At 51.7% G+C, this 69,712-nt stretch overlaps 2 protein-coding genes across 3 annotated transcripts; both read left to right on the forward strand.

Annotated features, from left to right (window-relative positions):
* The first annotated feature begins 25,965 nt into the window (after positions 1-25,965).
* Positions 25,966-46,506, forward strand: CUEDC1 (CUE domain containing 1). The gene is given in 11 exon segments (XM_041725348.1): positions 25,966-26,010; positions 26,012-26,338; positions 30,460-30,587; positions 35,596-35,722; positions 36,386-36,578; positions 37,318-37,404; positions 40,081-40,152; positions 40,947-41,040; positions 41,757-41,815; positions 42,617-42,687; positions 44,852-46,506. Coding segments are annotated over 10 exon segments (1,185 nt in total). The 5' UTR covers positions 25,966-25,980; the 3' UTR covers positions 42,685-42,687; positions 44,852-46,506.
* A 10,550-nt stretch (positions 46,507-57,056) lies between these two features.
* Positions 57,057-63,327, forward strand: MRPS23 (mitochondrial ribosomal protein S23). Of its 2 annotated transcripts, none has more exons than XM_041726708.1 (5): positions 57,057-57,213; positions 57,736-57,906; positions 61,507-61,584; positions 61,792-61,918; positions 62,334-63,327. In XM_041726708.1, the coding sequence occupies exons 1-5, from the start codon at positions 57,170-57,172 to the stop codon at positions 62,484-62,486; spliced, it is 573 nt and encodes a 190-aa protein (XP_041582642.1). In that variant the 5' UTR covers positions 57,057-57,169; the 3' UTR covers positions 62,487-63,327. The 2 variants fall into 2 exon arrangements, with proteins under 2 accessions (XP_041582642.1, XP_041582641.1); XM_041726707.1 differs by lacking the exon at positions 57,057-57,213 and adding an exon at positions 57,249-57,597.
* The last annotated feature ends 6,385 nt before the right edge of the window (positions 63,328-69,712 follow it).

Genomic DNA, 69,712 nt, shown 5'->3' on the forward strand with positions numbered 1-69,712 from the left:
TCCACTAATTTCCTACTCACCTCTGGCTGATGTCTCAAGACTAGAAGCCCCCAGAATACCCTGAGCCTCTCTGACTTGCTGTGGAGGGGGTGGGGTGGGGAATGGGAATTGCATGTTCCTTGAGGGACTCTGATTCAGTAGGGGCCCTGCACCTTTGTCTTTCAGAAGCTCCGCAGAGATTCTGCTGCATCCCTACACCTGAGGATCCCTGCTCCAGGGGCCTGAATGCTTATAGCATTTCCGCCACTGAGGCACTGATGGATTTTTCCCTACCTGGTCCCCTTGTGGTTACTTTCTTTTATGTTTACAGATGGCATTATTGTTGTTTGTTTGTTTGTTTGTTTGTTTGTTTTTAAGTAGGTTCCGCGCTGGGCATGGAGCCCAATGTGGGGCCCGAACTCATGATGTTAAGATCAAGACCTGAGTCTTGATCAAGATTCGGATGCCTGGGGCCCCTGGGTGGCTCTGTCGGTTGAGTGTCTGCCTTCAGCTCAGGTCATGATCATAGGGCTTGGGATCATAGGGCTCGCTGCTCAGCAGGGAGCCTGTTTCTCCCTCTCCCTCTGCTGTTCCCCCTGCTTGTGCTCCCCCCCACCACCCCCCACCTCGTCAAATAAATAAATAGAGTCTTAAAAAAAAAAGTTGGACACTTAACCAACTGAGCCACCCTGGCGCCCCCATTGCTTGTTTTTAGACCTCTCCTTTTATTCTTCCAATGGGGATCTCTATCATCTTGTTTTGAGCTTTACTATTTTTTAAAAGATATCATTAGATAGTGAAATAAGGGCATGAAGAGTAAAAGTTGTCCCGGGTCACGGAGAAGCCCAACATCTGCCTTAGAGAATCTGTGGTGTCTCCAGCCTGCTCAGAATGTCTTCTGGGGCAGAAGGCCGAAATGTCCAGAGCCCCAGATGTTTGCAGAAATGGGATAAGGATCTTTTAGACATTTGCTACCTTTTTATTAGGAGGTGGTACCTTCTTGTCTCCCTCCAGTGGTTCCAGGCCTGCACAATCACAATTGACCCCCAGAGGGGGCCCCATGGAAAGACCCTCAAGAGGGTCCTTGGCTTTGTGCAGGATAGAAATCAAATGCAAGCCAGGAGGTAATGAAAGCAGAATTTACTGAATAGCGTAAGTGATAGGGCGTAGCAGATGGAGTGTCTGAAAGACTCAGAAAGGAAAGGAGACTACATCTCGTCACTGGAGTTAGGGGTTCATACAGGAAAGGGGTCCAGGGTATGTGTTCCTTCAGGAATCTCTATAAATCACAGCAAGTGGAGGTTTTGATGCCAGTGTGGGGCAGTTTGTTTGAACCTAATGTCCTGGAAACGTGTTTGGGATCTGGTTCTTTTTAGATGTTATCCAGTGTTTAGGGGGCTGTGATGAGACTCAGAAATGAATCACTCCCTTGCTTCCCCCTTGGAGTGGGAAAGTAGCTTCTTTTTTTTAATTTTTTTTTAATTATTTTTTTTGGGGGGGTGGTGGGGAAAGTAGCTTCTTCGGTTTACCCAGATGCTAGGTGAAATAGAGAGGATGACGGGCACCTGGGTGGCTCAGTTAGGTAAGGGTCCAACTCTTGATTTCAGCTCAGGTCATGATCTCAGGGTCCTGGGATTGAGTACAGCATCTCTGTGCTCACCAGAGAGCCTGCCTCTCCCTCTCCCACTGTCCCGCCTCCTGGTCATGCTCTCTCTCTCTCTCTCTCAGATAAATAATTAAAATCTCTTAAAAAAAAAAAAGAGAGAGAGAGAGAGAGAGAGAGCGTGTAAATGGGGCCTTTCGAAAATGGAGTCCCTTCTGCTTCCCTGTCTCACCACCATTGTTTCCATTTGTTCGGCCTGCTTACTTAGGCATCTGTTCTCCTGACAATATCTGTCCATAAATCTTGTTTCCGAGTACTGGGTGGCTTAGTGGAGGAAAGACGAAGCCTGCAACTGGCCACCAAACCACCATGGCTACACGTGGGTGTGACCACCACAGTGCGTGCTTGCTGGTGGGCACCAACACCTGCCGCTCGGGCCACGGCTGTGCGTGGGTAGCGGTCTCCAGGGCTGTAGGGGTGGGCCGTTTGGCTGCCTTTGGAAGGAGCCCTTTCTGCAGGCTTCTGTGGTAACAATGCTATTGTAATTCTTGGTTTCCACGAAGAAAATATTTTCATGTTATGCGTCTAGACATGCAGTAGGTGCTCACTAAGGTTTTCTTGGTTTGGTTTGGTTTGGTTTGGTTTGGTTTGGTTTTTGACTCACAGTGAATGAATGAGTGAATAATTAGAAGTCTGTGTGTGGAAGAAAAGATTCAATTTGCCCAGGACAGTCAGAGCATCTCCTGGATAATGTAGGGCTGCTGGAGAAGTGCTCCTCCAGGCTGTGCCCGTAAGAGCTGATATGAAGGCAATGAATGGTTGAGTGCCACATTGCCCATCCTCAAGGCCACTTTTCCAAGCCACCAGGAACCATGTTCAGTGCTAAGGACATTAGCTGCAAGAACAGAGGGAAAAAAAAAAAAGAAGAAGAACAGAGGAAAGCCAGTATTGGCTGTTGGAAGAGAATGCCTCATGGAAAGGGGAACCTGAACTAGCTCTTGAAAGCTGGACAGGGCTCGTTCAGGAGGACAGAGGAGAGGGACAAGTCGGTATTCTAAAGTGTAATTTCAGAACCAATGGCACCAGCATCACCTGAGCACTACAAGTTCTTGGGCCCAACCCCAGACCTAGGGGGACAGGAGCTTTGGGGACTGGGTGTGTGGACGACAAGCCCTGCCAGCAACCCCGATGCTTACTGAATGTGGTGAGCGCTCACGCTGCCACCGACAAAGGAAGGAGCGATCTTTACAGGAGAGGGGCCAGAGGACCCGGGAAGTGACCCGGCATATTTCAGATGAGTTCTTCTGCTAGAGGCACAGAGATAAGACCAGAGGGGGACAGGAAGGGCGGCCAGGAGGCATCAGAAAAGCAGACACAGGATGAGCTTGAGGTTTATGGATCTTGGCTGGATTGGCGGTAGCTCTGGGAACAGAGAGCAAAGCCAATTGGTCTTGTGAAGGGAGAGAGGAGAGGACAGCCCCGGTGACACCTTTGATCTCGTGCCCCACTTTAAGAACATCCTTTTCTTTAAAATGTTTAAAAATGTCTTGTGCCCTGTCACATTGTTATGTGCTGATCATGGAAAAATATAAGAAAGAAGAAAGGAGGGACATAGAAATCTACCATCCAGGACAACTATTGCAGATGATGTGCTACCTGCCAGCCCTTTTTCCTATGCACATTTTCTTGGTGGGGCCCGAAAGCATACCATCTGTTTGTGTCCTGCATTCTTTTTTTTTTTTTTTTTTGCGTCCTGCATTCTTAACAAAACCTCATAAGCATTTCCTGATGTGCTTCCAGGCTGTCTCTTTTTATCATCCTAGGAGTGTGGGTAGGTTGGCCAGGGCAGTGCTGGTAAGGAAGGAGTCACTGAGGCCCTGAGAGAAAAGGAAACTTGGTCCATGACTTTCAGACAGTAGAGAAGACAACTGTCACATGGCCTGGGTGCGTCAACTCACAAATTATAAGGGGGAAAAAAGGAGATGATGGGGGAGGCCGTAGATTAAGACAGACTTAGAGGACAAACGACAGGGAAGACTCAAGTCCAGTGTCCACGGGTGTACATTTGGACAAGAAAGAAAGGCAAGGAAGTGATGATTTCAGAAGTCAGCGTGTGGCATGGGGAGGGGTTGTGGAGTGGCCAGTAATGTCTCCTTTCTTGATGCGGATGCTTGCAAGATGTTGCCTTAGGATAATTAATTAAGCTTACTTATGTTGTTTATAGCAGTTTACTTTAGCAGTTTTATTTTTTATTTTTTGAAGATTTATTTATTTGAGTGATAGTGAGAGAGAGAGAGAGGAGAGAGCAGGGGCCAGAGGGAGAAGCAGGCTTCCCGAGGAGCAGGGAGCATAACACCAGGACCCTGAGATCATGACCTGAGCCAAAGGCAGACACTTATAACCGACTGAGCATCCAGGTGCCCCAGTCAGTTTTATTATTTTGTTAAAAGGTTCAAGGAGAGGGATGCCTGGGTGGCTCAGCAGTTGAGTGCTTGCCTTTGGTCCAGGGCATGATCCCGGGGTCCTGGGATCCAGTCCCACATTGGGCTCCCTACATGGAGCCTGCTTCTCCTCTACCTGTGTCTCTGCCATTCTCTCTCTCTCTCTCTCTCTGTGTGTGTGTGTGTGTCTCTCATGAATAGATAAATAAAATCTTTAAAAATAAAAAATATCAGGGGATCCCTGGGTGGCGCAGTGGTTTAGCGCCTGCCTTTGGCTCAGGGCGCGATCCTGGAGACCCGGGATGGAGTCCCACGTCGGGCTCCCGGTGCATGGAGCCTGCTTCTCCCTCTGCCTGTGTCTCTGCCTCTCTCTCTCTCTCTCTCTCTTTGTGTGACTATCGTAAATAAAAATAAATAAATAAATAAATAAATAAATAAATAAATAAATAAAAATAAAAAAATAAAAATAAAAAATATCAGGAAGGGAGACAGAACATAAAGACTCCTAACTCTGGGAAACGAACTAGGGGTGGTGGAAGGGGAGGAGGGCAGAGGGTGGGGGGGAATGGGTGACGGGCACTGAGGGGGACACTTGACGGGATGAGCACTGGGTGTTTTTCTGTATGTTGGTAAATTGAACACCAATAAAAATTAATTTATTTTAAAAAATAAAAATAAATAAAAATAAAAAATAAAAGGTTCAAGGAGGGCAGCCTGGATGGCTCAGCGGTTTAGTGCCGCCTTCCGCCCAGGGCGTGATCCTGGAGAACCAGGATGGAGTCCTGCGTCGGGCTCCCTGCATGGAGCCTGCTTCTCCCTCTGCCTGTGTCTCTGCACGTCTCTCTCTCTCTCTCTCTCTCTCTCTCATAGATAGATAGATAGATAGATCAAGGAAAAGCAGATCTTGCCCAAGAGTCCATGTGGCAGAGCCAGGAACAGAATCCAGGCTCAGAGGTTACCCTCCTCTCTTCGATCTCCATTGTCCCCACACTCTATGCGTTGTCTGCTCACCCGGCTCCTGTCCCCAGCCTCCAGTTGGCCACTTGCTGCAACTGCAGATTTGTGAGCTTGGTTCTGGTTGACTTTGAGGGCCAGGCTGAGCTGTGGTTTGGGGAGAACAGTGATGGGTGGCCCTTGCCTGAAATGGGGAAACTCTGAAGTAGATCAATCAGGTTAGGAGTGAAAGTGTGTCAGTCACGTCCTGCCATCATGTGTGGTGTGTGCAGGGCTGGGGGGCGGGGTGCCTCGATCAGTCTTGCTCTCTCTGGTTGGTTCAAAGACACAGACCCAAGCGCCCAACATCACTCACTTTCAGAATCCCCTTCCTCAGCCTGATCCATCAGTTTCCTTGAAATACTGTTTTTTTTTTTTCTATATAAGCCCTTACACTCCCAACCCACTCATACCCACGGCCCCTCTGCCTCTGCTTCTCCTTTCCACCGACTCCTTCCCATTGCTCTGGACAAGCTCAAGGAGGCGGTGCTGGGGCCACCATAGGGCATCCCTAGAGAAGGGGACACTGGATAAGCCTTGATGATGCTAAGCATACCCTGTCTCCTGGCAAACAAATTGGAAGGCTTTTTCTGTATCTGGCCTGCTGAGGCCCGGGCCCTCTGAGGAGCCAGGACTTGGGCTTCTGTCTGGACTTCTGCTTCTCTCTGCCTGAACTGGCAAGTGTCACAGAACCGGGCCAAGGCTTTAATCTTGGCAGGAGCAGAGGACACCAGTGAGGGGTGCTTACCCCAGCTCTGCTTGCTCAGGAGAAGGGACCTTTGCCCTTACCCACCCTTTCCAGAAGGATGTGGAAGGGCTTCTCTGTTGGGGATCAGTGACCCATAGTCCTTGGTCTTCCGTGGATAATTGTAATAAAGCACTCCAGGGCTTCACCCTGTCAAGGCAGAGGGGCTCCCCTTTCGTTCTAGAATAGCACTGTCTGTTAGAACTTCCTGCAATGTTGGAAATGTTCTAAAATATATCCTGTTCAATGTGACAACCAGTAGCTGAGGTGGCTCTTGAACATGTGAAATGAGGTAGGATGACTGAGGCACTGAGTTTTAAATTGTATTTTATTTTAATTAATTACAATAGAAATTTATATTGTCACCTGTGATGAGTGGCTACATTATTGAACAGTACGGTTCTAGAAGGAGTGTGTCTCTGATAAGGCCACAGTGGCCAAGCCGAGATGTATCAGAGCTGCCTGCCACCCTCTTTCCTCCGCACCCACCCTCCCAGACACACATTACACATTTCAGGAAGGCCCTGGATACAATGTCCTTTTATAACAAAGTCTACTGTTTATATATTTTTATCTCAAGTGAGGCAGAGCTGCCACTGACCACAAATGTGTCCCCACACATGGCTTCTCTTCATCATCCTTGCACCATCAGAGCTACGCAGGGTGGGATATCAGGAAACCCTGCACCTAGGAAGTGTGAATCCTGCCGTTACAGGCCTCAGAGCCCGTTCTGCTCCCTGCTTCTCCCTGTGAGGAGGGAAGAAGCCGGTATCAGCCAATGCCTGGTGTAGCCTGAGGCTGGGCACACTGGTGTGAATGAGGCCGGGTCACCAGGGTGACCTGCCCACACTCTGGCAGTTTTGATCTTACTTCCTATCTGAACATCTTGGTCTTGAGTAAGAAGCATTTTTACTTTCTGTATGAAGGTGGAGGCTGGGGGATCCCTGGGTGGCTCAGTGGTTTGGCGCCTGTCTTTGGCCCAGGGCGTGATCCTGGAGTCCCAGGATCGAGTCCCGTGTCGGGCTCCCTGCGTGGAGCCTGCTTCTCCCTCTGCCTGTGTCTCTGCTTTTCTCTCTCTGTATCTCTCATGAATTAAAAAAAAAAAAATCTTAAAAAAAGAAAGAAAGAAGGTGGAGGCTGGGGGCAGTTTAGGGTTTCTTGGCTTTATATATGAATATATTCTTGAGCAAGCTGGGCAGTGGCCCCAAAGCAGCACCAGTTGTTTATCAGATGAGTTGTTGCTCACCTCACCCTTGCCTGCGTTCTCCCCGTGTCTAGCGCCTGGGAGCGCCCTGTAGTGTCTGCTGAATGAATGAGTGGGTTCCGCCTGCCAGAGGACCCGGGACAGAGCTCTTCTTAGTCTCTGTGTCTGCTTTCCTTCTGTCTTTTCTTCCTCTGCCCTGCAGTACTGGCAAGCCCTCTATCCTCCCTGCTCCCTTTCAATCCCAGGCTTTCAGATGCAGGCTTCGTATTTCAGCCCACTAACCTTTTCCTGTAGCTGTTCCCTAGAGTGTCATAACCCACCTCTTCCGAACATTCCGGAAAGTATCCTTGCACCGCCATCTCCCCGCTGCCCCGTGGCATGTGTGACTTTGCAGGCCACGTGAACAGTCCTCATCACAGGGGTGTCATTGTCCCCTGGCCTGCTCCATGCAGATGGGGACAGAGCCCCTCTGTGCAGGCAGGATTTCCTGCAGCCTGGTTGCCTGTGTGTGGAGAGCCCAAATAGCGCCCCCTTCTGTCTGCTGGTGCTACCGCTCACTGCCTCCTTGTGCCTGACTTAACTTTCCAGTTCTTTTTTTCTTTTCTTTAGAGAGAGAGCTGGTGGGAGGGCAGAGGGAGAGGGAGAGAGAAGTCTTTGCAGGCTCCACGCCCGGTGCGGAGCCCCACACTGGCCGAGGGCCTTGCTCTCCTGACCCTGGGGTCATGACCCGCTCAGAAATCAAGAGTTAGATGCTCCACCCTCCAACTGAGCCACCCATGCGCTCCTTTAGTTCTTTTCTTGTAGTAAAATGTATAGAACACAACATTTACCATTTTAACCATTTTTCTGGGGCAATTCAGTGGCATTATGTCTGTTCACACTGTTGTATAATCATCAATCACCACCATCCATTTCCAGAACTTGTTCATCATCCCAAACAGAAACTGTGTTCATCAAACAATGACTTCCTCCCCCTATCCCATCAGCCTCTGGTAACCTCTATTCTATTTTCTGTCTCTAAGAATTTGTCGGTTCTAGGTGGTAAGTCATAGAAGTGGAATCATATGGCCTTTGTCCTTTTGTGTCTTGCTTTTAGCGTGTTGTCAAGGTGCATCCGTGTCATAGCATACGACAGAGTTGCATTCCCCTTGGTGGCTGACTAAAACTCCACTTTTCCCTATGTGTACACTACATTTTAAAAAATATTTTATTTATTTATTCATGAGAGACAGAGAGATAGAGAGAGAGAGAGAGAGAGAGAGAGGCAGAGACACAGGCAGAGGGAAAAGCAGGTTCCCTGAAGGGAGCTCGACATGGGACTCAATTCCAGGACCCCAGGATCAGGCCCTGGGCCAAAGGCAGGCGCTAAACCACTGAGCCACCCAGGCATCCCAATTTTGTGTTTAACTTTGTAAGAAACTACCAAACTGCCCCACCCCCTCACGAAGCACCATTTTATGTTCCCACCAGCAGTGCACCTTATTTTTTTTTTAATTCTTAATTTTCAACTACAGAGATAATGCATGTTTATTGGAAAACTTCAAAGGATGCAGAGCAGCATGAAGTAAACAGAAGCAGAACCCCTCATGCAGCCCTACCTCTAAGTAACTGCTACTTAGTATTTGGTGTGTGTGCTCAGACATCTGCCTGTGCCTGTCCAGATATGCACATACACACTCAGACCCCTCAGCAAAACTAGCACTGTGTGCACATGGCCCGCTAACTTGGCTTTCTCATGTCATTCCATCTCAGCCCCAGAAGGTCTGCATATTTATTGGCTAGTGGGTTCTAAGAGGCAAGTGGGGGTTCTCCCCTCTGTGTTGCTCTTGTGAACTGCTCTGCACTTACTGCTTTGCACACGTGGGCCCCCATCTCACCGGGTCGCAGTCTATTGGGGGGAAATGTGAGCCAAGCTTGATACTGGGGAGGCCCTGCAGCCCAGGACCACCTTCCCTACCAGGCTCAGCTTTTCCCAACTTGCTCTCCACTCCCAGGGCAGCCAAGCTAAGCTGAGCCGTGAGCTGCTTTGTGAAGGAGGGCCACCCACCTTCGGGAAGAGCCAGCCTTGGCCAGGCACGCCCTTTCCTCTGGGAATTCCCAGGAGTCAAGTAACTTAGAGCTGGATGGAGAGGTGAGCAGTGGCCTGGAGAGAGAGAGTCTGGGCTCTGGTGGTGTGGGGCAGGCAGGGTGGGGTTTCTTTTTGGGGCACCGAGAAGGTGCTTGTGGGCCAGCATGCAGTGCCCTAACACCCCCCCTCCCCCCCCCAGGAAAGACCCAGTTTAGGTTTGGCAGAAATCCACCTTTCAAGCTAAGGACCAGCCCGTCTTTTGCCAGCACCTTTTTCTGCAGAGCCCCAGGCAGCTGGTGGGAGAGTACAAAGCGGCCTGGAAAATCCATAAACTGCATAATCAGCCCCTGCATCTTGGCCGCTTGACTCTGTTTATTGCTTCCTGTCCCCGAAAGCCCTTTACAAACAGAGAGGCTTTGAGGGGGGTGAGCTGGACCCAGTGGGTGGCCTGCCCTTGCCAGCCGGCCCCAGACCAGCCCATTCCCTTGTACTTCTTGCTGCTGCCTCCAGTGGAGCTCAGGGAGGGTGGGAGCATGGGAGGGGGTTTGCCTGAGAGTGTGAGAGGACCCCCCCCCAAAGGAGGGTGAACCCCCAGAGAACTGTTTACTTTGTAATTGACAAAGGACAAAGACCCCATTTCTACCAGTTTCCTTGAGAGCCTGGAGGTGAAGTTCTGATGAGGTGCAGGAGGGGAGCAGGTGAAAGCCTTAGCCTCCGATTGACCCCTGCAAGGTGGGGAGGGGACCAGGGGCCCATTCCTGGGGATCTAGGGACAGCCCTGGTTCCAAGGCCTTATTGGACTTGCTCAAAACCCGGTTTATTCTTGTATTACTTTTTTTTTTTTTTTTAAGATTGTATTTATTTATTCACGAGAGACACAGAAAGAGAGGCAAAGACATACGCAGAGGGAGAAGCAGGCTTCCCACAGGGAGTCCAATATGGGACTTGATCCCAGGAGCCCAGGATCACAACCAGGGCCAAAGGCAGACGCTCAACCACTGAGCCACCCAGACTCCCTATATTACTTTTTTAAAAGCAGGTTTTTCCCTGTTGACTGACTTTTCTCCCTTTTCTCCTCCTGGCCTCCCTATACTTCAAACTCCCTCCCTGCAGAATTAACTAATTCACCTCGCAGCCCTTACCACCACTGCTGGGAGCCAAGATGTGACTCCTTCAGAGAAGAGCGGGCACCCTGATGCTGCCGGGGTGTCTGTGAGGGCGGTTTGCTGTCCTTTCCTTGCATCTGGGGGGACAGCACGGGGTGCAGGGCACCTGCGTGGTTGGAGGAGGGATGCTGCGTTCTGGGAAGGGTAGGCACAGGAGGGTAGTCTCCCCAGGGCTGCCTGTTGCAGCCAGAGGTGGCCCAGTCGTCCCTCTCTCAGACCGGGGCCCTGTGAGGTTGGTTGGAGGCCTAAGTTCCCACCCTGCCTCTGCTGCCACACTAGTGCCTCCCTTTACTTGGCTTCCTGAGATGACCGACCACAAGGCCCTGATTTAAGAAGCTGAGGGGATGGCTTGGCCTGTAGCCTCTCTCCGTGCGGACCTGCCATGGGTTTGCTTCTGCTTTTCCGCAGGGGGCTTGTCTAAGCAGACTTCCACGTGGGACTTGTGTGTGTCTGAGCCTGTGTTTTTGGTTGTGCAACTCTGAGCCGGCCCCACCCTCCCAGCTCCTTCCTGAAAGTGAAATGTTACCGTCTTTGCTCAAGAACAAAAGCCCCAAGCTCAGCCCTGCATGTAAATGATTTTCAAGTGTGGCCATTTCCTCCCGTGGGGCTTACAGCTGAGTGTTGAGGACAAGGAGGTCCTGTTGGGGATGGGAGAAGAAGCCTGGCACTGTCCCCTCTAGGCCCAGGGCCACTATGGCAGTGAGGCAAGTGGCAGCCCTGGCTCTGCGTGGAGCGGTGCCCACTTGTTTTGTACTTCCCTGCTCCGGGGCCTGCTCCACGCCGCGGGATACCTGGGGTGGGGGACCATTGCCAGGCAGACCCCATGGCCCAGCCCTTCTGGAGCCTGTTTCTCTCTTTGCCCAGGCAGAGATCAACACACCCCCCCCCCCCCCCCCCCCGCCCCGTAAGTGCAGTGACAGTGCAGAAAGTGGGTGGTTGGGAGTGTGGGCTTTGGGGAAGATCTCAACTCGCCACTTCCTGGCTGTGAGACCGCAGGCAAGTTAATTCATCTGTGCCTCAGTCTCTTCATCGACAAAAGAATCTACTTCCTACCCTGTGGGACTGTTTTGAGGATTCCTGTAGGCAGAGCACCTCACACAGTGCCAGAGGAGTCCCCCTGCAGGGTATGCAGAGTACGTGCCCAGCCTGGAGCCTGGCTGAATGGAAAGGGCTTGCACACTCTCCCCTGGCATTGTAAACTGTGAAGAGCTGTGCACATATGTAAAGCACCATCTTTGGGCTGGTTGGCGTGCTCAGAGTGAGAAGATGATCTATTTCACTGTCCCTAAATGAGTGGGATCAGCAGACCGTGGCTGTAACTCCCGGCTGCCTCGCCCCATGGAGGTTGGGTTTCCATCCTTGCCCTTCCTGCCCGTCCTTTCCCCTCCGTTAATTTTGCGGGAGCACACGTGGGCTCACTGTCCGCAAAGGTAGCATGAATCTGAATCCACCTTGTGTCTGTGGGCTGTGGGCCTGAGAATCTCCACAGCTCCACTGCTAAGTATGCATAGTCTTGAAGGACAAATGAACCATGTTTACCGCTAGCAAGCAATGCTTGAGCGCTCACTGGATACACTGTGTGTTAACTAGTGATCATCAAGGAACCCCAGAGACTAAGGAATGTCTAGCTGCTTTTCAAAGTCCCAGTGGTTGCTGGGTGATTCCCATGCTGTTGCCTCACAGCCCTTAAGTCTGGATAACCTTGCAACCCACTTGGAGGGTACGGTGTTTCTGGCCATACCCTCGCTCAGACCTGGTCCCTCATGCCCATTCTGTGATGGGAGGAAGGGTGGGCAGGGTCCCCACATCCCAGGCTGGGTGCTTCTCCTTGAGAGAGCGGGTGCGAGTTTGGGCTTGTGGGGTGACTTGGCAGAGCTTTTGTTTGCTGACTGTTCATTAAGCCCAGGTGTGCAGACCCAGTGTTTACAGAATCCTGCTTGTCTTGGGCTGGCATGAAGCAGGTAGATGCTCAGGGAGGGGGAAGTGTTGTGGATTTGTTTAGGGCTGGAGTCAGAGATTAGATATTTTTGCAGATCAGTCAGACTGGGACTCTTTAATGTGTGCCTACAGTGTATACTGCTATAGGGGATGGACAGTCTGCAAAATTCAGTTCATACACCTGGGGACCATCTGGGGACTTAGGGCAGACACAGAGGAGGTCGGGGGGAGATAGCCGTGGAGATCATTTTAGTCCTCCTTGCCCATTTCTCAGATGGGAAGCTGGAGGCCCAGGAGGTAAAATGACTTGCCTAAGGTCACTGGGCTGGTTAGTGATAGCACTAAAACTAGAATCCAGGGCTTCTTATTGCATTACCCTGTGAAGTCATGGTCCTCATGCTTTACTGGGCATCAGAATGACCTGGAGAGCTTGTTAAAAAGCAGATTCCCAGGCCAGCACCCCACTCCCACCTTGAGATTCTGATTTATTTATTTATTTTTAAAGATTTTATTTATTTATTCATGAGAGACACACAGAGAGAGAGAGAGGCAGAGAGGCAGAGAGGCAGAGACACAGGCAGAGGGAGAAGCAGGCTCCATGCAGGGAGCCCGATGTGGGACTCAATCCCAGGTCTCCAGGATCAGGCCCTGGGCTGAAGGCGGTGCCAAACCGCTGAGCCACCCAGGCCACCCGACATTCTGATTTAATAGTGAGGCAGAGAGTGTGTGTTTTTAGCAAACACCTCAGGGGTCAGGGGAGTCTCATGAAGTCTCACCACCCTCTGAAATACACTGCTTTTTTTTTTTTTAATTTTTTATTTATTTATGATAGGAATACAGTGAGAGAGAGGCAGAGACACAGGCAGAGGGAGAAGCAGGCTCCATGCACCGGGAGCCCGACGTGGGATTCGATCCCGGATCTCCAGGATCGCGCCCTGGGCCAAAGGCAGGCGCCAAACCGCTGCACCACCCAGGGATCCCTGAAATACACTGCTTTAATGCAAAGAGTATTTGCTTCTGAGACTGATAGAAAAGCACATTAACATTTCCCAAGAGTGGGCTGGTAGCAGGAGAGGAAACGGGCAGAGATGCAAAGAACCCAGAGATGAGAGCATGGAGGTTAAACCCAGGCTTTAAAACTCTTGTGAGCAACTAGTGTGTCCGGAGACTCGACAGGCATACTGCTCTCTGCCGTGTAAGGCCATGGGGGTTGGATGTGGCACAGCCCTGAACAACCTCTAGGTCACGTAGGGCTCAGTAAAATGGCTCTGATACTGGTAGAAGGTGATGATTTACACGCTAGGTGCCCGTGAGGCTTACCCAACATCATGCATGGGTAGCATGGCCCGGCACTCAGTAAATGATTATGTATGACTTCCCGGGGAGGGGGCTGAGGGACTTCATGTCCTTAGAGAGTGGACTTCTGCTGAGGATCTCATATGACAAAAGGGGTTCCGCTTCTGTGGCTACGAAAGGCTATAAGTCTTTCCAGCCTCGGGGGACCAGGATACATGACCTCCTCCTGCGGAGGCACCGTCATGTTGTGCCTAGGATGGTAGTGCCTCTGTCTGGCCCTAATTCACCCCCACATCACCATGTCCTGCATCCCTGGGAGGCTTCAGTAATGGGAAAGGTGAGACTAATGAGAGCCTGTTTCTCTTTTCTAGAGGTGGAGACCAAGGGCCTAGGAGGCAAAGAAGGCTGGTTTTGGAATCCTAGGAGTTCCTGCCCTCTTCTGACTATCACAGTAGAGGGCCAGGGCTGCCAGCCCTTGCTGTCCCGAGGCCCTTCCCTGCACTCCATTCAGGAGCTGATCCTGCAAGCAACCAGGAAGTCGGTGCCTTGGCCAGGGTGTACCGCTTCCTGGTTCTGGGCAGCTGTGCTGCCAGTCAGGTCAACCTGAACTTGCCTTTGCTGACCAGACACTGTAAAAAAAACATTTTGGGTACAGATGGGGAAGAGAGAGGGCTCTGGGGCCTCCCAAGGCCTTGCCATCAGCCCAGTGAAGGGAGTGGCTTGCATAGTGGACTGTTAGTGCAATTAGTGCGTGTGGAGGATAGTGTGGCTATAATATTTAAAACACAGCTTCCGGGCAGCCCCGGTGGCCCAGCGGTTTGGCACTGCCTTCGGCCCAGGGTGTGATCCTGGAGACCCAGGATCGAGTCCCACGTCAGGCTCCCTGCATGGAGCCTGCTTCTCTCCCTCTGCCTGTGTCTCTGCCTCTCTCTCTCTCTCTCTCTCTCTCTCTCTCTGTCATGAATAAATAAATCTTAAAAAAAATAAAACACAGTGAAGAGAGGAATGGACTGAGTACCTGTGCTGGATGACAGTGTTCAGGAAAAACCTAATGAAGGTTGCTTGTGTCCTATGGCCTTATGAGTGAATGAGTTTGAGTGAGCTGGGGCATGTTGCACACGCAGACACATGAGCTGTTTTGGAGTCGCTAGTGTATGCACCACACGGAGAGAGCACTGGCTCAGGAAGCCTGATTCAGATCCCAGCTGGGTTCAAATCACAGGCCAAGGAGCCCTGTGACCTTTGGCAACAAGCACCATCTGGAAGTGAGAACAGGAGATTTCTTCCTGCCTTACGTACCTGGCTTCTCTAAAGGGCATGTGTGGGCACATGGCTATGTGGAGGTGAGGCATTATGGACAAGTGAGGGCCTCAGGTCAGGAGGGGAAGCCTGGAGGCCTGCTTCTGGGTGCCCCAGGCTGTGGAAGGGGAGCTTGGCTGCTGCCCAGACTGAGGAGGGGCGAAAGCAAAGAGGGGATAGCAGCCTGTGGTTGGGGAAAGTAGCTGGCCTGGTAAGTGGCTCTAAACAATTCCATCTGCTGTCTGAGCTGGCCCTTCTTGCTGGGGTGGAATTTCTGATGGTGTCTTAGCTGCCAGAGGGGGAGGGCCTGGCCCTTCTGGCCACAGCTGCTCCCTGTTCTTTTGAAGCTCAGGGCTAACCACCCCCTCCCCAAGCCTCTGTTCCCCAGCCCCAGGCCTGCATTCCTCAGCTGCCAGAGGCGGCACTTCTGAGAAGGCTACTCAGCTTGAGTGCCTGTGTGGCTCCTTCGGCCCTGGGATGGCCCTGGGATCGCCTGGGAGCCTCCTGGCCCCCAGGAGGGGTGGGAGGCCTTGGAGACCCAGGCCCCAGGATATTCCAGTCCCTTCTCCCCTAGGATGCATGGCAGAGTGTGGGCAGGAATGGGGCTGCTGGCCCAGCTCCCTGCTCCGCTCAGGGCCCCAGAGCCCCCCAACCTGAAGTCCTGGAGGCCTCTGATGGGAGACCTTTGTGCTGTACAGTCCCACTTCCGGGGCTGCATTCAAGATTGTAACCCCAGGCCTGACTTGTGGGCTGGGTTCTAGACTCAGCCCCTGACAACCACATGGCCTGAGGGCCTTACCAACAGCCACCCCGGGCTGAGGGCATCTGTGTGGAGCCTGGGTGTGCCCATCACATGAAATCCCCTGGAGGGGAACCCATCCCCAGAGGAACAGGTATCACATTCTATAGATGAGGAAACTCACTCAGAGATGCTCTACTCACCCAAGCAGTAGTGATGAGAATGCAAGCTGAGATTGGCCCAGAGCTAAAACTCTGGGCTCTGAAGACTTTTACCCCAGACTGCGCCATTCACAATTTGTTTCTCCTCTGCAAGGAGCTTCCTGTCCAGACTTAGCCCTACTCTGCCCCAGAGGACCCCCCTCCCATGCTGTGGTCTGACCTCTGGAACAGCTGTGGCATGGGCCACCACCTTATCCACGGCCCCTGCAAGGCCACCGGGAGAGGGGCGGGCCCTTGAGCAGGAGGGAGCATCGTGGGAGCAGTGGTGCCTAGCTCCCACTGAGGCAGGACTGGAGTGGTAGAGGCAGGAAGGATGGAGCCGGGACTGTAAGGATTACAAAAGTTCTAAAGTCCTAGAGGCTCTGTGGTTTGCTTTTTTCTTAAGACTTTTTTCTGTCACCATTCAAATTTTGTTTTTGTTTTATTTTGTTTTAATTAGAGAGACAGTATAAGGTGGAGGTTAAGAAGAGCATGGACTCTGGGGCCAGACCGTTTGGATTCAAATTTTGGCTCCATCACTGACTGTGTGACCCCACGTAAGTTATTTAAACTCTCTGGGTTGTAGTTCCCTTATCTGTAATTTTTTTTTTAATGGGTATTATAATTGCTTTACTCTGAGTCTTGGATGAGATCATGCATGCCAAGTGCTGAGACAGTGCATGGCCCATAGTTAATGCTCACAGATGTTTGCTATAATTATTATTAAAAAATAGTTCATGTCTGTCGTAGATAATATACATATATGCAAAAGGATTAAAGAATCACTGGCATTGCCGTCATTTTGCTATTCTTTATAGGTTATTTGCTTATTTTATTTTTAAACTAATGAATGAACATGAATCCAAATTTAAAAGATATACAAAGATTTACGTGAGAAAAAGTGAGAATAGTTTCCGTGATCTGTCTCTTACAACTTGATTCTTCCCAGCAGACCATAGGATCAGTTTCTTATGAATGTCCTCTCCATACATACTGACACACACACCAAAACGTACTATATGGTAGTACAGTGACTGTCCTCACTGTGTTTTGTCTTGCATCGCTCCCCTTCGCGATAGGCCTTGGGCGTAGAGACATAGAGATGCTTCATTTTTGTTTACTGTTGTATAGTATTCCATTCTACATATTATACAAATTCCAAAGAAGTGGGCTTCATGGGTCAGTGGGTGGGTGCACAATGTGTCCTGGCATGTCGGGTAGGGGGCAAGAGTTGGACTTCTGTTCTCAGGACCCGCCGCTGCTTGCCCTGAGCACCCCTCCCTAATCTTGGTTCCTTGGCCTGGATTCCCTGGGTGTGCTCAGATAACTAAATTGTGTGGCATCATTGACTGACCACGTGTCCCAAGGGCCCAGGGGCATCTGGGACTGTCCAGACTTGAGAGTTCAGCCCCAGACCAAGCAGGCAGGTCTGTGAAGGGACCTGCAGCCCAGCTGCCTAAAGGAGACGCCCAGGGAGGGGCCGCTGGCCCCCCTTTCCCAAGGAGCTGGACGTGGGCCAGCCATGAGCTCATGCCTGGAGCCAGCCCAGCTTCACTGCCTTGCACCTGAGCTGCGAGTGGTTCCCTTCTGTGAGTTTGGGCCATTGGTTCCAGGTACACAGACATTGCTGCCAGCCCAGAGGGGCTCCCCAGGGCTATGACCCCTGGCTAGGGTATTGGGGAGCAGCACCCCTTCTGTCCACTGACATCTGATCTCCTCCCAGGCTCCTGGGCTGAGTGTCTTGGCTAAGCTGATAGAATTTGTTAAAGGAGAGAGGGATTGTTGTGGAAATAGTTTTTAAGCAACTCAGGTGGAAGTGGAAAACAATTGGTCGTCCAGACAACTAACAACCTAGGTGGGGTGGGGAAAAGGTTTTTGTGAGGAAGCCACTGTGGTTCTTCCTTCAGGATGAGGCTTTGCCTGCAAACTTCTCCCTCTTCCCTCACTCCCCCATCACAGGCCCCAGGACCCCCAGCCTCTGCAAGGGCAGCTCTGCCTTGTGCGGACCCAGTTCAGTACACAGTTACTGAGTTCTTGCCATGTGCCTGGCTCTGTGCTCAGCCCTAGGAATACAGAGGGGTGGTGGAGCTGGATGGATTTACAGTGTTCATTCTGGAGTCAGACCCCCTGGGCCCAAATGTTAGGTTGGCCACTTAGCTGTGCGACCTGAACGAGTCCCTCAACTCTTCTCTGCTTCATTTTTCTACCAATAAAGTAGAAATCTAGAAATCACAGTGACAAATATGCATCTTGCAGGCCTCCAAAGAGAAGATGAAAAGAGTTAACATGCAGAAAGCACTTGGAATATGGTTGGCTCGGAAGGAAGCAGGCAACAGTGTTAGGTTATCATTATTACTATTGCCATTATCCTACCAAGATGAGCCAAAGAAATGACATGTGACTCATGCTTGAGGAGCTTCATCATGGACCTTTTCAGCCGGAATGCACTCTCGATGGTGCCTTTTATAGCAGCCAAGCCCTGAACCGGGGCCTCAGGAGCAGAGATGAACCATGGTGTCCTTGGGACTGAGGCTCCAGGGCCAACCCTTCCATAGGGGCGGGACCTTAGTAACTTCCTTTGAAGCCTCTTGCCCTAGGCCCTACGGCAGAGCTCCCATTGACCACAGACCTGGCCATGGAAGTTGAGGCAAGGGAGAGAAAAATGAGGAAAGTAAATGTCTTTCCTTTTCCTTTTCTTTCTTCTGCCGGTTTTTAAAAGATCTTTTTTTCTGGAAAGGGGGGTTTTTGTTCTGCCCCAGCTTTAGATTGAACTAAATGATGGGGATGGCCCAGAAAGGTCAGCGGGCAACCCAAGGTCACCCAGCAGGGCGCAGCAGAGCCGAGTCTGTCTCTCCCCATCTTCCTCTGGCTCCTCCCAGGTCCAGCCAGGCCTCCTTTCCCCGAGGGCTGTGCCCGAGAGTCCTCTCTGCCCGTCGTGCCCCAGAGGTGGGCACCCGTGTGGCTGCCCCGCCTCTCGGTCCCCCTCAGAACGAGGCTGGCTTTGTCCCGCCTCAGCAGCTGTGGTGGGTTGAGTTTTCCATTAAAGCCTTTTCCACGCCTTGGGCAGGAGCAGGAGGCTCAGCATTTAAAGGTCACCCGGCTTTTGAAGCTGCAGCGACATTAATAGCTTGGGAAGAAAACAAGCCTGTGCAGGGGCAGGAGGACAAGGCGCCTCTGTCAGGGCTGCCCCTCCCCTCCCCGCCGAGCGCGCACACGCACACACGCGTGCACCCACACACAGACCCTGAGAGCCTCCATCTGTCTCTTGGCCCCCCCCCCCTTTTTCTCTCCCCCTTTTGTGGCCTCTGCAGCTCAGAAGCCAAGATGCTCAGCCGGCCTCCCTGCGCCCTGCCCCCACGGCGTCAGAGGTGACAATTGGACAAGGATGCAGCTGCCCTTAGCCCGCAGCCTCTCCATTAGCACTGCCATTACCCACTTGAGCTTTCCCCAGGACTTAGCCATGGTTACACAAGCGTCCCAGGGGTCATATGACCTCATTCTGGCCCTGCTGGCTTTTACAGCCTGGATTCCTGATGAGACAAAGTGAGCCGGGGCCTCGTCTTCTCGTCTTCTCGTCTTCCCGTGCGGGGAGGAAAGGGCTGGCAGGCAGGGTGCATCTTGCTTGCCAACTCTAATCACTTGGTAAAGGCTCTGTGGGCTCCACAGGACAATGATAATACCTGGATGGATTCGTGATGTCTGCTGAGGATGGGGGCTGGAAATTGGTGGCGTGTGTGCCTTGTGTTTCCCACTTACAAGATAAATTATTCTGAAATTCTTCCAGTCTTGGGGTCTGAGGCCCTTGGGCTGTTTGGGTTCCTCTCCATTTTGTCCGAGGTGGGGGTGAGGGAGAGAAGCAGCTCTGTTTGCCCTCTCCCGGAGCAGCCACGGCCTGTGCCCTGAGACACCACCTAGTGGCCTGGCCTGGCGGTGCCACTGGGCTGGGCCCAGGTCTGAGGCGAGATGGACAGTGAGTCCCCTCTGCAGGGCGGGACCACAGCAATCACAGATGGATCAAAAGATCTGGTATGTCCCTTGTCCCTGGGGGATTTTCAGAGGATGGAGCCAGGGGTGTACAGAGACAGAGCTGGCCTCTGGCAGTCCCTCCTCCTAGAGGACAGAGGGTTGGGGAAAGGAAAGTGCTGGCAATTGGGACCTCTGGCCTCTTAACCCCACATCTCTTCCTGAGGCTTCCTGTTCTACCTCTGCCTTTCAGGGTTGGGTCCTCCCAGGGGGCTGTGGAATGTTATGTTGGATCTTGGAGGGGGGGTCAACTTCCTGATCCCTGGAGCTGACACTGGCTTGGCCAGGGATCCATCCTGCCATCAGCCTTGGGTGCCTTGTAAGTGAGGAGGCCCTCAGGCCCTCAGGACAGGCAGCAGGAGGCTCCTGGGACCTCAACTAGGCACCGACTGCTTTGACCTCAGTTGTTTCATCTCTGAAGTGGGATAATAATGCATGCCCCTATAGAAATGATAGCTTTTTCATGAGGACTAAAGGAAACCATAGAGGAGAAAGGGCTTTGGAAATAGAAAAGTCCTCCCACTATGCCTACCTTGCTAGGAGCCAGAGGAGGAACAGAAGGGAAGACAATCCACACTTCATGGTACTCCTGCCTCTTCCTTTCCTTTCTTTACGCACCTGACAAGTGTCTGTTGTCAGTGCTAGGCACTGTGGAGGCACCCTACCCCAGGGAATAAAGCATAAACCTGGCCCTCATGGAGCTTACAACTGGGTGGCAGGGATGGTCAATGACAAGGAAATACATAATCTCTCAGGTGGTCTGTTCCATGAGGAAAACAAGGCAGGACATATGGTGAGGGGTAAGGTGAGGACCTTGGCAGGCAGGGGTGGTGCTTGCTAAGGTTATGGTTATGCTTGAGTAGAGGCCAGAAGGGAGGGAGGGAGGGAGCATGTCGATGTGTGGGGTAAGATCAGGGCCCCTGGATGCAAGTGTGCATGGCTTGCAGGTGGATGAGCAAGGATCCAGGATGTTCAGAGAGAGTGAGGTTGGAGACAGAGTGGGGTTTGCTGGTGTGGGGCCGGGCAGACCACGGTGAGGCTCCAGGTTGTGTTTTGAGGATATGAGGAGCCAAGGGCATGGATGGGTGGTGGGGGAAGGGGGTTGGAGCAGAGGAATGACAGGACCACTGTGCTGAGTTGTCTGTTGGAGGAAGGGGGGACGCAGACCCACAGGGATGGTAGCCATGGAGGTGGTGAGGTGTAGCCAGATTCTGGGATGGTTTTTTTTTTTTAAGATTTTATTTATTTATTCACAATAGACATAGAGAGAGAGAGAGAGAGAGAGGCAGAGGCACAGGCAGAGGGAGAAGCAGGCTCCATGCCAGGAGCCTGACGTGGGACTCAATCCTGGGACTCCAGGATCGCACCCTGGGCCAAAGGCAGGCGTCAAACCGCTGAGCCACCCAGGGATGGTTTTGAAGATAGGAGAGACTGGATTTGCTGTGACTGGGTGTGGAGTGTAAGAGAACTGGAGCGCTCAAGGGGACTCCCAGGCTTTGGGCCAGAGTCACATGGAGCTGCTGCTGTTCACAGAGATGAGGAAAGTGGGAGGAGCAGGGTGGGCTTCGAAGGAACCACAAAGTCTGATGACTCGTTATGTCAGAGCTGCTACTGGACATCCAAGTGGGGGCAGCAGGTCAGATGTGCCCAGGTAGAGTTGAAGGGCATATTCCCAGGAGGCCTTGGGGGAAGAGAAATTTGGGAACCTGTATTCAGCATGTAGATGGTATTTAAAGTCATGAGACTGGGTAAGATTGTTTAGGCTCTAAGTGTAGCCAAGGGCCAAAGTCTGTGCCTAAGACCGCACCAACCTGTCTCCTTGGGTGTTACTAGCTCCAGGCAACCATGTAAGTTCCATCACGACATTCCTTCCAGGTGGTATTACACCTGTTCTTACAAATGAGGAAGCTGAGGTTCAGAGAAGTGAAGTGATTTCTCCAGGTCACACAGCCTTCCTGGGCCCAGTCAGAATAGGAGCCCAAGACTCTGGCGCAGACTCTCACTGCCCCCCGCCCCAGGTGGACCCTACCTGGTCTTGCAGGAGACTGGCTGGGATGACCTTGGGCAAGGTCAGGAGAACAGCACTCGGGCAGCTTGCCCACCTCCCTGGGCCAGGCCAGGAGTGACTCAGGCCTTGGCTGTCTCCTCACACTGAGAGTGAGGATTGGCAGGCTGCTGTCCCCCTCCTCCCAGGCCTGGATTCCTTAGCGGGGGAAGTGGAAGGCCTGGCTCCCTGGGACCTGCGGGAGGACAGGTGTGAGATTTCTGTTTCCCAGTACCCAGGTCACTCACAGCCCAGAGTTTAGGGAAAGCTTCGGAGTTGGTCTCCAAGACCCAGACATCTAACAGGCTCAACGGGTTTCGTTCACTTTCTTTTTCAGAAGTGGGTTAGGGGTTATCTCCCTCCGTTGCCCAGCCAGCACCCAGCAGCTGGGGTTCAGAGAGATGGAACGGTTTCCCCAAGGTCACAGGGCCAGCTCTGGGGCAGAGCCAACAGACACCCCTCCCCCAGAGCTGTCTAGGTCATATCTCCTCTGCTGGAATGTCAGCCAGGCTGCGCCTAGTCTTCTGAGCCTGGGCCACATGCAAGGCTGCATTTCTGAGGCTCCTTGGCTCCTAGCCCTCCGAGCCTGACTGGGCATTTTTGGCTCTCAGGGGGTGGGTTCCTAATTCTGGCCCTCTCTAAGCACTGGCTGTGTGACTTCGTACAGGCTACCTGCCTTCTCTGAACTGGTTTCCACAGCTATGCAATGGAGACGATAACATCTATCTCTAGAGTTGTAATAAAGATAAAATGAGAAAGCGCCTGGCACAAGCTCGTAAACCTAAGTCGCCTGCCTTAATTCGTCCATGTGTTTTAAATTGCTTTTCATTTGAGCCATGCTTGTTGCAAAAGGCAGCCCGGTGTGGATGACACTGACCCCGAGGACAGCCCTTCTTCCTGCCTGCTCCCAGCTGTGCCAGCCCACCTCAGCCCTGGCCTCACACTCTGTACTTGAGCTCCGAGAAGGATGGTCCTCAAGGGGTGCGTAGCCCCACCTGCTGCTAATTATAGGCAGCTTGGTTTTTGGGTCTGTGTGTTCTTGCAGAGTCTTGTGGAGATGGTATCTCTGAACAGCCAATTCTGTTTCCTTGCACTTTCCATTAGCCTTTCTGAGCCACTTTCTCCTCATCCACAGGACGACCTGTGATGGGAAAGTCTAGGCTTTGCCACTACCAGCCATATGTCTTTGAGCCATTCTGACAAGCCTTGGGTGCCACTGTCTTCATCTGACATGTGGAGCAGGCTGTGGGGCTGGCCCGGAGTTGTCAGCCATGCCGTGTAGTGGTACACATGTGCAGGAAAGGCTGTTTTTCCAGGCTTCACACCTGGGGTAGATGGAAGAGGAGGCGGCTTGACCTGTTGTGTCTCCGGCTGCCCAGACCAGCCAGCCTTCCCTGGGGCTTCGAGGATCAGCACTACTTGAGGCCTGAAGGACTCACCCACCCCATCCACTCTGGGTAATGGCTTGGCCAGTGTCCCGACTGATCCTGGCGTTTTGCCAGCCTTCTGGAGGTGGTAGCAACACCATCCAGGCAGCTCACTGTGTTCCAGGCACTGTGTGGAGGATGATCTTGTTTCATGCTCATTGAAGTCCCGAAGTACAGGTGCGGGCACTGGGAACAGACAGGAGGGGACATTCCTCCAAGATCCCACAGCTGGGGCCTGGCAGAGCAGGGCTGGCAGCCTGGCTCTGAACCCGTTTACTTCCTGTAGACGGTAGGGCCATGGGAATGCCTCTCAGGACCTTCATGACACAGCCTGATGGGCCAATCCAGGGGGCTGGTAAAGCAGAAAATGTGGACCCCATCATCTTCATTCTTCCTCCACCAGGAGTGGGTCAGATCCTGGCTTCTCTCTCCAAGGGTCTGGCCTTGGCAAAGTGAGAGCCAAGTCCCTCAATCTTTTAATAAATTACTTGCAGGGCAGGGAGAAGGTGGCTTTACTCCAGAGAGAGTGTTAACACAAGGCACTGACCTGTGTGTGCGATGACAGCAGGACAGCAGATGGCCGCCCCGGGCACTGGCTTCTGGGGCCACGTGCCCCTGAAGTCTTTGTTAGAGGCCTCAGCAGAGGTTTCCAGAGCCCAGGACAAAGGCAGCAGCTCCAGGGTAGAGTTTTGGCAGAATCAGAGCAGCATCCTCTGACCTTCCGACGTGGCAGGGGTGGTGGAGAGGTGTGGGCATGGGGGTTGGGGTGTCTAAAGCCGGCTGTGGGAGGCCAAGTCATACTTGGCTACCTTCCTGTGCTCATTTTCATCACAGTTCTTGGACTGATCATTTGAGGTCACCTCTCCGTGTCTCCTTGTAAAATGGCCTCTCTGGGCTGTGAGTTGCTCATTTGGGAAGACGGGTTGGAAGAAGTTGGATAATAAATCATGCTTCACCCAGTCATCAACAGAATACTACTCAGGCATTAAAAATGATGAAGTAGATCTATATGTTCTGACATGAGAAGATGGCTACAATAAATTATTAAGTGGAAAAACAAGTTGCATAGAATTTATGGTTTGATCGCATTTCCATAAAATAAATTCATACATATGGTAGTGGATGCGTAGAGAAAGTATCTAGATGTAGACATACCAGTGTTAATAAATGTTTTCCAGAAGCTGGGAGGGATGGGCAGCCCCGGTGGCGCACCGGTTTGGCGCCACCTGCAGCCCAGGGCATGATCCTGGAGACCCTGAATCGAGTCCCACATCGGGCTCTCTGCATGGAGCCTGCTTCTCCCTCTGCCACCCAGGCGTCCCTGAGGTAGAGGTTTAAAGGAGGTTAGAATCTCAATATGGTGGCCCTGGGGAACAATATGCAGTCTCACTTGACCTGTGCAGGGACTAACTGAAAGGGACAGAAAGAATCCATGCTTGCTCTGGATTTTGTGACCTTGGGGTGAGTGAGAGCCCATCTACCGCACCTTCCGCACTCCTCTGCTCTCCTCCTTCTTACACTATCATCTGTTTGAGATCAGGGCAAGGAAGAGCATCATGATGATTTGGTCACATGACATAGGAACCTATGTCTGCTCTTAAGATTGACCCCATGTCCTAGAAAAGGGAAACAACAGCTTTGCACCTGTTTTGTCAGACTTAAGAAATACCCTTTGATGGAATGGTCCCTTAAAGCTGCCACTTTTCTACAATTAACAAAATTACTGTAAATCTTGGGATCAGCATGAGAAAGCCGGAATTTGAGGTTTTTAGATATATTCAACTCTCAGTTGACCACACTAACAAAAATGTGACCTTGGCAGTGATTTACGTGCTTGGTTGTGAGTGGGCTGGACAGTTTTCTGTTGAAGATTTAATGGCAGGACGCCTGGGTGGCTCCGCAGTGGAGTTCCTGCCTTCCATCTAGGGTATGATCCTGGGGTCCCAGGATCGAGTCCCGCATCTGGCTCCCTGCATGGAACCTGCTTCTCCCTCTGCCTCTTCTCTGTGTCTCTCATGAATAAATAAATAATAAAATCTTTAAAAAAAAAAGTAGAAGAAGATTTACTGGCACCATCCACAAATTGGAGGCCATGATGTAGGCATCATCAAGTTGGTAACATGGTTTGGGATGCAGAGACTGGGTAGGCTGGAGACCAGCGGGCAGGATGGGGCCTGAACGGAGCCCCTCCTGCCTCAGGTCCTCGAGGCTCCTGGGCAGTAGGAGTAGTGGTTGAGACCAGTGGTTCAAGTCCGAGTCCCTCCACGTCCTCAGCTTCTATGCCTCAGTCTTCCTACCTGCGAAATGGGGACACTAGCGCCTACCTCGTCGGGGTGTCAGGAGTCGGCCCGCCCAGAACCCGTAGGATGGATGGTGCCCGGCCTAAAGTAAGCCTTGGACGGGTGGCAATTCTGGGCTAGCACAGAACCGTGGCTGCGGGACTACTGCGGCTGGAGAGGAAGCGCCAAGAAGGGGCTGTCGCGGGCGCGGGCAGGGGTGCCCTGGCGTCCCGCCGCTGACTCTGCCCCCCTCTGTTGCAGGTGGGACCGTCGGCGGAGCCGGCCCCAGGATGTCCCCGGGGAGCGGATGAGCGGATGAGCGGCTGCCCAGGCCCGGATGCCGCCGCCCGCCAGGGCCTGCGCCCTAGCCTCGCGCCCCGGGGCCCCGCGCGCCGCCCGCGCCCGCGCCCGGCCGCCCAGCGCCCCCCGAGCGCCCCGAGCGCCCCGAGCGCCCCGAGCGAGCGGCCACGGCGCAGGGACCCGGCGGCAGGGGCTCGGCGCCCGCCGCAAACATTTTCCCGCAGCGGCTCGGCAAAATGACCAGCCTGTTCCGCCGGAGTAGCGGCGGGGGCGGGGGCGGCGGCGGGCGGCGGCGGCGGGGGCGGCGGGGGCGCGGCGGGGGCGCGCGGGGCCGGGCCCGGGGGCGACGCGGCCGCCTCGCAGGAGCTCAACAACAGCCGGCCCGCCCGCCAGGTGCGCCGCCTCGAGTTCAACCAGGCCATGGACGACTTCAAGACCATGTTCCCCAGCATGGACTACGACATCATCGAGTGCGTGCTGCGCGCCAACAGCGGTGCGGTGGACGCCACCATCGACCAGCTGCTGCAGATGAACCTGGAGGGCGGCGGCGGGGGCGAGGACAGCTCAGACTCGGAGGGCAGCATCCCCCCGGAGGTAGGGGCACAGCCCCGTGATTCGCCCGGCGCCGTCTCACCCTCTTAGAGGACTTGGGTGGTTAGGCCTGGCTGAGTTCTAACTCGTGAACAGCCCCTTTCTCGTAGGAACGCCATACCCCAGCCGGTCGGTGGCCTTTTATGGGCAGAAATCATACAGCCATTCAACAAACATTGCATACCTACGCAGTGGTGGACCCCAAGTGGGGTCATCAGAATTGAGGAGCTTGCTCAAAATGCAGACACTTGGGCCCTACTCCAACATACCGAGGTCCAGTTCCAGGCGGGGGCCCTCTAGAAAGGCTTTTTAGAAAGGCTTTTTCTAGGAAAAAGGCTTTTTCTAGAAAGGCTCCTTTTACACCTCTGGGTGTCCACCTTGGCCAAGTCAGACCAAGTTTCTCCCGACACAGAGCTCACAAGAGTCAGGCAGTGATAGCCAGAGGCAGTGAGTGCTATGGTAGGAGAAGTGGAAGCAGGAGAGGAAGGATGGCTTCCCAGAGGAAGAGATGGCCAAACTGAGACCCAAAGAAGTGGGGAGTGAGGAAGAGGGTGTGCAGGTGGAAGGAACTGCTCATGCAAAGGTTCAAAGGTGAAACAGAGCGTGAGTCACAAGGAGGCTGGCAGCAGGACCATCTGTCAGGACCTCTGGAGCCTGCAGAGACCGAGAACTTGAGAAGGCGTGGCCTTCGAGAAAGAACAGGGCTGTATCCTTAGAGCATAGGGAGCCCCCGAAGAGGAGTGACCTCAGATTTATTGGCTAAAGTCCTCTGACCAAGACATGATGGAGGCAGCAGCAAGCATTGCCGAAGCAGTTTCCTCCTTTCTCAGGGAGGTCGCTGGGGGCGAAGGGACCACCCTGCTGCATCAGGGCCCATCTGGCCCCATCCAAGAGTCCAGTAAATATTTGACCCCCTCCCCTCCAGTCTCTGCAGGACCTGCAGTGCTGGGTACAGAAGGGACACACAGAGTCTTTCCGTGATAGGGTTACTGCCTGCAGGGTTTTCTGGGACATGCGGCTATGGACAAGATGGAAGGGCCCAGTGGATGGCATTTAACTCTGCTCTTCACTGAGTCTCCAGCCTGCGCCAGGCACATCTTACGTGCTTCAGATGTCTCTGTCCTTCCAGTCATATGCTCTGTGAGGTGGCATCATTATTACCTCCATTGACAGAAAACCTAGGCCCCGATATAGCCTCAGGTTCCTTGTCAGTGCAGCCCTGCAAGCATCCACTCTATGAATCAGAGGCCTCCTGCAGGGCGAAGCTACTGGCCCTTCTTCCCTTAGCTGGTGCTACCTGGGATTTATCCCCCTAGGTGAGATGACAATCTGCCTCATCGCTATGTCACCTGCAGCACCCAGGATAGTCCAGGCCCATCACAGGCACCCAGGGAACACTCGTTGAGTGAATAAATGTTGCTCCTGCCTTTGCACAGGTTTCTTTAGTCTCTTTCCTTGGGAGACCACTCCTTCGATCTGCCTGGATTAGCCAGTGGAAGGAGTCTTAGAAAACCCAGATCCCCTCTTGTGGAAAGGAGTGAGTGTGTGTGTGAGCATGGGTGCTTGTTTGCAAATACATCCTTTAAGTGTGAGCTGGAAGGAAAGTATTCTGTATACTCTGACCCTTTCTACACCCTCACTGAATCTGCAGCCTGGCAAGTAGGATAGAATCGTCTTTCCTCCTTCGTCCACAGCACCCACAGGCCTGTGATCTCCACGGGGCTTCACTATCCCCTAGATAGGCCTGCACTGTGTGTGCTTCTGTTTTTCTAAGACTCGATTTCCAAATTGAGCCCCTTCTTGGCGCCCCTCCTTGGCTGTTTCCCCAAACCCCCACCTCTGGAGCTCTGCTTGGCCCGTCGGCAGGCAGTTCCTGAGCCAGCGGAAAGTGCTTCAGAAAATTTATGAGCAGCAGCTGGAATGACACTAACTGCTGACTGGAGAAAGCCCCCTCGCTGGGCACTGATGGATGGTGGGCTGGCCCCGGGGGGGGCATCCTTGCCACAGAGAAATATCTCTTGTCAGATTGGCGGCCTGGCCCCCGGCCCCCAGAACACCTGGCAGGCATCCATCACCCAGACTGAGTTGAGCCAAGGGGCCACGGAGCTGAAAACTTCAGCACCTCGAGAGCCAGAGGAATAACCTCCTTGTGGCTGGTGGGGTTGTGGGGAGAGAGGCTGAGGGAGAGGCCAGGAGCACGGCGGGGCTTACTCTCCCTAGAGACTCGGGATCAGCCTTTCTGGAGCGTGCCTGGCCCGCTGCCTGCCTCCTTGGTGGTTCCTCATTCTGCTCCGGGAGCCTCTGAAGAACGTCTGCTTCCTGCAGCCCCAGGAGGCTGGTCTGAGGAACAGGAGCGCCTGCGAGGGGAGGGGGCCTGATCTCCCTGAGTCTGGAGGCAGGCTGCTGTACAGGCCCACAATCTAGGGAACCCCCCAGCAGCTTCCTTCGGGGACATGGCCCTCCCCTCCTCACCCATCACGCATACACCAGCCACGGAAGGAGAAGTTGGCATCAGGGCCCCCGTCTGGAACCCTGTCCCTCAGAGCAGCAGGGACTGAGGGGTAGGGAGTGTGGCCTGGGGGCCAGAAGCAACCTGTTCTCTGGGTGTACCCTGTAGGTACTGAGCCCTGTCCTGTGCCAGGCACCCAAGGTTCCCCAGTGAACTGGACTGGAGCTTGCAGTGTTCTCTCTCTCTGTCTCTTTCGTCTTGTGGAAATTTGGGCTAAGCAGAGCAGTGGCCCAAATAGCAGCTACATTCTTCATTTTCTGCTAAAGCATCTGTTTAAATACTTTCTGCCTCAAAGGAAAGAACGTTAGTGCATTCCAGGGAGGGAGGCCTCCTTGGGTCAGGCTGGCTGTGTATGCACAAAGTGTGGCAGTGTGTGTGTATGTGTGTGTGCATGTATGCACTCGTGTGTGTGGCTGGGTGTCCCTGTGAGCCCCTGGGTGCCTGGGCATGGGTGGGCTCAGGGCAGAGAGGTGCCAGTGCAGCCAAGCCCCACCCAGGCTTGCAGAAGCAGTTTAGCATGACTTCTGCAAACTCACTCAGGGTTAAAATGCAGGGCCTGGGGTCTCTGGGCCCACGGACAGTCTCTGAGACCTTCTCGTGTTCTTTGGTTTTAAAGGAGATGGGAACAGAAGTGGAGAGCAGGGGATAGGGAGCAGGAAGCTAAGGTGTGGTAGGCCAGCTGGGGTGTGTCTGACCTGGTCGATGGTCGCCTCCTTCCTTCCGCCCCAGACTCCTCTGGGGATCTCTGTGGAAGGATCCAGGTCAGTCCACAGAGTAGAAACTCTAGGCCTGGGCCAGGCCTTGGCTTTTCCCTGCCTCTCTTTCTGGCTTCTGGATGAAGAGAAGAGTCCAGGAGGGAGAAGCATCCTGGGTACTCCCCTTGCCACCGTCCATCCTGAGAATCTAACCAAGGCATGTGAGCATTGTGCTTGAAGGATGGATCCTTGCTGTGGAGACTAAGTTGAAGACTCAGTTCCAAAAATAGCATAGGGCTTTGCCATGTCAATGAGCCTGGACCTCAGTTTCCTTGTCTATAAAATGGGAGAATGATCCTTATGCTACCTTGCCAAGTTATTTGAGGTTCAGGTGAGATAACTGATGTGGAGGTACTTTGAGAGAGAGCATGAATGATGTCAAAGTTATTTATCAGAAGTAACACATGTACCAAAGAGCACACGGATCATATGTGTGCGGCTCAATGACCTTTCCCCCGTGCCCAGGTCAAGAAACATCAACCCAGCCTGGAATCCCCGTGGGGTCCCTTCCCAACCTTCTGCACCCCCACAGAGATCATACTGCTCTGACCTCTAGCCCCGTGATTGGTTTTGCCTGTTTTTAAACCTTGCTAGGGTGGATAATGTTGCTCTGAACATTCTTTTGGGGACATGTGCTTTCATGCCCGTTGAGTATATGAGAATTGGAAGGTCAGAGGCAGCCATGCGTGCAGCTTCATATAAATCCAAACAGTTTGGCAAAGTGGTGGCCATATCAATTTACACTCCCACAGCGACGGAGAGTCCCTTACTACGCATCCTTGCCCATGCTTGATTTTGTCTGAATGTTATTTAAATTCAAAGGATTGTTAACATTTCTTTTTTTATTGTTTCTGATACAGATCTTGGAAAGGACTTTGGAACCTGATAGCTCTGATGAAGAACCCCCGCCTGTCTACTCCCCGCCAGCCTACCACATGCACATGTTTGACAGACCTTACCCTCTGGCTCCCCCTACTCCACCGCCCCGGTGAGAACCCATCTCCCCTTGGAGGGCATGGCAGTGGGGAAAGGGATCTGGGGTGGGGAATGGTGGGGGTGGGTGGGGTTGAGTACAAACACAGTGGGAAACTTGGCTAGAGCCCTCAGGATATTATTTCACCAATAACTGTGGCAAGAGATATCTTAGCTAGATACCAAGAAGAACTTTCACACTGTCAGGATCCCAAGAGCAAACATTCACAGAATTCCTCCTCTTGACTAGGTGTGATGCTGAACACGATGTGGGGCACAGAGTTACATGAGGCTTGGCGCTGCCTTCTGGGATCTTATAGTCAAGGCCCATGCCAGTGGGAGAAACAAACACAGAGCCTATGTACTGACAATTCCCCTCCTGAGCCTTTGGCAAACATTACTAATTGACCACCAGGCCCTTTCCTGCTCAGTTGAGACAGAACTTCCAAATCCTCTTCCACACAGCAACTCCCAGACAGTCTGCAATAATTGATAGGATGGATATTTGTTTGCCATCCCTAGTCTAGGAATGTTTTGGGGATTTTTAGGCAATGGGAGCAAGTAAGTCTTTTTCTGGGATACTTTGATAACTGAAGGCGGAGGAATAGACTGCTAGGTTCTTGGAAACTTCTTCCACGGGAGGGACTCTGTAATCTGGAAGTTTAACGTGGAGCTGGTTGCCAGCTGGGTCCCTGAGGTGCTTGTTTTTCTGGGCTTCATGATGTTTGTAGTGGGGCTGCTGGAGCCTAGGAACCTCTTTATCTCAGAGCTGCAATTCCTTAGAATGGCTCAGGGCTGGGGAGCTAAGCAGTTGGGTGGGCGGTGATGGTGGGACAGGGCACTTGTGCCAGTGGATTTTTCCTTCTGGGGATCTTGGGCACCTCTCCCTGTGGTAGTGGAGACCTCTGCTATGTGGGTAGGGTTAATGACAACAGCCACCATCCACCAAGTGGAGGAAACTGGTGAGACTTTTTATGTACATCACATTCTGATCATTGAAGGACTTATGAATGCACTGTTAGCATCCCCATTTTACAGATGAGGAAGCAAAGCCTAAGAGAAGTTTCATAACTTTCCCAAGACCACAGAGCTGAGCTGTGAGCTGGGGCCATTCTGATTCTAAAACCAATGTCTTCACTGCTGTGTCTTTCACCTCCCTAATGAGAAAATTCGCTGTGATTATAGCTCAGGGAGTTGATGGAAGCCTAGAAGGTTACAGGACAGAGGGAACAGTGTTTTGAGTCAGGGAGGGGAGCAAGCTGGGGTCCTTCCTTTCTTGTGGAGGCTCCAGTGGGGTGGGATGCAAGATGTATGTGGGTTGGTCTAAGTGAGGCCTTGGCAGGACTTGTAGCCTCACATGGGTCATGGAGCCCAGGGGTAAGTGATTAACCTTTGACTTTTTTTTTTTTTTTTTAAATATTCTAAGATGATTTTGCAAAGCGTTCAGTTTGTACTAGGCAAAGTGATTCTGCCTGTTTTTCAGGAGGCAAAACTGAGGTCATAAGAGACAGAGTCCCAGGGTAAACCTGGCATGGGTACCCAGGCTGCATCCTCCCTCTTTTCCTCTGGCTGGGTGCTCAGCTGCTGTGAGGGCAGGGGCAGTGGAGCTCAGTGACGGAAGCCACAGTTGGGGCCGAGGTGACCTCAGCACTAAGAGGCCTGAGGTTTAGGGCCCTGACCTAGAAATGAAGGCTGTGCTGGGCCTGGGGAGGACACAGGGCAGAGAACTTGAATTATAGAATCAGAAAAAAGAAAAATGCACTCCTACCTCCTTCTTTCAGCTGCCCAGCTTCTGATACTTTAGGTGCTTTGGCTGTGTGGCCTCTGGCTCACTATTTAACCTCTCTGAGCTTCACTCTCCTCACCTGTGCAATGGAAATACTAATCCCCACATCAGCACTATTGTGAGGCTCGAACAAAATACTATGCATGGAGCACTTAGCACAGTCCCAGGCATGGATCAGACCTATCACCTGTGGTGTACTGCTCCTTCCCACTCTGGGCTGTACACCTGGCCTCTGAGTTCTAATGTGGAACATTGAGACCAGTGGTGAGAAGAAGCAGGGCCAGGCTCTGAGCATGTGCCCCCTTTGTCCCAGGATGGCCCTGCTAGGCCGAGGTCCAACCCTAGGTTATTTCCAGGGACTTATTCAGCCTCTCTATCCAGAACATTCATTCCCAGTATCTACTGAGTCTCTTGCAATATGCAGGTGCTGAACCATGTGTGTGATGCTCAGATGAATACAGCACTGCCTAGATCTTCCCACCATTCCCCGAGGAGATCAGAGTCTGGAGGAGGCATAGAGCTGGGGGCAAGAAAGTCTGTCTGGAGGAGCTCATGTCCAAGCTACTCCCAGTGAAGCAGAGGACAGGAAGGCATTTCAGGCAAGGGAAACAGCTTGTGCAAAGGCCAAGAGGCAGGAGAGGGAGAACCGTCCGGGAGCTTCGGGGAACTCCAGAAAATATGGAATGGCCCTGAGGCTGGAGCAGTGAGCTGATCCTGAGGAGCCTTTTGGGTCCTCTGAGGAGCTTTGGCCTTCCTTATCTTGCAACCGGCAGGTTTAAGCTGGGGAGTGACAGGATCAGGTTAGTGTTTTAGAATCTCCCTCTGGCTGGTGGGGCTGGTGGGGTGATGGAGGAGGAGAAGGAATAGCAGCAGGCCCCTCTATCGATCTGCCCACCTCCAGTCACCTGAGGGACTGCAGATGGGGTAGGGTTTGGGAACTTGCCCTGCTGAGACAAGAGAGAGGCAGGGTGATTCCAGGAGCGAGGGCCTGCAAAGTCAGAACTCTTGGGCCCAGGCTTGCTTGCGTGATCTGTGTCCCAGGACAGGGCCTGACTCCATCTGGGCCTCAGTGTCCAGTCTTTACAAAGATGCTGCCTGGAAGGTTCATGTCTGAAATCCTTCTGGGGTCTGATGTTCCATGGGTAAGCCTGGGGGTCTGATGGGGTCCTGGAGCAGAGGCCCTGGGCCAGGAGAGCCCCCTAGCCTTCTCTCTGCTTCCCCTCCTCCAGCCAGCCCTTCCCTCTATCTCCGGAATGAAAGAGGTCTCTAAGACCCAGAGTTACCCCTCCGCCCAGGCCACCTGCCGTTTTCTGTTGAAATTACAGCCTTGGAAGTTTTTTATTTGCCTCTCAGCTCATTTCTGACATTCCTTTCCGACCACAATGGAGTTGCCTGGGCCGCCGGGGCTCTGAGCCGCCCCCACTCTGGCTCTTGCAGCTGCGGCTGGGCTGACCTCATCTCTGCCGGGCCAGGCCCGACCTTCCTCAGAACCTTGGGCCCAGCAGCCAGGGAAACCGGGCTGCGAAGGGGTCTCCCGCTCCTTTTTTTTTTATTTTTTTTAAAGATTTTATTTATTTATTCATGAGAAACACACAGAGAGAGAGAGAGGCAGAGACACAGGCAGAGAGAGAAGCAGGCTCCATGCAGGGAACCTGATGTGGGACTTGATCCTGGGTCTCCAGGATCACACTCTGGGCTGAAGGCGGGCACTAAACCGCTGAGCCACCCAGGCTGCCCGGGTCTCCTGTTCCTAGTCCTCCTCCCCTCTTGGGCTCAGTAACAAATGGCTAGAGGGGTCCTAGGGCAACTCCGCACTTTCCCTTGCGGCTCCGGGTGTGAGTGAGTTGGAGTGGGTACCCGAGTCCTGGGGGAAGGCCCTGGAGAGGAATTCTCTGCGCTGGGGCCAACCACGGGGTGGAGGGGGCTGGTCTGCGAGTCCCTACCTCGGGGGCATCGTGTCCCCTGCCTTGGGGCCCTCGGGAGGAATGAAGCCTCGGACAGGGACAGAGGCCTGAGCATGGTGGGGGGAGCTGCCTGGACGGGCCGGCTTGCCTGGCCGCCTTCCCTCCGGGAGCCTCCCCTCACCTGCGGCAGCGGGGGCCGGCGGGTTCCCCGGGCTCCCACCGCCGCTTGGCAGCTTGTTATCCCGTCTGCCGCCCCGCCCCCTCGCCCCGCCAGGCCACCCGCCCAAAATAGAAAAGGAAAGGAAGTTATTTCCACAGTCAGCGGCAGCCCGGAAAAGCTCCCCTCCAGTGAGGGGGCGGCGGGATTCCTGGAGCTGGAGACAAATCAAAGCCGGGGAGAGCGCGCCGCACCCCCAGCCGCAGCCTTCTGTGTGTGTCATTTCCCTGATTCAGCAGAACACGTGTCCTGCGGTTGCCACGCTGCAGGCCACCGGGGAGCTGTGGGGAGCTCCTGGCTGCGCCCCAGGCTGCTCTCAGCCCAGGGATGGCAGGCCGGGGCCGGCGGGGCGGGCAGGGGGGGCTCGGGCCACCGCTCCTCCTGTCCCCCCCCGCCCCCACCCCTGGCCGATGGCCTCAGCCATGGCACCTCCCGCCTTAGGGAGAGCTGCTCTGAGCACCCCGGCCAGAACCCATTCCCACCTTCGGTGTCCCTCTTCAGGACCCCATTCACAACCCAGCCTCGTGAGGGGCTCCGCTTTTCCAGGAGGAAGCGGAGTCCCAGAGGAGAGCCGGGGTCAACCTGCTGGCGGTGACTGAGCCAGACCTGGGGCCTGAATCTGCTCTGCTCTCTAGGGGTCCTACCATCCCCATGTCCCCACACCCCAACCCAGCAGACCAGCATTCTGGCAGGCTGGGTGTGGCAGCTTTTGTGTCTGGTCATTGGGAGCACGCCTGCTTCTCAGCAGCCAGGAGCTGGCACTGTGCTGGGTGCCAGGGATACACCTGCTGTCTGTAGAGGGCATTCATAAACATCTACAGGGAGATCCATGACCCCCAGCTTGAGCGCCATTAACAGAGTGCTCTAGGCCTAGAGACTTTGAGGGCACAGAGTAGCTGGAGAGCGGTGTGGGTCTGGAGCAGGAGCCCAGGCCCTGGGGCCAGAGACTGAGGTTAGTAGAGGCCCGATTGGGAAGAGAGATAGAGCTCTGGACCTTTGTCCGGGAGGCCCTGGAGGCCCTGGGGAGCTTGGGAGCAGAAATGCCATTCTGAGCAGGATGCTGGTGTGATGGGCTGAGACACCCTTTCCCTCATCATTGTTACCTCTCACCCTCCAGCATCCATGTCCTGGGCTCTGGACCCGCTTCGAGCCAGAGACGCTATCGTAACTGGAACCCACCCCTGCTGGGCAACCTCCCTGATGACTTTCTCCGCATCCTGCCCCAGCAGCTGGACAGCATACAGGTAATGGGGAAAGCCCCCCAGGCAGCTGTGCTTGCCCCCAGTTTGTGCCAGCCGGTTTCGCTTCCTGATGTTTGAGTCCAGGCTGAGCTATTTCTGTTGCCCTGGGTTTGCAGGGAAAGAATGCTGAGCCGAAAGCCTCATTTCCTGCCTGGGCCTGGAGGTTTCCTGTTCCACCCAGGGAAGGTGACAGCCCTGAGGAGTCTGTGGCTACAGCCATCACCCCAGGCTGGAGGGAGGTGGGCACGGGGGCAGCCGGTGGCAGAAGGTCCGGGCATCTCCCCACCCTCCTATGGGATAGTTTCTTCCCCTGCTGTTGGCATGGCCCTTGCAAGAAGGAGGCTTCACCCTGACACAGGTAGGACAGGGAGAGTTTTGAATTTCAGCATCCACGTGGAGCTAGCCAAGCTATTGGGCGGCTTGCTGATCACTTTTCAGGACTGTTCAGGTTGTAGATGGGGGCAGGGGTGGCCCACAGGGTAGAAAGAGGAGTCTGGCCTGCTAAGTTGGACTTTGACTGACCACTAGAGCCCAATGGCAGGTGCAGGCCCCAGGGTGTGGCCGGAGGATCCTGGGAAAGGACACTTGTGAGCCCAGTATGCATGGAGGTTTGTGCAGCATGTGCCATTGTGAGCAGCTGTTCAGAGTGCTTGCTTCCCTCCTTAGGGTAACCCTGGGGCCTCCAAGCCTGGGAGCAGAGAGGGAGGCCTACCCCCTGTGGCTGGGCCTGGGTCCCGGGACCAGGAGAACCGCTGGAAGCAGTACCTGGAGGACGAGAGGATTGCGCTCTTCCTGCAGAACGAGGAGTTCATGAAGGAGCTGCAGCGTAACCGGGACTTCCTTCTGGCCCTGGAGAGAGGTGGTGTACTGAGTGGGGGCCCTGTGACCACCTCTTTGTGGCTGGGGAAGGGGGCTGGAGTCAGCTGGAGCCTTGGGGCACAGAGGGAGCAGTGATCTGGTGGCTTCTGTCCTGTTGATACATGCCTCCTACCAGGTTATCCTGTGGGAGCCCCAGAATTCTGCCAACGGGGACACGACTCACCAGCCAATCCTTCTCTCTGGGGTTGATCTTAGGCACCCCCTATTTTTTTAAAGATTGATTAATTAATTGATTAATTAATTTGAGAGAGTGTATGCATGTGTGCAGAGGGAGGAACAAAGGGAGAGGCAGAGAGAATTCCAAGCAGACTCCCCGTAGAGCATGGAGCCCAGACTGTGGGGCTAGATCCCACAACCCCAAGATCATGACCTGGGTGGAAAGAGTCAGATCAAGAGTTGGACACTGAATCAACGGAGCCACCCAGGAACCCCAGGGCTTTTCCTTTTTTGGGGGGGAGGGCTTTTCCTTTTAAATGAAGGATTGGACTGTGTGATCTCAGGGTCCTTCTAATTGTGATGTTCTATTATTGCAGGTGTTTGTCAGGGCTGTAGTTTCTATGGCACAGCTGGTTCTTTGAGAGCCGATAGATGCGTGTGCACGTATTTTGTGTGTGTCGCGTGAGATGTGGGGGCTCAGCCTCTATCAGCCCCCTGCATCTCGACGCAGGGTGCCTCCGGGAAAGGGCTCATGCCCTGACTGGAATGTGGTCCTTTTCCAGATCGTTTGAAATACGAGTCCCAGAAATCCAAATCCAGCAGCAGTGTGGCTGTGGGAAATGACTTGGGCTTTCCTCCTCCTGCCCCAGGTAACCTTGTCTTCCTGGGAGAGAGGCCTGGAGGGCAGAGAGGCTCACACCCCAGCTGTGCTTTGCATATCTGAGTTTGGGGGTTGGGTGGGGAAACAGGCTGGGAAGGTTCTGAGCCCACCACCTTGCTTACTTCCAGTGATGGCCCCTCTGCTCAGCAGACCTGGCTCCTTGGGGTCCCCCTGGGATTGACTTACAGGTGGCTAAACTACTCAGAAAGTGCCAGGAGCATGGGCAGGAAGAGGACATGCCACAGCACAAATGTTCCACAATGGGTAGGCTCAAGGAGGATTCAGGGACTTCCAAGGCTTGATCTCTGCCCTGGGGGAGCTTATGGTCTTGTGGGGAATGCAAGAGAACCATCCCAGAAATGGGTAGAACAAACCAGCAAAGCTGGGGACACACCGATTATAGTAAATGCTCATAGTAGGGAGAAGGGCAGGGCAGGGTTCATTCATTCATTATCTGAGGGTGTATCTGCCATGGCTGGTGGCTGGGCCCCACCCTAGTGCTGGAGGAAGAGAATTTTGAGCTTTGTGTACAAAGATGAGAAGCAAGAATTGCCTCAAAAGAGGGCAGGCCTCTCCAGGAGCCCTAGCCCCTGAAGGAGGGCGAGGAACAGACAGCAGGCTATTGGGATGTATGCACAAGGGTTGAGCTGGAGCTGGGAACATGGGCAGAGAGGTCCAGGAGGCCCAGGTTCCATACTTGATAGTGGGACCCTGTCCCCGTGTCCCTGCGTGTGCCTCAAGGCCCCTAGCCAGCCAGTGCCTCCATCCATGCTTAGGCTGCCCACTGCAGAGAAGGCAGCAGAAGCAGCTTTTGCCCAAAGCAGACCTTACATCACCCAGTGGAGTGGGGTGAGGAGCAGAAGGACAGCGAGCTCAGCTGATCCCAGCTCAAAGAGAGAAAATCCTATGGAACTGACTCATAAGCAACAGGCTTGGAGCTTAGGCCCTACCAGATGTGCATCTGGGAGTTTTAACGACAGTCTCTCACCCTTGATCCTGAATGAACTAGACACACCAGGGCTGCTGAGATGGATCATAATAACCCACAGGGGACTTAGCAGGCAAGGTGACTTGGGATTAGCCGAGTTGCAGGCTGGACAGCAGGGGCTTTAGGAGGGCAGTAGGAGATGTAAGTGGGTGCTGAGTGAGCCGAGAGACTCCGGGTAGCCAGTTGGGGTTTGACTTTGGAACTAGTGCTATTTTCATTCCCACTTAATGTCTAATGAGTCAGAAACTTCATGTCTGGAGGGAATAATGGAGGGGCTGACCCAGGCAGGAAGGAGAAGGGAGGAAAGCCTGGGTGGCTCAGTCGCTCAGTGGCTGAGCATCTTCCTTAGGCTTGGGGCATGATCCAGGGGTCCTGAGATTGAGTCCCACATCGGGCTCCCTGCAAGGAGCCTGCTTCTCCCTCTGCCTCTGTCTCTGTCTCTGTGTGTGTGTGTCTCTTGTGAATAAATAAATAAATAAATAAATAAATAAATAAATAAAATCTTTTTTTTAAAAAAAAAGGAAGGAGAAGGGAATCACCATAAGTGCAAGGCCTGCTCTTTTGCCTGCACCTCCTTTCCATTCCCTTATTAACTCTCACACCAGGTTGGGGTGCAGGCTAGCCCCTGTGTGCTGGTGAATATTTAATGGCCAATTCAGTATGTCGGGGAAGCCCCAGTGCCTTGCGTTGGGTGACTTCTATGATGTAAATACCCCCACCACAACTGATTTCAAGCCAGCAGCATGACTTCATGGAATGCGGAGTTGTCAGAGAAGCGGATGGTTGGAAGTGTGTGTGAGCCAGCTCTCTGAGCATACACAAAAGAGCCAAGTAAGGCTAAGTGGAGAAAGAAGTCCTCCCCAAATCCCTAGTGTCTTCCTTTCTTAGAGCTCTTTCTTTCTTTTCTTTTTTTAAAGATTTTATTTATTTATTTATTTATTTATTTATTTATTTATATGTTGTTTTTTTTTTTTTTAATTTTATTTATTTATGATAGTCACAGAGAGAGAAAGAGAGAGGCAGAGAGAGAAGCAGGCTCCATGCACCGGGAGCCTGACGCGGGATTCGATCCCGGGTCTCCAGGATCGCGCCCTGGGCCAAAGGCAGGCGCCAAACCGCTGCGCCACCCAGGGATCCCTCTTTTTTTTTTTTTTTTTTTTAAGATTTTACTTATTCATGAGAGCCGTACACACACAGAGAGAGAAGCAGAGGCACGGGCAGAGGGAGAAGCAGGCTCCATGCAGGGAGCCTAACGTGGGACTCGATCCTAGGGCCCCAGGATCACACCCCAGGGCTGAAGGCTAACCCGCTGCGCCACCGGGGCTGCCCAAGATTTATTTATTTATTCATGAGAGACACAGAGAGAGGCAGAGACACAGGCAGAGGGAGAAGCAGGCTCCCTGTGGGGAGCCTGATGTGGGACTAGATCCCAGGACCCCAGGATCACAACCTGAGCCAAAGGCAGACACTCAAACACTAAACCACCCAGGCACCCCAAAGCTCTTTCTTGGTTAGGGAAGAAGCCTGATCTTTGCCCCATTCCTCAAAAGGAAGAGTTAGGCTGAACCCCTGTCCTGTGGTGACCGCCCTGACGCATTGCCCCCCTTCTCCCCGGAGGGCCTTTGGGCAGCCCCTCTCCCTCTCCAGCCTGCCCTCAGAAGTGTCTTCCCCTTTCAGGAACCAGTGATGCCAATCCTGCTGTGTCTGAAGATGCCTTATTCAGGGACAAGTTGAAACATATGGGGAAATGTGAGTCCAGCCTATGCCCTTTCCTCATCTCTTCTAAGACAGGCCTTGTGGCCTCATAGGAGGGAGGGAGCCACCAGGAGCTTTTTAACGTAGCTGACTCTTGGTGAACCAAAGTGACATTTTAATCGCACAGGCTGGCTCCCTCAGCCTTCCTGCCTCTCTTCTCTCTGCAGCTGAGTCTGGCTACAAATTAAGTTTTAAATCCTCTTGAGCCAGCTGTCTGCCGAAAAATAATAATGTGCTGCACCCACCCCACTCCCACCCCAGTTTTAGAGTTCACAGCCTTTGGTGGCTTGAAGGCACTTGGCCAGGCCTGATGAGTGGGGAGGCCCGTGCTAAGCCCCCTTTCTGTGGGCAGGAGGCCCGAGGGGTTGGTGACCTCTTCCACAAAGTCCTGCCAACCAGGACACACCTACCCCCCCACCCCCCCAAGTGTGAATGAGGCTGCCATCCTTCCAGGCTCCATTTCAGGGAAAATCTCGGATTAGTCATGGAAATCCCAGAACCAACTCTGGAGGTGGTGAAGGGGGCGGGGGAGGCGGCGGGAAAGACAGCCAAGTCGCTCGCTCCCTGTCTCTCGCAGCTGGGGCAGGAATACCCGGATCTCGGCCGCCTGCCGGGGCCTGCCCACCCCCCCCCTCGGTGGCCTCTGCTGCCCCTGCAGGGCCAGCCTGGTATGGCAGCCTCCCTGCTGCCACCCACCCCTCCCTTGCCACCGCATTCCTGTGGCCCGCCGCCTGCTCCCACCCCCGGGACGGCCCTGCGGCTGCGGCTCACGGGTCTCTCTGCCCCAGCCACCCGGAGGAAGTTGTTCGAGCTGGCCAGGGCCTTCTCCGAGAAGACCAGGATGAGGAAGTCAAAGAGGAAACACTTGTCCAAGCACCAGTCGTATCCTTTCTGGCCTGGCTCGGGGGCGCTGAGGGCGCTGACCCCCTGGCCCAACTCGAGGCTGTGCCCTCCCCTCCCCAGGGCTGCGGCTGCCCCTGGCCTGGAGCACCATGGCCTGGAGCACCATGACCAGGCTGGGAGCAGGCCAGCATCTCCACTTCCTTCCGTGGGCTCCTCCCTGCCCAGTTGTCCCACAACATCTCCACTTTCTCATTGGGCTAATCTGCTCTTGAGAGAAAACGTGGTTCTTCCACTGAGCTCAGCAAACCCTTCCCTAATATCTTGAGTTGAATTGATGCATAGATCTTGCTGCCTTCCCATTTCAAGCACATTGGGCCCTGCCTTCTCACTTTCAGGGCCTTGAGTAAAAATAAGGTTCTGCACGTTTTTACACAGACTCCCCACCGATGCTTGTCAAATAGGGCCCAGGATATTTGAAGCTGAACCCCAAAGGGGAATAGGGAGGAAGTCCCTTCTCCATCCCCAGTGATGGGAGCTGGGTGAGAAAGTCAGGGCCTGGCTGCTCACCAGACCCCAAGGAAAGGAGACTTTGGGGAGCACTGGAGGCTAAGGCTGGTACTGTAGAAGAGTACTGGCTGGTACTGTCCTGAGCTTGGAGTGGGTGGTGGAGGGCCAGAGACAGGGAGTGGTAGACCTAGGAGGACGATGGCAGTGCCCACCCATCTCTGAGACAGTTTTCCTGAATGGCCCGGCAGGCTGGGAGCTGCAGTGTCAACGGCTAATCTTCTGGACGACGTGGAGGGCCACACTTGTGGTGAGGCTAGGAGGGCAGGGGAGCTTGAGCTGTAAATCACTTGTGACTGGTGACCCTCCAAGAGGAGGGTCTGGGTATTTTGTGGGTGGACCCAACCTGGGGGACACATCGTGGGTAGCTGGGCAAGTGACCTGAAGAAATGGGTCCTCCTACTTGGTTTATATTGCCTCTCCCTTCCTTCCACACCCAGAAGGGGGCCCTAGCCGCACCTCCACCTAGATCTCTGCCTGGAGCACCAAGTGTCAGATGCTGTTTCTGGGGACTCTTCTCTGAGGTGGGAGGGGGCAGACAGACCTACCCACATGGAGAAGCCTCACCTCAAGAACCAAGTGCTGTGCAGTTTCAGTCTCTGTGCCCAAAGGACTTTCAGCGTTCATCCAGTCCCTCCCAAAGGCCATGTGGGTTGGGAGACACTGCCTTAGACCCTAGCAGGCCCAGAGCTGAACCTCATCCTCATCCCTCAGAGGCCCTTTAGTGGTCAGGAGACATCCAGAAACAAGGACTAGGAGGGTCTTAGAGGCCACATGGAGGGTATAGCTTCCCCACCCATTCTGCAGATGAGGAAGCTGAGGAAAGAACTTGTCCAGGAGCTCAGTGATGGAACCAGGCCAGCATCCAGTTGTCCTAACCCCACACTGTGCTCTGGTGCCTCTGGGCACACCCACACATCCCTGCCCCACTGCAGGATCAGGAGGTGCCCCAGCAAACAAGGGGGATGGAGAGAATTGGGTCAGCCTGGGGGACCTGCCTGAGTGAGGTCCTGCGTGGTGGAGGATGAGGCAACTTCTGTTTGCTTTTCAGATGAAGACTTCCGTGGAAGGAGGCAGGAAGTGCCCAAGGCGGAGGAAGCCCTAAGGGAAGGACAGTAAGAGGTAAGGCCTAGAGCCACAGCTGACCGGAGACTGCCCGAGGCTGGGCCTGCCGTGCCCCGGACCCCAGCTGTCCTCCCAGGGATCCAGAGGCATTGGGTGCAGGCATCTAGATGGCATAGATCCTGGTATTCTTCCCTGTTCTTGTGGCAGGGGACACAGTCTTCTGCATGGAAGCTAGTCTTTTGCGTTTCCTTTCACTTTTTGGTTATTTATTCATTTAGCAAAGTAATCACACCTGCCTGTACCAGACCCTGGGAACAGGAGGGGAAAAAGTCAGGTTTGACCTTAATAGTTTACAGCTTGTTTGAAAGACAGTCCAGGACGCACACTGCACAGTTAGAAGATGACTTGGGAAAAGTTGAAGCGGCCTCACTAGCGCTGTGCTCACATAGACTGTCCCGTTGCCGGCTTGGGGTGGGTGACATAAAGAAACAGTCTCTCTCAAGGCAGCTGTTTCTTGCGAGAGCCCTGGGCCCTCAGGCTGCTTCTCCTCCTCTTCTGTGCATCCCTGGGGGCAAATCAGGGAGTGTCAGCACCCCTCCAGGGCTCAGTGGAACCTATTCCCTGTGCCAGGCCCCTCCATCAGAGGATTGCCTGTCAACGCTTCCTCAATCTGCTGTCCCCATGGCTAGCATCTACAGGGCTTTCTCAAGTTGACCGTGTGGCAAGGGTGGCACTGTCTCGCAGTATGAAGAAGTGGCTTGCTGCCCTTAGGATAGTTGTAATGGAGCTGGATCAACCAGCCTGAGCACCCAGCCTTCACACCCCTTCTGGGTGACTGCCTCCCACATCCCCCAGGATGGGGAAGCTCGGGCCTTCCTCAGGCACGGAGCTATACCCACGATTCCCACTGGTCCAGGATGCCCAAATACAGCCAGTGTGGGGAAAGGCCCCCCCTCCCACTCCGTTGTTGCCATTCCATCCCCTTTGCACTGCCCCATCCCTGGAAAACCTGTCTGGTCCAAAGCCACCCCTACATCAGGACCTTGCCATCATTATTCCTCTCCCAAGCCATCCAGCTTTTCCCTTTCCAGTTCCTTCCTCAAGTCCACACCCTTCTCCTCCTCCCCATCTTAAAAACCAAGAGGTTTCACCACTTTCCTTCATTGACCAACTTATGGAAAAAGTGGCATCCTCTTTCACCTGTTGCAGGCTGGCAGTCCTTCCACCACCCCCAGATTGATTCAGGAAGGTCACCTGCCAGGTCCAGGTCCTAACGTTCTGCATCTTCCCATGCTCCTTTCTGCACGCCATGCCCACCGTTTTCTTGAAACTGCCCCCTCTCCCCATTCCTGTGGCCCAGGAGTCCTGGGTCTTCTTCCTCTCTGCTGCTCCCCGATCCCTGCTGCTCCTCGCTGCTCTTCCCAGTCCCTGAGTCCCAGCGCTCCCGGGAGCTCTGCCCTGGACTTTCTCATTCCCACTGTCTGGCACTTCACCACTGCTTTTACAGCAACAGCAAGGCTTCTGTGCGGTGGGTCCTAACTCTGCCCTCCTCTCTCAGTCCACCAAATCCACTCCGCATCCCTGGGTGCCCATGATCAGATTGTCTTTCCAGCCCTGGGTCTGAAGTTGCTGGAAGCCAGACTGCAACTTCTCTGGACTTCCCCATTTCATTTCTCCTATCCCTTTCACCCCTTCGCTGGTAGACTCTCATTGCCTGGTTCACAGCTGTTAGTCTCTTCATTGCCCCGACTCTGGTCACCCATCACCAGGATGCCACTCCTCTGCACTCCTTCCCTTGCTGTTTGAGTGGGCCCTCCTCAGCCTGGTGTGTGGAGCCCACCAAATTCTGACCCCAATTGGTTTCCTGCTCCCACAGGTCCCTTTGGAGTGGCTCATCATAGCTAATGCTGCATCCCAAAATGGGCTGGCCACTTCCCCACCCTGAGCCCCTCCTGTACACTTGCTTCTGCCTGGAATTCCAGCCCCCCTCTCCATCTCTAGCTGCCAGAGGCCCTGCCCCTGCTGTTCTAGGAACTTAGATTGGGGGTGGGGGGAGCAGGACATGACCTCAGGCAGAGTTCCAAGGCTGGCATAGAGTCCTTGGAAGAAGGAGAGAGCGCCTGTCTTTGGTACCTTCTGCCCAAAACCTCTGCGGGGACCGCTGACAAGGAAAGACCACCTGGCTGCATTGAAAACGATTTCTGTCTCTTTTCCCTACCAGATGCCAGCAGTTCCTCCTTGCTGGAGATGGTCTGACCTGGTGGAGGCGGCCGGAGAGCCAAACTGGCCCCCAGCTGAAGGGCCCAGCTGCCGCCGGACAGATGGCGCTGAGGACTGAGGCCTGGTGATTCTCCGGCCACGTTCCAGCCCTACCACTGCCACTGTCACTGCCACTTTCCATGGGACTTAGAACTTCGAAGTTTTGTGCTGTGATTGGAAGAAAGGACCTGGGGTCCTAGGGGCAGCAACCCATCATAGCCCCTTTTGTAACCAGGCTGTTCTATGGGCAATGGGTGGAAATGCAGGAACCACCACCACCGTGCCCCCGCTCCCTTCTTTAAAAAATCCCAGAAAAAAGACAAAGGTTGGAGCACCCAAAAGGGCAGGATGGTGGAACCCCTGCCCCCATCCTTTCCCCAACTGTCCTTCTGGGCCACGGACACTACCTGAACCCCCCCTGTCCCCACCCCCAGGGCCCTTTATTCCCATGGCTTCCTGCATCTCAGCCTTTCCCCCACGGCTGCGGACCCTTGGTATAACCCCTGGACAGAGCCCCAGGTGGGAGAGCGCTGGGCAGTTACTCAGGCCCCTTCAGAGGAGTGACGAGCCACTAGGGAGAGCTGGCTGCTGGGCACCCTGCCGGGGCCCCTCCAACTGCCTCTGTTAGGGGCTGGCACGGCCCCCAGCAGGGATGGGGAGGGTGGCCATCCCAGAGCTGGAGCACTGGCTAGGCAGGAGTATTCTCCACGATGGCAGAAGACAGAAGCCAGTCACCCAACAGCGGGGGCTCACAGGGGGCTCTAAGTGGAAGTCCTACTGTCACTGAGGGTGGGCAGCAGCAGGTTCTGAGGTGACCCTTGAGAAAGCATAGGACTAAGGAGCAAAGGTGATGAGGCTGCTGGTCTGGTGTAGGGGGGCGCCTGGGGCAGAAGGGCTTGCTGGGGGCCTCTTGCCAAGAACAAGAAGGTAGATGATCTACAGAGGCACGCTCCGGTTCAAGAGCCTTACTGGGCACCAACCACTGCCAGTGGGAGGGCGGCTGGCCCAGTCTCTGCGGCCAGCCTCGGAGATGGGAACGCGTTGACCTCCGGGGAGAGCTGGGGAGCCTGGCGGGCACGAGGTGTCCCCCTCCCCAGCCTCCACAGTGGGGCACCAGCCCAGTCCAAACGCACAGGATGCGGGGTGTGGGGATTGGGAGCGCCTGGCCTTGGCGGGGCCTGGTGGCCACACGTCACCCCGAGGTAATGAGGGCATGCGGCCGCGGTCATACCTCTCTGCTGAGGCCCGGGCCCACTCGCTGGCCCAGCTTCCCCGGCGCGCTCCGGAGAGGCGGCGGGGCTGGGGCTGGGGCTCCCCCGGAGGGCCGCGGAGCCTGCCTGAGTTTGGCAGCAGCGCGGGGCCTGGGGTGCTGGCGCGGCGCCACTCGCGGTCCGCTGCTCCCCCAGACCTGGCCCGTGGCTCCCCCCAGACCGTCTGGACCCTGGGGGCAGAGGAGAGGCCTCTGGGCTGTGGCCCGGACCCCTCCCAGAGCCTGGCGGGGAAGCCCCAGCCCCAAGTCTGTGCGTGTTGCTTTGTTAGTTGTTTTTTCTCCTATGTGTGGGTTTTTTTCCTTGGAGCTGTTTCATAGGAATTCCTGTAATAAAGACTTGGTGTTCTCTTGGTGCTCTGATGTGGCCGGCGGTGTGGGCTGGACCCTTCTCTTCTCTCTTCTTGCCCTGGGAAGGGCTTGCCGCCGCCCCCAAGCTGGGTCACTTCTGAGGGCCACTCGCCTCGCCCCCTGCCTCCCCGCCACCCCCCCATCCGTGCCACCCTGTGAACCAGTTAATCTGCAGCCATGTGTAAGGCTCCAAGGGCTCAGCCCCACCTGCAGTGCACTCAGGAGGTGACACCTGCGACCCACACAGCAACCTGGCCGACCTGCTGGCTTTGCTCAGTGCAGTCTCCTTCCTGTTTGCCCGGGGAAAGTAAACCGCTAGCTGCGAGGCAAAGGAAAACAGCAAGGGGAAAGCCAGTCTGTTGAGAAAGCCCCAGTCCATCACTTCCCCAGATAAACAGAAAGCTTCTGGAGTAACGCTGATGGGAGGCTGCAGGAATGTTGCCGTGTCAGACTTCCAAAGGCCAGCAGAGATCTTCCCATGCAAGTGCCTCTAGCTTTCCCTACCCCTCAGCTCTGCTGGACTACCTCCCGTGCCAGGGAACTCACTTCCAGAAGGGGAAGCTGGTGCTGCTTCCAGACAGGGCAGTTCTCAAGGTTAAAGAGTTCTTCCTCATGCTGAGCCCAAAGGCCTTCCTGTGGCTTCTGCCCACACATTTTGTTTCTGGGCTCCCAGTCACCCAGGCGGAGGCCACCGCTTCTTCCCCCTGATGCCATGCTTGAGCACAGTGTCTGGAGGAACAATGCAGGTTCCTCCTGCCCTCCTTATAAAGAGCTTCTCTCTCACCGCCAGTCAGACTGAGGTGGGACAGCTCTTTCCATGTGGGCACACCAAGCTTATTCTTTTTTCAAGATTTTATTTATTTATTCATGAGAGACAGAGAGCGACAGAGAGACAGGCAGAGGGAGAAGCAGGCTCCATGCAGGGAGCTTGATGTGGGACTTGATCCCAGGACTCCAGGATCAGGCCCTGGGCCGAAGGCAGGCGCTAAACCGCTGAGCCACCCAGGGATTCCCCCAAGCTTATTCTTTAACTTAACCCTACTCTGTGCATTTTTTACAAGATTTTAAGTAATCTCTATACCCAGCATGGGGCTTGAACTTAAAATCCAGAGATCAAGAATCATATGCTCTACTTGACTGAGTCAGCCAAGCACCCTGGCCCTATGCATTTCTTTACTGATAAGTATGTAATCCCCAGAGGATAGTGCTGACACCTGGGGACTTGTTAGGAATGCCAAGTCTTTGCCCTACCCTTGATATACAGACCCAGACACACAGAAAGTGTAGCCCAGCAATCTGATTCTAGTGTTTGGGAGCCACAGCACCAGGTCACTACCTAGTACTGGCTGCACAGAATGACCTGAGGTTTTTTTTTTTTTTTTTTAAGATTTTATTTATTCATGAGAGACAGAGAGAGAGAGAGGCAGGCTCCATGCAAGAAGCCCGATGCGGGACTCTATCCTGGGAATCTGAGATCAGGCCCTGTGCAAAGGCAGGTGCTCAACCGCTGAGCCACCCAGGCGTCCCTGACCTGAGTGTTTAAAAAAAAAAAAAAATCCTGATGCTCAGTACCCCAGACCAATTAAATCAACAACCATAGAGTGATTTATTTAAAGCTCCTTAGGTAATTCAAGGGATGCCTGGGTGGCTCAGCAGTTGAGTGCCTGCCTTTGACTTAGGGCATGATCCTGGGGTCCAGAGATCGAGTTCCACATCGGGCTCTCGGCATGGAGCCTGCTTCTCCCTGCCAGTGTCTCTGCCTCTCTCTGGGTCTCTCATGAATAAACAAATAAAATCTTTAAAAACATAAAATAAAAAAAAGCTCCTCAGGTAATTCAAATTTGCAATCAAGTTTGAGGACCGGCATACTGGGAAGTCTGGTAGGTGTTTCATACTAGCTCAATTAATCTTACCCAACAATGGCCACTTTACGGATGATGAAATAACATTTCAGAAAGGTGAAGTAACTCACAAGATTACAGAGCTGGCAAGGTGTGGAGCCAGAAACAGGGCCCTGGGCTGCCTGACTCCAAAACCTCTGTTCTATGCTCTTTACCCCTGCTGCTCAAAGTGTGCACATCTACCTGCAGTATCAGTGTCACCTGGGGCCCTACTCTGGATCTACCAAATCTGAAACTGCAGTATTTTAACATGCCCTCCAGATGATTCTGATACATGCCAAGTTTAAGAAGCACAGTTCTACAACCTTACTACTCAAAATTTGGTCTACGTACCAGCAGTATTTGTATCATCTGGAGCTTGATAGAAACAAAGAATTTCAGGATCTACCCTAGATCTACTGGACTAGAATGTCCATTTTAATAAACTCATCAGGGTACTTGAATACACTATGAGGCTGGAGAAACACAACTCTAGAGCACTGGTTCTCAAACTTGCTATACATGGAATTCTTTTTTCTTTTTCTTATTCCTAAGTAATCTCTACATCCAACGTGGGGCTCAAACTCACAATCCTGAGATCAAGAGTTGTACACTCTTCCAACTGACCCAGCCAGGTGCCCCATATTGGAATTATTTCTGAAATTTGGGTCTCATTCTCAGAGATTCTGATTTTATTGGTTTGGGATTTAGATTGTAAATCTGGGAATCCGATTGTAAAAGCTCCTCAGGTGATTCTAATATGCAGCAAAGTTTAAGAATCATTCACCTTTTTGTCTTTTAGTGTAGCTGACTGAAGGGGACTATAACCAGAGGGGGGATGTGGGGAGAGAAGGCAAAGAGCTTCCCAGATCCAACAGGAAGAGGATGAGGCACAGCAGATGAAGCTTCTGCTCCATGATGAGTCCCTCCATGTTGAACAGTGTCCTCCCAGAACCTAGGAGGGAGTTGGGCTGGGCCAGATGACCCCCTTATCCATCTGCCCTCAGCTGCTAGGCTTATCTGCAGAGGTTGGCCTCCTGGTATCCACAAAATAATGCTTGGAGATTTACCTCCTGCAAAAATGCTGAGCTGGGCTATCTGGAGTTCTGGTCCAGTCAGTGCCCCTCCCACTTTGTATGCTTCAGTGTCTCCAGGGCTCAGCCCCAACTTGAGAGGAGATCATGGGTCTGGGGAATGCTGTGCCCAGAAGAACTGATCTGGTTATAACCATGCTGGGGGTTCAACCCTCCCCCTCTTCTCTCGAGGCACCTGGTAAGGAGTTGAGGTTGGAGGAAAGACAGGAGGAGGAGAATCTGGTTTGAAGAAGGCAGAAGGCAGGCAAAGTATAGGATGATGAAGATGATAGCTGCTTACTGAGTGCTTACTGTATGCAACTCTTCTGGGTGCTTTAAAAACATCATTTTACCTAATCCTCACAACTATTATATGAAATCAGCATTATTACTTCCATTTCACTGATCAGGAAACTGAGATGCAGAGATGTGAAGGTCTTTACTCAACATGACCCTCAGTAAATAGTAGTACTTATTACCCAGGCAGCCAAACTCCCAAGTTGGTACCTAAACACTAAGCTACATATTGGGGTGGGGGAACAGGTTTTTTTTTTTTTAAGATTTTATTTATTCATGAGAGGTAGAGAGAGAGAGGCAGAGACATGGGCAGAGGGAGAAGCAGTCTCCATGCAGAGAGCCGGACATGGGACTCGATTCCAGGACTCCAGGATCATGCCCTGGGCCAAAGGCAGACCCTCAGCCGCTGAGCCACCCAGGCATCCCGGGAACAGGTGTTAAGACCTAGAACCCCTCCGTAGATGCAATTTGTTAAGCATAGAAAACTCTACCTGCTTAAAAACATCTTCATGATGTGTGATCCAACAGTGTGCCTGGAACTCACCTATTAGCATTCTTTATTTGGTTTTAAAAACAATCTCTTAGTATTTCCATTAAATGGAAAATTTGCTATTTAGAGAGAAGCACATGAACTCCTTTCCCCATTATCACAGCATAGATTAATTTGTTGGATTAGCTGGCTAGGCCAGCTGGCGGAAGATTTAGAAATTTCTGGAGATGGGTGGGGGCCGGGCGGGGGTTGAAGAGTGCTGTGTAAACCTACTGCCACCTGGTGGTCAACTCTCAGAATTGGCCATTGAGAGGCCAACATCATTCTCCTAGAAGGAAGTGAGCACCTGTTTGGCCAGAGCCCAAACAGACAGAAGGGAATTTACTCTGTTTGCATGGTTATATGTTTTGCAAATTTTGCAAAACAAAGATATTTTTGCACTTTTTTTTTCTTAAAAGAGCCACTAAGATTACATAAGCTTTAGGCCCCACAAAACCAGAAGCTACCCTGTCATTTCTAGAGATTAGAGTCACAATTCTTTACCAGGTCAGGAGGATTGTTCCAGGGACTCCGGAGTGAGGGGCTGCAAAGCTCGGCACAAACTCAGCTGGCTACCTCCTTGCTGCTCAAAGTGTGCTCTGTGGACACAGTGACCAACTGTCCCGGTTTGCCAGGTCGAAGAGTTCCTTGGATGTGCAAGTCTTGATGCTAAAATCGGGAACGTCCTGGGCAAACTTGGGCCAGTTACCCTACCTGCAGATTGGCAGCATTGGCATCAACTTGGAAGATTGTTAGAAATATAGGGCTTCGGTCCTCACCCCAGACCTCTTGAGTCAGAATCTGCCTTTTTGAAGATCTTGGGAGGTTCAGGTGCACTTTTAGGGAGGAGTTGCTCTGGCTTCCACAAGAAAAGAGGGGCCCACATCAGCCTTAAATATCTGCCTTTCAGGGTCTCATCCTCTGCTGGGAAAGCTCCAGAGTGATTCCAATTGGCCTTTAATTCCAATAATAAAAGGCCAGATTGTTGCCTCCGGCCCAGCTGGCTTCTGTTTCCTTGGCTACAAAAGGAGCCACGGTGATACAGAGTGGGTAGAGGCATAAAGTGTTTCTCTTTCCTCTGCTTGAACTGGATTCTTGTTGGGGGCAAGACTGTTTGCTGAAGAAATGAATGGGCAGCTGTGTGAACATGCCCTGCAAATTAGTAGGTGTGATTTAATAAATTGTGATTTGTTAATGTGGAATGGTCAGAAAATACTATGAACATCCTTAAGCCTACACATGAGGCACTGTTCAAAGCATTCTGAAGGTATTAACCCACTGACTCCTCACCACAAGGATGTATGGGAGGTGCTACGATTATGCCCATTTTGCAGATAACAAAGCTGAGGCTCAAAGGTTTGTAAAATGGATCTGTCAGAGAGGCACAGGGGATAGCCAGAACTAGAAATGACCAGGTTTGTGGTGAGGTAGAGGATTTTTTCCATTCAACCACAGCTTTTGCCCAGGGCATATCTGAGTAAGGCCTCCCGGAAGGAGGGCTGGGATGGCTCCATCCTCATTTGTCCTAACTTGGCTTTATTTATCCGTGTTGTTCATTAGAAAACTCTTTCTGAGGGACTCCTGGGTCGCTCAGTGGTTGAGCATCTATCTGACTTCGGCTCAGGGCGTGACCCTGGGGGTCTGGGGATGGAGTTCCACATGGGGCTCCCTGCAGGGAGCCTGCTTCTCCCTATGCCCATGTCTCTGCCTCTCTCTCTGTGTCTTTCATTAAGAAGTAAATAAAATCTTTGAAGAAAACAAACAAACTTTCTGAGAGTCATCTCTGGGCCAAGTGGCAGGCTGGGTGTGGGGAGGCAGAGATAAGAGGCCAGTTCCTCCCCTCAGAGAGGCCCAGTTAGAGACTCAGGTAAACAGAGTTGCAAGGCCACATTTTGAGAGGGATAAGCCAAAGGTGGGAGGGAGGTTGCAGTTGCAGAGTGTGTCCTGGGGGCTGAAGTGCCCTCCTAGCTGACTCTTGAAAGGAAGTGGAGGCTGGGCCTCTGAGGAGTATGCTGGGCCAGGAGAGGGAGCACACAACAGCCTGGAGGTGTGAGATGGCACTCCTGCCTCCTCCTTGGACATCTCCCTCCTTGTCTTCTATCCTCCTGGTCCTGGTACTTGGTATTGAATATATACTATTGTTTTCCTCCTCTTTTGAGGCAAGCAGCTAATTTCTCCTTGATCCTGGCTCTCTGCCAAAAGTGAGTAGCAGTATTGATGATTTCATCAATATGCTGGGATTTTCACTTACTAAGGATGTTCAGCTATTGGGGATGCTTTTTCTCTTTTTGTCTGACACACTCCCAGGCACTATTTAAATAGGGGCACTATTCATAAAGATGTGGGCAGAGTGTAGGGAAGCCACAGAGGATGGCCTAGAGCCTGTAGCTAGTGACAGAGGGGCACAGTTTGCTGAATCTAGGCCTGCGGGGGCAAGGGACGGAATGGGGACTGGAACCTGGTGAGGGAGTTCTGTGTGAAGAGGCGCCCTAGGAGAACCCTCATTTTTAAAAAAAAAAGATTAGTTATTTATTCATGAGACACACACACACACACACACACACACACACACACACAGAAGCAGAGACACAGGCAGAGGGAGAAGCAGGCTCCATGCAGGGAGCCCGATGTGGGACTCGATCCCGGGTCTCCAGGATCACGCCCTGGACTGAAGGCAGTGCCAAACCACTGAGCCACCAGGGCTGCCCCCTAGGAGAACCCTCATGCACTGCTGATGGGAATGCAAGCTGGTGCAGCCACTATGGAAAACAGCATGGAGGCTCCTCAAGGAGTTGAAAATAGAGCTACCCTAGGACCCAGCAATTGTACTACTAGGAATTTATCCAAAGGATACAAAAATGCTGATTCAAAGGGGCACATGCACCCCAGTGTTTATAGCAACACTATCAACAACAGCTGAATTATGGAGACAGCCCACATCTCCATCGACTGATGAATAAAGAAGATGTGGTAGGTATATACAATGGACTATTATTATTCAGCCATCAAAAAGAATGAAATCTTGCCATTTGCAACAATGCAGATGGAACTAGAGGGTATTACACTAAGCGAAGTAAGTCAAAGAAAGACAAATATCACGATTTCACTCGTGTGGAATTTAAGAAACAAAAAAGATGAACACAGGGGATGGGAAGGAAAAACAAAATAAGATAAAAGCAGAGAGAGAGGCAACCATGAGACTCTTACCATAGAGAACAAACTGAAGGTTGCTGGAGGGGGGTAGGGGCGGGATGGGGGATGGGCATGACGGAGGGCACTCGCTGGGATAAGCATGGGTGTCATATATGTAAGTGATGAAACATTGAATTTTACTCCTGAGACAAACCAACAAAAAGGCCTCCCCATGAGGGCTGTGACTCAATGTTCCTGGACTGTACATGGAGAGAACCAGGGGCATAGAGACTGGCTCTACTCCCCTCCTTCCTTCCATTCCCCTACCAAGACCTCCCACTGGTGGTACCAACTGGAGCCTGACTGGGAGCAGAGAGCCAGAGGATGAAGTCCAAAGGAGTCAGCCTCCTGAGGGACAGAGCTGGGTGAAGAGCACAAAGTGGGTGCAGATCTGGCTGGGCAGATGGAAGCTACTCAGTGTAAGTACTTATCAATGTTATGGTGCTCGACAGGGGCCCTCCAAAATTCCTATGTTAAACTCCTAACCCCCAGTACCTCAAGATGTGACTGCGTTTGGAGATTGGAGATACTCTTGAAAGAGATATTGAAGTTAAAATGAGGCCATGGGGTTGGGCCCAGATCCAGTATGACTGCTGTCATAATAAAAGGACACAGACACATACAGAGGGAAGACCATGTGAGGACACAGGGAGCAGGTGACCGCCTGAAAGCCAAGGAGAGAGGCCTCAGAAGCATCCAGCCCTGGCAAGTTTGATTGGGGACTTTTAGCCTCCGGAACTGTGAGACCCAGTCTGTGGTACTTGTTATGGCTGCCCTAGCAGACTACTATAATCCACACGCTATTCAGCCCATAATTTATCTATTATGAATTTGTTTCTCTGTCTCCCCCACTGGGCAATCAGCTTCTCCAGGACTCAGCACAGGGCCAGGTAGTTGCTTAAATGCTTGTGAGATAAATGCATCATTTAGCAAGAAAGCAAAACAATAAGGCAATTTATCAAATACCAAAACGCTACAGTCCCAGATGGCAATGGGGGGTGGGTTACAGGTCACAAGAGCAACAGTGATGCCGTAACTGCCATTGGTTGTTACTTGATACTTGTTATTTACCAGCACTTGCTATGTGCCAGGTGCTACGATTAGGGCTTTACACGAATGGTGGCTTCAACTCTTGCAGCAAGCCACACAGATAGTTGACACTGTTTAGTGGGCACATCACCAGGGGCTGAGCAGTGTAGTAAAAGGAATAAGGTTTTTTGGAGAGTTTACAAGTTCTCTTTCCTTCTGTAAGGAAGTCTGTAAGACTGCCAGGACTTTACCAATGGCATCAGGTAGTTGAATAACTAAGCGGGACGATCCATATTCCTGGTGCAGTGCGTGGCATGAGTGCGTCAGCTCCTTGCAGCCTTGAGAGGTCCTGGTGAGAAGACAGAAGCCCCTAATGTCACATTACCTGCCCCCAGCTGCCGGACAGCTTCTTCCTTTTCCTGAATGAATGCTCCACGGGGTGCACACTTCCTGTTGCGGGCTCAGAGGGTTCCCAATTCATCTTGCTCACACATCCTCAAGGTCCTTCTATCTACCCACCAGCATTCCCCTGGCTCAGTCACAGAGGCACTACTATATAGGATGCTGGAGGGGAAACTTAAAAGGCTCAAAAGAGGAAGGAATCTTTTTTTCTTTAAGTTTTTATTTATTTATGAGAGAGAGAGAGAGGCAGAGGGCGAAGCAGGCTCCATGCAGGGAGCCCGACGTGGGACTTGATCCTGGGACCCCAGGACCACATCCTGGGCTGAAGGCAGGCGCTAAACTGCTGAGCCACCCAGGGATTCCAGGAAGGAACTTTCTAAGATCTAGAGGAAAACCTCCACCTTGCAATTCCTCCCCTACTGAGGGTTTGGGTTCTTGGCTCTTCTCCCTGATCTTGGGATAAACTCTTTGACTTCTTTACCAGTGGTAATGGCAGTGGCCTGGGGGGGCAGGCCGGAGTGGGAGAAGGGAAGTGTGTCTGTGGTCTGGGCTGGCAGCTAGCTCTGGCTTGGACAGAATTAGAAACTTGTAATGGGACTGGGAAGACTATATTTAGCTGGGAGCATGTTTGCTCTCCCTGGAACAGAGTCTTCCAGACCTTCCTAGGACTGGGAGATTGGAATCTCTACACTTGGCCCAGCAGCCAGAACTGTGTTCTCTCTTCCCTGTGCCACAGGTCCCTGCGGCAACAGTGAAACCCACCTTAGTTTAGCCCTGGGCCTGAAATCAGCCTGCCCCCTGCCCCAGGGGCCAGTTTTGTCTGACCTCGGTGGGTCTACCAATCTCCAACTTGAGGCATAGTTAAGGAGGGCTGTGGGTTCTGGCAAAGGCGCAGGCTGCACTGGAAGTCTGGCTGTCAGGTATCTGACAAGGAACCTCCCCCCCCCCCCCCCGGGTCTTTCTCATCTATAATAAGGCTAATAATAGCTACCATCTGGGTAGGTGTGTGGACTCCAAGATGGCACAAACAAGCAGTAACTGCTCCTCAAACATTACTTTCCTCCTCCCTACCAGCCTCCCATGGAGCGGGAGGGCTCCGGGAGGACTTGGTGCTCTTTCTCGCTGACAAACAAGACAGCGGGCTCCCAGGAACTATTTTGTGTGTATGTGATTCAAAAACATTTCATCGGATTAGAAAGTTCAAATATGGATAAAAAACTCTTTACAGGCCAAACTCTGGGGGAAATATATAGGAAAAAAAAAATCATCTTCCGGTCTTGTAGTCTCCCTGGAGATAACGCATGTCCACAGGTGTGCGCGCCTTGCACGTAGTTTCTATCTTCATACGAACACTTATAAGGGGTCTTTTCTTTGAGCAGGTTAGGAGCCCATAAGAGGTGTGTCTGCAACTTCCTTTTTCATTTAACTAGAGTGAGTCCTGGGCACTCGTCCTGGGTAAACGCTCGGGTCTCCAACTGGTTCAGTGTAGCGGCCGCACAGGACGGCCGTGGGAGATACTCCTGCGCCGCTACGATGCTGCAGTGACGACCCCTCAGCACCCTCGTGGAATCGCGCCGCGGTTTCTCCTCCAAGTGTTATTATCGGGCCGAAGGGTGACCCCGAGGGTTTGCGGTCTCCGTCTCGCAGCTTGTTGGGTTCTCTTCGGCTTCTCCAGCCCCGCGGAGCCGCGAGTCCGCGAGCCTTCCGCCGAGGGAACACCTGCGGGCCGCGGCGCCCCGACGCGCGCGGGGGCACGAGGTGCTCGAGGCCGCCACCCTCGCGGCGCGGGCACCGCCCCCAGTCGGGGCCCCCCGCCCCCGGCCTCGGCTTCCTCCTGCGGGGACTGCGGCTCCCAGCAAGACGAGGCGCCATCCGGGCCTAGCGCCGGGGCGACCGGTCACCTCCGCCTTACGCGTGTCCGGGCCTGGCTGGCTCCCCCGACGCAGGCTGCGCCTCCCCGGCCGCCCTCGTCTTCCCTCCGCGCCGCCCCCCTCTCTAGATCGGTCGTGTATTGCTTCTGCCCGGCGCTGGCCCGCTCCCGCCCTTTTCGGCTCGGCTATCGAGTGCTCCCGTCTGAACCCGGCCGAGGGCCGAGGGCCGCGCCAGTTCGGCCCATCCTTTGCTTCTGCCTGGCCTGGCTCTCCGGCGGGGGCTGTGGAGAGAGCGCCGCGATCCTCGGCTCGGCCAGCGGCCTAGTTCGCCTGCCGCTGGCGCTTCCGCTTCCGGGAGCCCCAGGCCCTCCGCGTCCGAGGCGCCAGGCATGGCGAGGAGCCGGCTGGAGACCGTGGGGAGCGTTTTCTCGCGGTGCGTGCTCGGAGCCCGGGGCGGGCTGAGGGTCCCTCCCCCGGGCGGGGGCTCTCGACCGCTCCCGCTCCTCCTGGGTGCGTCCGCGAGCGCGGCGAGGCATTCTCGGGAATGCGGGGCTCTGAGCCGGGCGAGGCCTCTCGTGCGGTCTCCTGCCTCCGAATAGGTTGCGCTTGACGACGCCACTCCCTGAATGTGCTTCTCGCGTTCACGACCGCACCCGTCCCCTTAGGCGAGTGCAGTTCGCTAGGAAGACGGAAGGAGGAAGAAGCAGATGGGCCGCGCTGGGCCACCTGTGCATTTCCCTGGACGCGATGGGGATGGGGCTAAGGGGGTGGAACGCACGCGACAAAACAGAAGGACTTACCCTCTGAGCATTGTTCGGTTGGTTTGGAATATGGAACTATCACCTGTGGGTGGGGAGCACGCGTGTCCCGGCCTCCGCGATCCTGCTGGTGTCCCAGGCTGTGATTACGCAGGCTGGTCTCACTGACCCACCCTCGTTATTTTTCCTTCCATAAGGACTCGGGACCTGATTCGGGCTGGAGTGTTGAAGGAGAAGCCCCTTTGGTTTGATATATATGATGCCTTCCCTCCGCTAAGAGAGCCGGTCTTCCGGAGGCCCCGCTTGCGATATGGCAAAGCGAAAGCTGCTATCCAGGACATTTTGTACCCCGAGGATCGGATTAGAGCGTGAGTGCAAAGCCCACACGGTGGGCAGAAGGCAGCAACACTTTGGAAGGAAACACCGAGCGAGCGGTCTGATAACTTTAACCCGAGTCCAGCCAGGGCTTGCCCTATGGAGAAGGTCTTGTGTATCTACCCAGTCAGGGAGTCAGTGCCCCGTGCATATGTGAGAGAAACTAGTTCTGGGAAGTAGAATCTGGAGCCCAGCAGTGGACTGATTATTGTAATTACAGCTTTCCTTTGCTGTGCGTCTATTAGCATTGTGGTAAGCCCTTAAAAAAACGTTCTCTAACTTAGGTCTTACTCTAACCCTACAACATAGGTATCTTGTGTCCATTTTATTCATGCGGACAATGAGGCTCAACGAGGTCAGCTCACTGGGAATCCGGGGCAGAGCTCTTTCCCTGAATTTCTTATTTTTAAAGATTTTTATTTATTCATGAGAGACACGGAAAGAGGCAGAGACACAGGCAGAGGGAGAAGCAGGCTGTCTGCGGGGAGCTGATGCAGGACTCTTATCTCAGGACCTTGGGATCAAGACCTGGACCAAAGGCAGACACACTCCACCACTGGGCCATTCAGGTGGCACTCTTTCCTTGAAATATTGATGTCAGTTCTTGGTACATAGAATTTATGTGATTCTTTCTTTCTTTCTTTTTTTAATATTAAGATCAGGGGTGCCTGGGTGGCCCAGCAGTTGAGCATCTCCCTTTGACTCAGGGAGTGATCCCAGGGTCTGGGATCAGGTCCCACATCGGGCTCCCTGTGGGGACCCTGCTTCTCCCTCTGCCTTTATGTCTGCCTCTCTTTGTGTCTCATGAATAAATAAATAAAATCTTTAAAAAAAATAAAAAAGATCAGAAGTTGTACCAGGTAATACATATTCCTTATTCTTTTTTAAAGATTTATTAAGATTTATTTTTTAGAGCGCTTGCACAAAGGGAGAAGGAGACTCCCAGGCACCCTAGATTTATTTATTTTATAGAGAGAGCACGCACATGAGAGTAGAGGCGAGGGGGGAGGGAGGGAGGGAGAAGGAGAGAGAGAGAGAGAGAGAAGTAGATTTCATGCTGAGCTCAGAGCCCCAAGCAGGGCTTGATCCCTTGACCCTGAGACCATGGCCTGAGCCAAAACCAAGAGTCAGATACTCCGCTACCGTACCCTCCCTTATTCTTATCTCTATTTCTGGATGTAAGAAAACAATTTTTGAAGTCATTATATTCTTTTTTTTTTCTTTGAAGTCATTATATTCTTATTTGAGGTCTAAGCCCCTTTCATTTGAGGACTCTCCTCCCCTGGCCTCCAATACTTCTTGAGGTGGGAGGACAAGTATGTTCTTAACTCTACTTATAAATTTTCAGGGTAATATCTGAGATCTTTGGGGGCATTAAATACTTTGTCACTGCTTTTCTGGGTGGGCTCATTGCATGCACTTAGTCAGGATTTATTTATTTTTATTTTATTTTATTTTTTTAAAGATTTTATTTATTCATGAGAGGCAGAGAGAGAGGCAGAGACAGAAGCAGTCTCCATGTAGGGAGCCTGATGCGGGACCTGATCCTGGGACTCCAGGATCACGCCCTGGGCCGAAGGCAGGCACTAAACTGCTAAGCCACCCAGGGATCCCTTAGTCAGGATTTATACATTAAAATCATTTGTGGGTGTCTTAGTCTTTTGAGCATTGGATTCTTGATTTCAGCTCAGGTCATGATCTCAGGGTCCTGGGACTGAGCCCTGCGTTGGGCACCATGCAGAGTCTGCTTGGAGTCTCTCCCTTTCCTTCTGCCACTTTCCTGGCTAATGTGTGCATTCTCCATTCTCTTGCATGCTCACTTGCTCTCTCCCTCTCTCTCTCAAAGTTAAAAAAAAAAAAAAATTTGTGTCTACATGGATAGTAGGACTTGGGTGATAGGTCATTGGAGAATGTGGAATATTTTACTACTCCCTTTTTTATTAGTATTAATGCCAAGATGATAATACTTTGAATTTAAATAAATTTTTGAACCTTTATTTTTGTGGCTTTTTTTTTTTTAGTGTTTTTGTTATTTTAAAGAACTTGCAACAACAAAATAAACTCCAGACATATCAAAACCTAAAGGTAAAAAATGAAATCATAAAAGTACTAGAAGAAACCATGAAAGAATTTTAAAAATAATCTGAATGATAAAGACCTTTATAAGTACAACATAAAACTCCAAAGCCATAAATGAAAATATTAAAATTTTCTGCTCCCAGGAAGTACCACAAGCAGAATCAAAAGTCATCCAACATATTGGGGGAAAAAATTTGCAACAGGTGTGACAAAGGGCTCATTTCCTATTTATAGTGGTTTAAAGTTTGCTTATAAATCGAGAAAAAAACCACAAACCACCAAATGGAAGGCAAAGAACATGGACAGAGCCCAGAAAAGGAGATTCAGTTTGCTTTAATTTTTTTTTTTTTTTTAAGATTTTATTTATTTATTCATGATAGACAGAGAAGCAGAGACATAGGCTGAGGGAGAAGCAGGCTCCTTGCAGGGAGCCTGATGTGGGACTCTGTCCCTGAACTGGGATGATGCCTTGAGCCAAAGGTCGACACTCAACTGCTGAGCCACCCAGGTGTCCCTTCAGTTTGCTTTTATTTTTATTTATTTATTTATTTTTCAGTTTGCTTTTAAACATGAAAAGACGTCCATTGTTTTTCATAAGAAAAGGCAAAAGTACAATGAGTTCTCATTTTTCACCTGTCAAACTGACAAAGATCAAAAAGTTGGAAAATAGAGTTTGGCTAGGTTATGGAGAAATAGACGCTCTTCCTACATTATTGGTGTGAGCATAAACTGCTACAGCCACTTTGGAAAGCATTTGGCAGTTTTATAAGGCCATGTTACAAATGCACATACTTTGAGCTAATAATATTGTTTTTATGAATTTATTCCAGGTTCATTTGCATAGTGCCCTAAGAAATATTAATAAAGGTAATTAATCATTGCAGCACTGTCTAAAGGAGCAAAAAATTGAAAACAATCTAGTTCACTGATTTGAAATGATCTCTAAGAACTATTATGTAGAAGAAGCAAGATGTGGGACGCCTGGGTGGCTCAGCGATTGAGCGTCTGCCTTCAGCCCAGGGTGTGATCCTGGAGACTCAGGATCGAGTCCCATATCAGGCCCCCTCCATGGAGCCTGCTTCTCTCTCTGTTTATGTCTCTGTCTCTGTCTCTCTCTCTGTGTCTTACATGAATAAATAAATAAAATCTTTAAGAAAAAAAAGAAGCAAGATGTGTAGTAGTGTTAGGAAACTGTTAAACTGTGTCGCTGGGTTCAGGGAATGATAAATGCATATGTGGTTGTATGTTAGAACATTCTTGGATGGTTACACAAGAAACTAGTTAGTGCTGCTTCCTGGGAAGGGACTGGGGGTTTGGGGACAGGTGAGCAGGACTGTTAACTTTTCATTGGATACCTTTTTGTAATATTTGGTGTATTTACTATGTGCATGCACTACTTATTACAAAAAAAAAAAAAAAAAAAAGTGTGTGCCTGGCCTAGTAATTTTTTTTTTCTCAGTTCTTGGCCATGATCTATAAATGGAGATTTACACTGTGTTGTTTATATTTTCTAGGAAATTTTATTCAGCCTATGGATCTGGTCAGAAAGCTTTTGATCTGTTCAATCCAAACTTCAAGTCTACCTGTCAACAGTAAGTCATTTTACAAGTCCTGGGTTAGTTTTTTTGTTTTTTAAGGAATTTAGTTAGCATTTTGAGGAATTTTGTTGAATTCCACTGGAGGAAAAAGCCCCTGGCTCCTGTAGGAAGACCTGTTAAGGGAATGCTTGATACTGTGTAACAGTGTATCTTGAGGACTCTAGATATACAGACCTCAGATGTGATTGCTCGGAATTCCAGGTTTGTGGAGAAATACATTGAGCTCCAGAAACTCGGAGAAACAGATGAAGAGAAGTTATTTGTGGAAACAGGGAAGGCTTTATTGGCAGAAGGTGTCATTTTGAGACGAGTAGGAGAAGCAAGGACTGTGAGTATTTTTTAAATAAGATTTTTATTAGGATTAGTTGTCAGTTCGTTAGAAGTTAAAGGAAGGCTTGGTTTTCCTTCTACAACCTTGGCTTATGTCCCTGAACACCAGGTCAAATACTGGTATTAAATATACTGAAGTTAAAAAAATAGGTACATGTATACACACACACACACATATACTGAAATGTTGTGATAGTAACTGCTACTTGGAACAAGTGAGTTGTCATTAGGGCTTTTGAAATTATGTTTCTGTAGGGATTTTTATCATGTGTATTGCTTGTTACAATAGAATTTGACCTGGGATGTTAATGTTAAGTTTGACTCCATGATAGAATGTGCTTAGTCATACAGCTTCTGCCAGTCAGTGGAGCGAAAATGACAATATCCATGTGATATATTTATGTCCTTTTAAGCACAAGGAAGGTAGTCACGTTTCCTGGAAATCTGAACCCAAGGATGCCGAACCCCAAACAGTATTGGAAAAAAAACAGCCTCTGCAAGAAGTTCCACAGGACCAGCATTCGGAGGCTTCTGAAGAACAGTCGAAAGGTCTCGCACCTCCCTGAAGAACTTGTATACCGTGTATACTGACATCCAAACTGTGTTCACTAGATGAATGTTGAACTGTTTTTAACAGTTGAACTGTGTAAATGTTTCACAGTCTCTAAGGCATTATGTTTGTCTTCTTTTAGTTCCTATTTCTAGGTTGTCATAAATCTCAGTTTCACAGTTTAAATGAACTTTTATGTTGGGACGGTATTAAATAAAGAATTCCCTGACCGCTTATAAAGTAAATTTACTTTAAAAGTGTAAATAACATGAAGAAACCTTTATAAGCATTGTTTGAATGGGACTCATTCTGAGTAGGTTTGCTTGGATTTCTGTGTTAACACGTGGGTTAGCTATATTTGGTTCTCAGGTATCTTTCTCTTTTCTGGCTCCTTCAGGCTTTTACTTGTGCATTTGGTGTGTCCCCTGGGCCACCTGTTTCTGTCTACCCATAATCTTTACATTTTGCTATAGAGCTGTTGATCTTCAGCTTAAGAGGCCCAGCTGACCTGTGTTTTGTGGTAAGAGTAAGAACCTATCATTGATGATAGACCAAGGTCAAAACCATAGCTTTAATTTCATAGACTTAAGAGTTCTGGAGACAATTAGCATATGTCCAAACATAGTCTGCTCAGTAAAGATTTGAATGAATAAACGATTACATTCAGCTAAAGACTGAATTCAGAGAACATGTATAGATAACTGGATTGCCGAGAGGGGGCCAGCTCAGTTAGACACTTCTCTCCACCACCATCCACTTGTCTCCGTAGTGTAGAGATGTACTTAACAAGTCCGTACGAACTGTTCTCCTTTCTTCATTTTCCTATCTTCTACTGAATAAATGAAATATTCTTCTGAGCCTTTGTTTTTGTGATCAGGCCAGTGGTTTTCAGCTACTGGTAATAAGCTGCTTCAGAAATTCTTTATTTTAAAACACATAGCTTTTCTGTTGTTTATGTAGAGTCTCTTTTGTCTCCTGGTAGACCAGGGGCAGAGCCCCCATCTCAGCATGTGCACGGCCTGGCACACAGTGCTCTGCGAATGAAAGGTGAATAGTACATGAGGCAAGAGCAATTCTCAGCCACACTGTATCTCCCTGCCACCTCTGTCACTATTCTGCAATTCCTCTTGTTTGTGGAATGCTTTACTTTTAGATGGGAAAATAAAGTTCATCCATTCAACAGCCATAGCCAGTGAGTGCCAAGCCTTGGAAGGAGGACTTAAGCGGGTGGAAGAGACAATTTTGTTCTCAGGGGAACAATTGTGGAGGGAGGGTCTCTTGTTACTTTTCTAAACCTTGTGTTTCTGGGGCTTCGAAGGTAGTTTCTTTGCCATAATGATGAAGACATTTTTAGAAAGTTGTTTGATGTATATATTTTTAAAATTGTTATTAGAGAGAGAGAGAGAGCATGAGCAGGGGGCACAGAGGGAGAGGGAGAGGGAACCTGAAGCAGGCTCTGCGCGGAGTGTGGAGTCCAATCCTGGGTTCAGTTTCACCACCAGTTTGAATGGTGATCTTGATCTTCCAAGATCACAAACCAAGCTAAAACCTAAGAGTCAGATGCTTAACCCACCATGCCACCCAGGTGCCCCTGATGCATCATTATTTTAAAAAACTATACATGCAGACGGTTCAGAATTTAGGTAAATGGGTGGTTTCCTTTCCAAAATCCGTCTCCAGCCACCTGTTTCTCTCCCCTAAGGCCACCACTATCCCCATTTCCTTCCTAGGAGTATTTTGGGATATGCATTAGAACACTGTGCTTGCTGTCCTTTACCTCCTTTTTCCACTTAACATGTCAGATCCTTTGTGTGGTTGCATAGTGATTTAATCAGTGCCCAAGTGACAAAAGTGGCTCTGTGTTTACTTGTGCTGCAGACAAGGCCAGTGCTGTGTGGCTGCATCCTTCTCAGTGGTATACTACTGGAAGAGCTTGTCTTTAATGTCCAATTGTCCTCCATAGAGACTACTCAGCTCCACTCCCACCAGCAGAATACAGAGATGCCTGTATCTCTGGAACCCACCAGTACCTTTCCATAATGTTCTTGTTTTTGTTTGTTTGTTTTTTTTTAAGATTTTATTTATTTATTCATGAGAGACAGAGGCAGAGACACAGGTAGAGAGAGAAGCAAGCTCCGTGCAGGGAGCCTGATATGGGACTTGATCCCGGGACTCCAGGATCATGCCCTGAGCTGAAGGTGGCGCCTAATCGGCGAGCCACCCAGGGATCCCCATGTTGGGTTTTTTTAAAAGACTTTATTTATTTGAGAGAGAAAGCATGAACGGAGTGGGGGAGGGGCAGAGAGAGAGAAAGAAGCAGACTCCTCACTGAGTGTGAAGCCCGAGGTAGGGCTCAATCCCAGGATCCAGAGAACATCATCTGAGCCAAAGTCAGACACAATGATTGAGTCCCCCGGGCACCCTCGTTTCCATCTTTTTAAACTAGACCAGACTCTTCCCTGAGGAGAGCCTAAGCCTGGTAGGAGGGAGAGAGACTAGACATAGCAAACTTTCGTTAGGTTGAATTTCAGTGGTCAAACTAGTGAAAGTGAAATTTATTGGGAAATTCAGAGCCCTTCTCACAGTTGGTGTGGGCAAAATCCATTGTCGGGATAGAGATGCTCAGAATGGAAGTGCAATCTCATTTTTGCATTAGGGAGCTTAAAATCTAGTTGAGAAGATGAGTTGACTTTGGAAACAATAAAATGAACAGGAGTTCTTTTAAGTTATGATCGAAAATAATGATTGAGTCGGGGAGGAGCCAGCTCTGGACTAGTCCAGGAATACTGGATGGAGAGCCTTGAAAGGCAGGGGGAGTTGAAGTATGCATGAAGGAGGCCTGCTGGGAGCGCCCTCCCTGCCACCACAGTCTTTAGAAACTATTTTCACTGCCATTTCCTGTTCAGGAGCTCCTGGCTGGCTCAGTTGGTAGAGCATGCGGCTTCTGATCTCAGGGTCCTGAGTTCAATCCACATGTTGGGCATAAAGCTCAGTTAAAAAAAAAAAAAAGAAAAGTGGTACCTGCTTGGAAATGTTACCTGACATTCAAATCAGATCTCCAGGCCCTTACTGAGCCCCTTCTAGGCTGTACTAATGCACATTCAGTTGGCACACCTGGTCTGCTGTTGGCACTCCTGCTTCCCCCTGGTCGTGCATTCCAGGCGGGGCTACCTTCTTTCTCTTCAGTGTAAACAAGTGCAGAAATTCTTTCTTATACCACTGAAGCATTAAACAGCCTTTTTGGGGTGGGCCCTCCAGTGTGGGTTTGCTGAGCTGAAGGCAGGAAAATCATGTGTCCAGGTTACAGGGCAGTTTGCAAGGACAAGTTTGAAGATCTGGGACTAGTTCAGGTTACTCCTGTTTTTGCTGATATGACTTTGTGCCTATGTGGGTCTCAGACTACAAAGTAGGGAAAATGTTTGCCTCTGGCTTCTAGTTAGTTTTTTGAAAATGGAGACAGAATGTAAAGCTCATTTACAATATGTGTGATAGATGCTTCTGTTACTCTTGAGGAGTAGTGGAAAACAGGTTTGAACAGATAGTGTGGGGTCAGATCATGGTGGCCTCAGTAACTACCTTAAGTTGTTCAATGGGGTATAATAAATTGTGAACAGGGAAGTAATGTAGTGAAAGCAATGTCAGGTGGAAGGAAGATTCACTCAGGTGTGATCCAAAGAATGAGGTTGGTGGAATGGGCAGGGAGCAGGGAGGGCGGGAAGAGGAGACCTGTCAGACTTTGCTCTCTGCAGCCATGCCAATTGGAGGCAGATTCCAGGGCTACAAACCTGAGTGACCAGAAGAGTAGCTGCATCACTAACAGCAAGGTTGGGAAGAGGGCTTCAGTTCTCCACATACTGAGAGGAGATATTGCATCGTTCAAATAGCAGACAGATAAGTGAGATGTCTGGAAGATGGAGAGGGAGTCCCTTGCATAGGGGTAAGGGTTGGAGCTAGGAGAATGAATGAACTCTCCAAGGACAGTGTAGAGAGGCACAGGGTGTTGGGGGCTGAGCCAGGTGAATGCTCTTAGTTAAGGGACAGGAGGAATGAGAAGGCTTACAAAGGAAACAGGTCCCACATCTTCCACCATCGTCTAGCAAGGCTTTTTTTATGTGGTCCTGGATATATAAGGTTTTTTAGAGTTCCTCGATTTTGTTTGGTAGGCCTGATTCTTGATCATGTGTCCTTAAAAGGCAAGCCCAAGTCTTTTTGTAATTTTGTGTAATATTTAGTATCATGTTCTCAGATAAAGTGGTATTATAGGAAAATTGGTACTCCAAAGGATTCCTAATTTTTTTAAAAATGATACTTTTAAATAAATGATGGCAAAAAAAAATTAAAAAAAATAAATAAATGATGGCTGGGCACTTAAAAACATTCCACAGATTCTCTCTTTAAAGAAAGTCATTCGGGCAGCCCGGGTGGCACAGTGGTTTAGCGCCGCCTACAGCCCAGGGCGTGATCCTGGAGACCCTGGATCGAGTCCCACGTCAGGCTCTCTGCATGGAGCCTGCTTCTCCCTCTGCCTGTGTCTCTGCCTCTCTCTCTCTCTCTCTGTGTGTGTCTCTATGAATAAATAAATAAAATCTTTAAAAAAAAATTAAGAAAGTCATTCTTGTGGGATAAGATTGTCTCTGAGCCCGGTGCTGCCTCTGCTCTTGGGAACCCAGACAGGCATGCAGGAGTCGTGGGACCTCTTCCATCCTTCTAGGCCCTCCGCTATGACCAGGCCTAACTCAGAACTGGGCTGGCAATTTTCCTGACTGTGGGCACTAGAGCAGACAACAAGATGTGGCTCTGGTCGTGGAAATGCTGGTACTACCTCAGGAATGTGGAGCTAGGAACAGGGAAAGGTGAGTATGTGTGTGTGGTGGGGAGGGGCGCGAGATTATGACTTCGTCCAGGGTCTCCGTGTTCCTGAGCTCTATTCCAGAACAACCCAAAGGTGGAGGACTGACTGGCGAGGTCAGTCATGTGTTTTGAGCCTTTGACGGTGCTCAGTGAGATGGATGCCTGAGCAGGTTCAGTGAGCAACTTGGTTGAAGTCACCTTGTCTGGCAGAGGAAGGGCACCTGCCCTCCTGTGAGAAAGACAGGAAATGGCTTCCAGGTCACTCCTAGGTAGCGCTCAGTGTGGCATGTGGGTGTGTGATTGGATGAGCCAGGTGTTGGAACAGTTTCTGTGGAGATGCTGAACCAGACAATTATTTTTTGTTTTTGCTGTGGCATTTAAGAGGTTGCTAGGGGAAGGCAAAGGAGGCAGGAAGTTGAGTGCTATGTCCCCTCCAGGATGTCACTGCCACCAACCCTTCCATCCATATGTATTACAGACAGAGGATTTTTGTTGAATGGTAGCTGACAATGAAATTACATTTGGGGTATAGTTTTACCCTCGATTGAGGCTTGTCTTGGACTGGAACTTAAATGTCAGTCACCTGACCTTCTAGTTGGTCCGTTCTTTTAATTAAAAGCTGGTTCTAAGCATCATCCAGTAGTGGTCTATTTATTATTTATCAAGCATTTTCCTTCCAGCAGTTAGTGAAAGGTCAGTGGCTTCAACGGATGCTTTGTTTTTGGTGAGTAGCTTAGATGAAAAGGATATACAATCAATCTCTGCTCCCTCCCGTTTGCTCATGGGCAGGACACTGTTTAATAGTCACTGTGGCATTTAGGATCGCAGGCCTCTGAAACATGCAGAAAAGTGCATGTGCATCCCTTGCCGCTGAACATTTCTCCAAAAAGTAAACATCAGGTTGTGATTATGGTTAATAATGAGATATTGATTGTTTGAAAATGTCACCACCCGGGACCATTTGGCTCCAGAACCACTAGGTGGCGCTGCAGTCTCATGCTGCTCAACCACAATAATTTTCTTTCCTTGCCTTGGGGTACCTTGCCTTTCAAGGTTGGCAAGTGTCCTTGTAAAATAATGTTCTGGCTGAGGTTTAGGAGGCTGAGGTCCTGGGGTGTCTGAGATAGGGTAGAGATGGGGACAGATAGGCCACAGGACAAATGACAGAGGCCTGGCGGGGAACCGACTGTGTTTGCACCCTAGTGGGAGCAAGAGATGAAGGAGATAACTGTGCTGAGTCCCTAGAGACTGCCCAGAGCAGTGTTTCCTAACCTTCTCCAGTCAATGACAAAAATCTGTGAATTTGCTGCAGAGGACGAAGGCAGGGGTGGTGCAGGCAGAGAGGCAGTAACGGAAAAACCCCAGGCCTTGCAGTGTCAGACATGGGACTAAAACCCTGACCCGTGGCTTTGTCTTGTGACATTTGAGGAGCTGGTGAATAACTTGACCCTCAGTTCCCTCATGTGTAAAGCAGGGGTCCTAACATCTCCCTCATCAAGGTGCCATACAGGTTAAGTAAGAGCAGGAACAAAGTTCTTGGCACTGAAGTAGTCTTTGCTCTGAGTGCTTGGAAGGCTTTCAGCAACTGTTGCTTCCCACGGGGTGAAGGTGAGTGTGTATGAGATGAAAATGGTGAAGAGAGCCTCCTGGAGGGCTCAGTTGGTTAAGGTTAAGCATCTGCCTTAGGCTGGGGTCATGATCGGGGTCAAGGATCAAGGCCAGCAAAAGCTGTGGCTCCCTGCTCAGCAGGGAGTCTGCTTCTCTCTCTCCCTCTGTCCCTCCTCACTGCTCTTGTACATGCTCTCTCCCTCTCAAATAAATAAAATCTTAAAAAAAAAAAATCAAATGGAAGAGAAACCAAAAACTCAGATTGTGTCCCTTTTCACCAGTTACTTGTCTAACTGCTTCTCTCTCCTCAACCCCTCCCCCCAGCAGTTGTGATCTCTTTTATCTTCTTCCAACCTTCTAGGACCAATCAATCAGCCAATCAATCAAACAATTAAAAACAAAAAGACAAAGGAGGAAGCTAAAGAACAACCTGGGAACCTACTGTCAGACCTTAGCCAGTGCTGGTAGGTTTCACTGGAAAACTTGGCTGTGTTTAATTATTTCTTGGGGGGGGGGGGGGGGGAGAGAGAGAGAGAGAGTGTGTGTGTGTGTGTGTGTGTGTGCGCGCGCGCGCGCTGCGTGCATGCGCACGCACGCAAAAAGCATTGTCTCAATGGCATTCCTTCTGTTTCTTCTTTCCATCTTCATTGTTGCTCCCCTTGGCCTCCTTGCAGTAAACTTTGCTCCTTTCTTTCCAGAGGGTCACTACCTAGAGGTTCAACAGAAGAGAATGGCTCTAACCCCAGAAACATTGTTCCTGGGGCCTGGGCTGCTCAAGCATTG

The sequence above is a fragment of the Vulpes lagopus genome, chromosome 12 (assembly GCF_018345385.1).
Source record: "Vulpes lagopus strain Blue_001 chromosome 12, ASM1834538v1, whole genome shotgun sequence".
NCBI lineage: Eukaryota > Metazoa > Chordata > Mammalia > Carnivora > Canidae > Vulpes > Vulpes lagopus.

What these genes read in the sequence shown, in the direction of transcription:
- MRPS23 (XM_041726707.1), top strand. Translation starts at nt 57,488, where the DNA reads ATGGGCCGCGCTGGGCCACCTGTGCATTTCCCTGGACGCGATGGGGAT. An exon ending in TTCAAGTCTACCTGTCAACA is followed by an intron (nt 61,585 to 61,791) that starts GTAAGTCATTTT and finishes TCGGAATTCCAG; the next exon opens with GTTTGTGGAGAAATACATTG. An exon ending in GAGTAGGAGAAGCAAGGACT is followed by an intron (nt 61,919 to 62,333) that starts GTGAGTATTTTT and finishes TGTCCTTTTAAG; the next exon opens with CACAAGGAAGGTAGTCACGT.